The 71,768-nt window shown below is 48.1% G+C and overlaps 1 protein-coding gene and 1 pseudogene across 9 annotated transcripts; both read left to right on the top strand.

Moving 5' to 3' along the window:
* The first annotated feature begins 23,419 nt into the window (after positions 1-23,419).
* Positions 23,420-26,028, top strand: LOC103633809 (actin-1-like; annotated as a pseudogene).
* A 2,267-nt stretch (positions 26,029-28,295) lies between these two features.
* On the top strand, positions 28,296-50,713 carry LOC100193007 (Tetratricopeptide repeat (TPR)-like superfamily protein). Of its 9 annotated transcripts, none has more exons than XM_008652644.1 (17): positions 28,296-28,497; positions 28,819-28,959; positions 29,178-29,221; positions 33,655-33,692; positions 34,316-34,406; positions 39,444-39,549; positions 39,641-39,711; positions 39,913-39,982; positions 40,414-40,476; positions 43,003-43,044; positions 43,440-43,511; positions 43,607-43,720; positions 43,817-43,891; positions 48,202-48,324; positions 48,893-49,009; positions 49,630-49,686; positions 50,156-50,713. In XM_008652644.1, exons 1-17 carry the CDS (start codon positions 28,483-28,485, stop codon positions 50,213-50,215), a joined length of 1,299 nt encoding a protein of 432 aa, XP_008650866.1. In that variant the 5' UTR covers positions 28,296-28,482; the 3' UTR covers positions 50,216-50,713. The 9 variants fall into 9 exon arrangements, with proteins under 9 accessions (XP_008650866.1, XP_008650867.1, XP_020395891.1 ...); XM_008652645.1 differs by having other exon boundaries at positions 43,607-43,708; XM_020540302.1 differs by lacking the exon at positions 43,817-43,891 and having other exon boundaries at positions 43,607-43,708.
* The last annotated feature ends 21,055 nt before the right edge of the window (positions 50,714-71,768 follow it).

Consider the following 71,768-nt stretch of genomic DNA (forward strand, 5'->3'; position numbering starts at 1 on the left):
TCTAGGATTGGGAATTGAAACATCACAAGCATTTGAATCAACTTTAGCTAACAAATTTGCATTCTCATTTCTAAGGTTGTCAATAGTCTCATGGCATGTGCTTAGCTCACTAGATAGTTTTTCACATTTTTCTACTTCTAGAGCGTAAGCATTTTTAACCTTAACATGCCTTTTGTTCTCTTTAATAAGGAAGTCCTCTTGGGTGTCCAAGAGATCATCCTTCTCATGAATAGCACTAATCAATTCATTTAATTTTTCTTTTTGTTACATGTTTAGGTTGGCAAAAAGAATGCGTAAGTTATCCTCCTCATTGCTAGCATCATCCTCATCACTAGAGGTTTCATATTTAGTGGAGGATCTTGATTTTACCTTTTTCCTTTTGTCGTCCTTTGCCATGAGGCACTTGTGGCCGACGTTGGGGAAGAGAAGACCCTTGGTGACGGCGATGTTTGCGGCGTCCTCGTCCGAGGAGGAGTCGGTGGAGCTCTCGTCGGAGTCCCATTCCCGGCAAACATGGGCATCGCCGCCCTTCTTCTTGTAGTACCTCTTCTTCTCCTTTCTTCTCCCCTTCTTGTCGTCGCCCCTGTCACTATCACTAGATAATGGACATTTTGCAATAAAATGACCGGGCTTACCACACTTGTAGCAAACTTTCTTGGAGCGGGGCTTGTAATCTTTCCCCCTCCTTTGCTTGAGGATTTGGCGGAAGCTCTTGATGATGAGCGCCATTTCCTCGTTGTCGAGCTTGGAGGCATCGATGGGTGTTCTACTCGATGTAGACTCCTCCTTCTTCTCCTCCGTCGCCTTAAATGCGACCGGTTGTGCTTCGGACGTGGAGGGGCCATCAAGCTCGTTGATCTTCTTTGAGCCTTTGATCATCAATTCAAAGCTCACAAAATTCCCGATTACTTCCTCGGGAGTCATTAGTGTATATCTAGGATTGCCACGAATTAATTGAACTTGAGTAGGGTTAAGGAAAACAAGTGATCTTAAAATAACCTTAACCATTTCGTGGTCATCCCATTTTTTGCTCCCGAGGTTGCGCACTTGGTTCACCAAGGTTTTGAGCCGGTTATACATGTCTTGTGGCTCCTCCCCTTGGCGAAGTCGGAAGCGACCGAGCTCCCCCTCGATCGTTTCCCGCTTGGTGATTTTGGTCACCTCGCCCCCTTTGTGCGCGGTTTTTAGCGTGTCCTAAATCTCCTTGGCACCTTTCAACCCTTGCACTTTATTATACTCCTCTCGACTTAGAGAGGCGAGGAGTATAGTTGATGCTTGGGAGTTGAAGTGTTGGATTTGGGCCACTTCATCCTCATCATAATCTTCATCCCCTACGGATGGTACCTATACACCAAACTCAACAACATCCCATATACTTTTGTGGAGTGAGGTTAGATGAAATCGCATTAAATCACTCCACCTAGCATAATCTTCACCATCAAAAGTTGGTGGTTTGCCTAATGGGATGGAAAGTAAAGGTGTATGTTTAGGAATGCGAGGATAGCGTAAGGGGATCTTACTAAACTTCTTGCGCTCATGGCGCTTAGAAGTAATGGATGGCGCGTCGGAGCCGGAGGTGGAAGGTGACGAAGTATCGGTCTCGTAGTAGACCACCTTCCTCATCTTCTTTTTCTTGTCGCCACTCCGATGCGACTTGTGGGAAGAGGATTTCTTCTCCTTCCCTTTCCCTTTGTTGCGGGACTCTTCCGATGAAGCCTTCCCGTGGCTTGTAGTGGGCTTATCGCCGGTCTCCATCTCCCTCTTGGCGTGATCTCCCGACATCACTTCGAGCGGTTAGGCTCTAATGAAGAACCTGGCTCCGATACCAATTGAAAGTCGCCTAGAGGGGAGGTGAATAGGGCGAATCTGAAATTTACAAACTTAGTCACAACTACAAGCCGGGTTAGCGTTAGAAATATAATCGAGTCCGAGAGAGAGGGTGCAAAACAAATCGCAAGCGAATAAAGAGTGTGACACGCGGATTTGTTTTACCGAGGTTCGGTTCTTGCAAACCTACTCCCTGTTGAGGTGGTCACAAAGACCGGGTCTCTTTCAACCCTTTCCCTCTCTCAAACGGTCCCTCGGACCGAGTGAGCTTCTTCTTCTCAAATAAATGGAAAACGAAGTTCCCGCAAGAACCACCATACGATTGGTGTCTCTTGCCTCAATTACAAGTGAGTTTGATCTCAAGAAAGATTGAAAAAGAAAAGAAGCGATCCAAGCGCAAGAGCTCAAATGAACACGACAAATCACTCTCTCTAATCGCTAAGGCTTTGTGTGGAGTTGGGAGAGGATTTGATCTCTTTGATGTGTCTTGTATTGAATGCTAGCTCTTGTAAGTAGTTGGGAAGTGAAAAACTTGGATGCCAATGAATGTGGGTGGTTGGGGTATTTATAGCCCCAACCACCACAAAGTGGTCGTTGGAAGGCTGCAGTCGCATGGCGCGCCGGACAGTCCGGTGCGTCAGCCACGTCAGCAGACCGTTGGGGTTCGACCGTTGGAGCTCTGTCTTGTGGGCCCGCCTGGCTGTCCGGTGGTGCACCGGACAAGTCCTGTAGACTGTCCGGTGTGCCACCCGCGCGTGCCCTGCTCCTCTGCGCGCGCAGGCGCGCATTTAATGCGTTGCAGACGACCGTTGCGCGCGAAGTAGTCGTTGCTCCGCTGGCTCACCGGACAGTCCGGTGTGCACCGGACATGTCCGGTGAATTTTAGCGGAGCGGAAATCCGAAGCTGGCGAGTTCAGAGCCGCTTTCCCCTGGGGCACCGGACACTAGGGATGTTCTTAAAACATCCGACTTGTATCACAAATCTAATATTTTAGCATAGATATACATAGAATTTAAAGCTAATTTTTGGCAATGTTATTAAGAATATTATGAAGTATTTAAATAATTTTTTATATAATTTTTTATGTATATTATTTTCTCCCTACAACAAAAAGGTGAAAAAACATCTGAATCCGTATTCGAATAGACATCCGAATTTTATATCAATTATTTAAAAATATATAGAATGAATTTAATGTTTATTTTTTGTGAAGATTAATAACCTCAATGCTAAAAATAAGAATATAAATTTATATAGCAAATTCTATATGTTATTTGTTCATAATCGAAGAAAGAAAACCAAAAATTTGACATCCGAATAAATATCCGGATCCATCCCTACCGGACACTGTCCGGTGAATTATAACGAAGCGCCTCTGAGAATTCCCGAAGGTGAAGTGTTCAGCTTGGAGTCCCCTGGCACACCGGACACTGTCCGGTGGCACACTGGACAGTCCGGTGCGCCAGACCAGGGCACACTTCGGTTGTCCCGTGCTCTTTTTATTGAACCCTTTTCTTGGTCTTTTTATTGGCTTTTTATGAACCTTTGGCACCTGTATAACTTATAGACTAGAGCAAACTAGTTAGTCCAAAGATTTGTGTTGGGCAATTCAACCACCAAAATCATTTAGGAAATAGGTGTAAGCCTAATTCCCTTTTAGGTTAAACATAGGTGGGGTTGGTTGTATATTAGCATGTTGTCTTTCCCCCCATTAGTTTGAGCTATGTGGTGCATTGCCATTTAACTTATATGGCTCATAGGATTGATCGTTTCTTTCCGGCCTTCTAGGCGGGGCCGGAAAGCTTTCCTGGGCTCGGGATTTTGTATTAATGGGCTGATGCATCGCATAGTGTGATGGGAAGTGTTGCTGGGACGAGTGAGGATTCAGGTAACCATCCTCCTCAAAAAACTCATGTGCAGACTGTCCGGACATGTACCCGGACCGTCCGTGATTATATGCGGACCATCCGTCATTGTATGCGGACCGTCCGACTAGGTAGTTTAGATTCTATGCCATATGTTGTGGCTCGGGTGCATGTCTGGGTAACTCATTAAAAATGGGCCCGGTCGTTGCTGGCCCGGATGATCCGCGATCACGTGCGAACGGTCCGGGCATGTGCAGATCGGCTGATTTACTACCGATTTGCGGTTGCTCAGGGTAAATGTTCATCGGCATCCCATAAAGGGGTTGTGACCGGTCGTGACAACATATAGCCGATGTATTACGAGTGTTACCCCTTAATTCAACATCGTGCGAAGGAAAATTTGCAATACTAGATTTATCAAATGCACGTACTAGTCTCCTATAATCGTTTTGCATACCCCCTATGATATTTTGCATTTGTTCTCGCTGTTCATCTACATAATTCTTAAGAGATTGTAGCTCGTTTGTATTACTTACATTGGGGATCTCTGGTGTGGGTCGGAGCGAAGCCGGATCCGTCGCCCGTTGTCGGACGACTTTATTGTTCCTGTCCACCTTGAAGTTGGTCAAGAACTTCGCTCTCGCCTCTTGAATCAGCTGCTCCTTATGCTCCTCGAACTGGAGCTGTTCGTCAACCGACAAGGTTTCCCAAGTCGGCTCTATAATGTTGCTGGGTGAGACTTTAGAACTATCCCTTGAACCGGCCATTGAGGGCCGATTTGATGGGTCTAGATGTGTTTTCCCCAGCGGAGTCGCCAAAAAGTATGTTGACACCTTTTTGGGGCGTCAATCACTCAACACGAACCAGCGGCGGTGCTCTCTAGACAGGGGCGGACGGTCCGCGACCAGGGGCCGGTCGGTCCACGGCCTAGCACAAGGCTAGGGTTTCCTGCCTGACGGCCGGACGGTCTGCGCCCTAGGGCCGGACGGTCTGCACGTGCGCAGGGGCGGCGGAAGATCGCCGGAGGCGCCTGGATCTCGCTCCCGAGAGGGACCCCATCGGGGAGGAGAGATCCTAGGTGATGTCTAGGCTCGGCAGGCCGACCTAGACTCCTCTAATCGACGTAGAGTCGAACAGAAACGAAGAATTTAGAGATTGGAAGACTAACCTAGAACTAGACTAGAACTACTCCTAAGAATAAATGTAAATTGTATTGATTGATGGTTCGATTGATTGATTAAATCGGTCGTATTCCTCTGCTTTTATAGAGGAGGGGGGCTGGACCCATTACCAACAAAATTCCGAGCTTATCCAGAGATTCTCGCCAACAAACATAGTAAAAAAACTCGGAACCCTAATCTGTTCTGCGCTTGCGCGGACCGTCCGGCCCACAGGCGCGGACCGTCTGGACCGCGGACCGTTCGGCCTCAGGACCGGACCGTCCGGCCTCAGGACCGGACCGTCCGTGCTCTCAATTTAGTGCTCAACACTTGGTATTTGCTACGAGTTGATGGAGTGTCGTATGTAAGCGATGGAGACCAAAAGTGGAAGCTAGAACACCAAAGAGTCTTCAAAAGAGTTGATCGTAAAGTGAAATTACTAAGATGCACACACGTCCATGTCGCCTTTTTCCCTCCCCATCAATCCTATATGAACGGACAGTTGAGCCTACTCTACGCGGGCCACGCGTACAACATGGGCCCTGTGGGTCCTGCCGCTTCCATTGTAGTATGCGCTATTTCTGCACTCTTCGCTCTCCCTCCCTCTACTAGTCTGCTGCATCCTCGGCGCCAGCGCCAGCGCCACTCGCCTCTCCTCCCGCTTTCAAAAGTTTATAGCTCCATCGGAGATCTAAACATGTGGATCTTGCCCCAAATTTACCACATTTATGAAGCTCTTGAGCTCTTTAAGGATCATAGAGCTTTGGCTTACCCAAAAACAACTCTAACTTTTTCTAAAAAACTGTTTTCTGGTAGAACTGAAACCATTTTGTAAATTGTTTGGCCGAAATGACTTATCCTAAAGACAGAGTCATTTTCCTGTATTAAGTTGCTAGAGTCAGAGCCAAAACCGCTAAAACTACTATTTGTGACTTCTTCTACGTAGTATAAAAATAGCTCTGGCCTTTAGATGCTTTTCGCAGTAAGTCATTTTAAAAAATAGTGTTTGGTGAAGCTCTTGAGCTCTTTAAGGATCATAGAGCTTTGGCTTACCCAAAAACAACTCTAACTTTTTCTAAAAAACAGTTTTCTGGTAGAACTGAAACCATTTTGTAAATTGTTTGGCCGAAATGACTTATCCTAAAGCAAGAGTCATTTTTCTGTATTAAGTTGCTAGAGTCAGAGCCAAAACCGCTAAAACTACTATTTGTGACTTCTTCTACGTAGTATAAAAATAGCTCTGGCCTTGTCGGCGTTTCGAGACCGGGGGGTCCCTAAGCCGACGAGTGAAATGTCGCCGCGTGCCCCAGCCCAGATGGGTCGGCGCGAGGCCGAGCGCGAAGGGGGGAAGTGAGGTGGCTGGAGATGGGCGAGAGAGAGGTAGAAATCCCGCGGCCTTCGTGTTCGTCCCGCGCCCAGGTCGGGTGCGCTTGCAGTAGGGGGTTACAAGCGTCCACACGGGAGAGGGAGCGAGCGGCCTTGCGCGAGCGCCTGTCTCGTCCTCGTCCCCGTGCGGCCAACCCTCTCTAAGAGGGCCCTAGTCCTTCCTTTTATAGGCGTAAGGAGAGGATCTAGGTGTACAATGGGGGTGTAGCAGAGTGCTACGTGTCTAGCGGGGGAGAGCTAGCGCCCTAAGTACACGCCATCGTGGCGGCTGGAGAGATTTTGGCGCCCGGTTTGTGTGATGTCGTGGCCGTCGGAGGAGCGCTAGAGCCTGGCGGAGGGACAGCTGTCGGGGCTGTCGAATCCTTGCTGACGTCCTCTTGCTTCCGTAAGGGGGCCGAGAGCCGCCATCGTCAGGGAGCGCGCGGGGCGCCATCATTGCCCATCTAGCGAAGCGAGCCAGATGGGACTCCGGTCTTGTTCCCCGTAGCCTGAGTCAGCTTGGGGTAGGGTAATGATGGCGCCTCCCGTTGACGTGGCCAGCCCGCGCCCTAGGTTGGGCGATGCGAAGGCTCCTCCGAAGTCGAGGTCGAGTCCGTCTTCCATGGCCGAGGTTGAGTCCGAGCCCCTAGGTCGGGCGAGGCGGAGGCCGTTGGCTGAGGCCAGGGCGAAGTTCGAGTCCTAGGGTCGGGCGAAGCGGAGTTCGTCGTCTTCTAGGGCTGAGCCCAAGTCCGAACCCTGGGTCGGGCGGAGCGGAATTCGTCGTCTTCTGGGGCTGAGCCCAAGTCCGAGCCCTGGGTCGGGCGGAACGGAGTTCGCCGTCTTCCGGGGCTTAGCCCGAGTCCGAGCCCTGGGTCGGGCGGAGCGGAGTTCGCCGTCTTCCGGGGCTTAGCCCGAGTCCGTGCCCTGGGTCGGGCGGAGCGGAGTTCGCCATCTTCTGGGGCTTAGCCCGAGTCCGAGCCCTAGGTCGGGCGAAGCGGAGCTTCCTATGGTGCCTGCGGCCGGGCCTGACTGCCTGTCAGCCTCACTCTGTCAAGCGGCACCGCAGTCGGAGCGGCGCAGGCGGCGCTGTCTTTCTGTCAGACCGGTCAGTGGAGCGGCGAAGTGACGGCGATCACTTCGGCTCTGTCGGCTGAGGGGCACGCGTCAGGATAAAGGTGTCAGGCCACCTTTGCATTAAATGCTCCTGCGATTTGGTCGGTCGGTGCGGCGATTCGGTCAGGGTTGCTTCTTGGCGAAGACAGGGCCTCGGGCGAGCCGGAAATATGTTCGCCGCTGGAGGGGGGCCTCGGGCGAGGCGGAAATCCCCCGGGGTCGGCTGCCCTTGTCCGAGGCTAGGCTCGGGCGAGGCGTGATCGAGTCCCTCGAATGGACTGATCCCTGACTTGATCGCACCCATCAGGCCTTTGCAGCTTTATGCTGATGGGGGTTACCAGCTGAGAATTATGAGCCTTGAGGGTACCCCTAATTATGGTCCCCGGCAGTAGCCCCCGAGCCTCGAAGGGAGTGTTAGCACTCGCTTGGAGGCTTTCGTCGCACTTTTTTGCAAGGGGACCAGCCTTTCTTGGTTGTGTTTTGTTCCGGCGGGTGCGCGCGAGCGCACCCGCCGGGTGTAGCCCCCGAGGCCTCGGAGGAGTGGTTTGACTCCTCCGAGGTCTTAATGCCTCGCGCAATGTTCCGTTGGTCTGGTCGTTCCCTCATGCGAGCTGGCCGTAGCCCGGGTGTACGGTCGGGTCCCAAGTTCTCGGGCTGGTATGTTGACGCTGTCAACGGTTTGGCCGGAGCCGGGTTTGCGAGAGCAGCCCCCGAGCCTCTGCACAGGGCGAGAGGGCGATCAGGGACAGACTCGACTTTTTTACATACGCCTCTGCATCGCCTTTCCGCAAGGAGGAGGGGGGAGAGCGCCATGTTGCCCTCGGTGGGCGCCGAACATGGTGTCTCCGGTGAGCTGCAGGCGGGTGATCCGAGCGGACGTCCGTGCCCCATTCGTTAGGGGTCGGCTAGAGGCCCAGAGGCGCGCCCAAAAGTACCTGCGGGTGATCTACCGGACCCGGTCCCCTGGCGACGGGGTCCGAGGGCTCGATGCCTCCCTCTGATGGGATTCCGTTACAAGATCGTTCCCGCTGGTCTCGGAAATGTCCTAGGGTACCTCGGGAGCGCAGCCCGAGCCTTGGTTATGTATCGAACGTACCCATGGTCATCCCTCGCTCTGTGTCTGAGGCGGTTGTGAACCCTTCGGGGGCCAGCCTTCGAACCCCTGATCAGTAGTGGGCGCGGAGCCCGAGTAGCCTGAGGCGGCCGTTGAACCCTTCCGAGGGGCCGGCCTTCGAACCTCTGACCAGTAGTGGGTGTGGAGCCCACGTGCTCTGAGACGGCTGTTGAACCCTTCCGAGGGGCCAGCCTTCGAACCTCTGATCAGTAGGGAGGCTCGGAGCCTGGTTCTTTCACAGGGAAGGATCCTTTTTGGGGTATCCCCCTTTCCCGGTCCCTGTTGCAAGAGAGAAAAAGAGGAAAAAAGGAAAAGGATACGAAATCGAACGACGCGGCGTACCTTTTTTTTTGACGCGGTCATTATGGCGAAGGCGAAGCGTCGCTCGCTTCTCCTGCCAGAGGCACCGCCTGTCCCGCCGCGGAGTTAATGCGACAGGGCGAGTGGTTCGTGGGGCGGCCGTTGCGCGTGCGCGAGCCGTTCGAGGAGCGGAACACGGGCGCGTTGTCTTCACGCCGTGAGAGAGGGTTCTCTCGCTGCCCCCGGATGGGACGTAAGCTTGGCTGACGACGTGACCGCTGCTCCTGCCCGCCTGCCACCGCCATTACTGCCGGCCCATTTTTGGCCGCATTGACCGTTGCGCCAGGCTGGCGCTGCTGGGTCGTGCGCTGGGTCGCCTCGAGTCGTGGTATTGGTTCCGCAGTCGAGGAGGCGCGGTGGTGGCGCAAGTGGCGGTGCAGTTGCATGCACGAAGCATTCGGCGCGCCGGTTGCATGACGCGTGGGCCTGGGCCTCCATGCTGGGCGTGTTGGGAGTCGGAGAAGTGCGCCTACTTGGCGCGGTTGCATGCCGCCTGCATGGCTGCCCGCCCTTTCGCCTGCTGGTCTGGGCAAAAGTGGAGAGCCGCTTGTAACCGCTGGGCGGTTGCATGCACCGCGCACGGCGGTTTGGCTTCTTCTGCTCTGGGCCGGCTTGCATGACGTGTGGGACCCAGCCCCCGCACCGTAGGGGAGGACCTTGGAGCGTGTTGGGGAAGACTCAGCCCACGACGGCTAGGGACGCAAGTAGGGAGAGTCGCCTTTAAAAGGAGGGTGACCCTCTTGGAAGGTGACCATGTCTTCGCGCTCCCCTATGCATCGTGTCTTTCCACCTTCCAAGCCCCTAGATGGGGGATACCCGCCGTCTTTCCGCCTCGTCGTTGGAGGAACGCAACTCCGCGGGAGTTGGTACCTTTCAGCCATCGTTCGACTTCAAGGATTTTCATCAGCCAGCCCGGCTGCACCCCTCCGCCGGTGGTCACCCAAGACGGTGACCTCCATCCCCTGGATGGGGAGAGGCAAGCCGGGCTGTGATCTTGGTCCTGCCCTCAGCCTCAAGGATGTTCATCATCCTTGTTGGGGCGGAGAGCGAGGCGAGTCGGGGCTCTACCTCCCGCGCGGGCCGGCTGGCCACCTCTTCTCCCAGCTTCTGGTGGTGGCAACCATCCTCCAGCTCTGCGCAGGAGGTGTCCTCCAGCCATGCCGGGGAAGGCAAACTGTTGCTATCCAGCTAGGATGCAACATTCCGCCCTCTTCCTCGCTTTCGTGGCAAGGACGGGAACGAGGACCTGCCGGTGCGCTTGAGAGCGGCCCGCTCTTTGGCTTTGATGGCTGGTTTGCGTCCCTTGAGCGGGAACGCGAACGAGAGCCTTCCGACGGTCGCGTCCGTCCTGGGACTACGGCTGCTGCTGCAGAGGTCGCTGGCGGGTCACCCGGAGCTCGTCGCCCCGCAGGCTCCCCGGTGTGGAGGTTGTTCATACCCGTGGGGGTGGAACCGGAGTTCCGTTTGCAATGGCACTTCGAATGCCAGTGTTTTTGTTCATTGTGGCTGTCGAGGCCTGAACATGTATGTAATTTCGGCACGGAGCCGTGTTTTTTCCTCATTTTCGAGCACTAAAACTCGCCTGTTGGTTGTCTGAACCGCTTCACCAAGCGTGAGTCGCCCCGTGTAAAGGTGACGAGTGAGGTATCCGTATCCCGGAGGCGTAGGAGTCCCTCGGCTCGGTCAGCCTTGTTGTCCGAGGCTTCCCTTGCTTAGTTAGAGGAACCCCTCGGCCGCTCTTCGATGAGCCGAGGCCAGGGGTAGCGGTGTCAGCGCGAACAGAGGCAGAGTTGGCTCAAAAAGAAGACCTGGTCGGCCGGAGCCTGGTCGGGTCGTCCGTTAGCGGGACCGACGCCGGAATTTATCTACCGAGGCCTCGAGCCGGGATGATGTCCTTGGGGGACAGCTGGCCGAGGCCCCGGGGTGACCGGTCGAGCCGCCTGCTCGGGCCGGATTCTCAGAGAAGACCCTGGCGGCGATGGCCCGGGCTTGGTGATGACGTTGTCCTTCAGAGCGGAGACCCTTGGACCGCGTCGCCGTCCGAGGCTAGGTCGGACCTCGCCGAAGGTGTTGTCGACGCCAAGGGTGCTGCTGCTCCCTTTAGCCATCAAGATCCGAGCCTGCAGGGTCGGATTATCTTGTAGTGTGTGTTTTCTGCGGCCGCCGAGGCCAAAACACACCATTGCCGTGTTGTAAAGCCGCGTCTCCTTTCCTCTTGTTTCGAGTATCTGGACCTTTTTGTCGGTAACAGAATTGTTTGTGCGAGCGAGAGTTGCTTCTCACGGAAGGTGATGAGTGAGGTATCCGTATCCCGGAGGCGTAGGAGTCCCTCGGCTCGGTCGGCCTTGCCGCTTACGCGCACTCTTTCCCGTCCATGGGGTTCTGTCATCGACGCAGTCGAGAAGGCTCGAAGAATCGCTCCGGCAGAAGGGCTTCCGAACGTGAAGACTTGTTCGGTCCGCGGAATCACTTATCCGAACGTGAGTTACTTATCGCAGAAGGTGATGAGTGAGGTGTCCGTATCCCGGAGGCGTAGGAGTCCCTCGGCTCGGTCAGCCTTGGCTGCTTACGTGTACTCCGTCGTTTTCAGGATCCACTTTCGAAGTAGTCGAAAAGCACGAAAGACATTCTGGCAGAAAAGATCTTTTTTCGAGGAAAATTTCGACGCAGAGGGGGTTCCCCCCTTTTAGCCCCCAAGGGAGGGTCGGGCTTTGCCGAGGCAAGGCCGACCCTTCCTTGATGATTAAACTTTGCGTGGGAGTGAGGTATATGAACAACTTGAAAACATCTTAAGGGTAGAAGCGACGTAGCTGTTGGATGTTCCAAGCGTTGCTGTAGACCTCTTCTTAACTGTTGGCCAGCTTGTACGTTCCGGGCTTCAGAACTTTGGCGATGACGAACGGCCCCTCCCAGGGGGGCGTAAGCTTGTGTCTACCTCGGGCGTCTTGTCACAGCCGAAGCACCAGGTCGCCCACCTGGAGGTCTTGGGATCGGACCCCTCGGGCGTGGTAGCGTCGCATGGACTGCTGGTACCGCGCCGAGTGTAGTAAGGCCTTGTCCCGAGCCTCTTCCAGCTGGTCCAGCGAGTCTTCTCGATTAGCTTGGTTGCTTTGGTCGGCATAGGCCCTCGTCCTCGGGGAACCGTATTCCAGGTCTGTGGGCAAGATGGCCTCGGCCCCATAGACTAGAAAGAACGACGTGAAGCCTGTGGCTCGGCTCGGTGTTGTCCTCAGGCTCCAGACCACCGAGGGGAGTTCCTTCATCCATCGCTTGCCGAACTTGTTGAGGTCGTTGTAAATCCGAGGCTTGAGTCCTTGTAGAATCATGCTGTTGGCACGCTCTACTTGCCCATTCGTCATGGGATGAGCCACGGCGGCCCAGTCCACCCGGATGTGGAGATCTTCGCAGAAGTCCAGGAACTTTCTACCGGTGAACTGGGTGCCGTTGTCGGTGATGATGGAGTTCGGGACCCCGAAACGATGGATGATGTTGGTGAAGAACGCCACCGCCTGCTCGGACCTGATGCTATTTAGGGGTCGGACCTCGATCCACTTGGAGAATTTGTCGATGGCGACCAACAGGTGCGTGTAGCCCCCGGGTGCCTTCTGCAAGGGGCCGACGAGGTCCAGACCCCACACGGCAAAAGGCCAGGTGATGGGTATCGTCTGCAGAGCCTGAGCGGGCAGGTGGGTCTGCCTTGCGTAGAACTGACACCCTTCGCAGGCGCGGACAATTCTAGTGGCGTCGGCCACCGCCGTTGGCCAGTAGAAACCTTGTCGGAAAGCATTTCCGACAAGGGCCCGAGGTGATGCGTGGTGGCCGCAAGCCCCCGAGTGTATTTCTCGGAGGAGTTCTTGACCTTCGGTGGTGGAGATGCATCGCTGGAGGATGCCTGAAGGGCTGCGGTGGTAGAGCTCCTTCCCTTCTCCCAGCAAGACGAACGACTTGGAGCGCCGCGCCAACCGCCGAGCTTCGGCTCGGTCGAGGGGTAGCTCTCCTCGGTGGAGATATCGCAGGTACGGGGTCTGCTAGTTTTGATCAGGCGTGACCCCGCATTGCTCCCCCTCGACGTGCAGCATCTTGCCCTCGGGGGCCGAGGGTACCTCGGGCCGAACCGAGGGTGCCTCGGACTATGCCAAGGGTACCTCGGGCTGGGCCGAGGGTGCCTCAGGCTCGGGCGCGTCGTCGATCTTGACGGAGGGTTGATGCAAATCTCGGGAGAAGACGTCCGGGGGAACCATCGTTCGCCCCGAGGCTATTTTAGCCAGCTCGTCCACAGTCTCGTTGTAGCGCCGAGCGATGTGGTTGAGCTCGAGCCCGTAGAACTTGTCTTCCAGGCGCCGAACCTCATCGCAGTAGGCCTCCATCTTCGGGTCGCGGCAGTGGGAGTTCTTCATGACTTGGTCGATGACGAGCTGCGAGTCACCGCGAGCGTCGAGGCGTCGGACCCCTAGCTCGACGGCAATCCGCAACCCGTTGACCAGAGCCTCGTACTCAGCTACATTGTTGGACGCCGGGAAATGGAGGCGTAGCACGTAGCGTAGGTGCTTCCCGAGGGGCGAGATGAAGAGTAGGCATGCGCCGGCTCCTGTCTTCATCAGCGACCCGTCGAAGAACAAGGTCCAGAGCTCCGGTTGGATCGGAGCTGTTGGTAGCTGGGTGTCGACCCATTCAGCCACGAAGTCCGCCAAGACCTGGGATTTGATGGCCTTCCGAGGGGCGAACGAGATTGTTTCGCCCATGATTTCCACCGCCCACTTTGCAATCCTACCCGAGGCCTCTCGGCAATGGATGATCTCCCCCAGGGGGAAGGATGACACCACAGTTACCGGATGAGGCTCGAAGTAGTGTCGCAACTTCCGCCGTGTTAGGATCACCGCGTACAGCAGCTTCTGAACTTGTGGGTAGCGGATCTTGGTTTCGGACAGTACCTCGCTGACGAAGTAGACTGGCCTCTGAACGGGCAATGCATGCCCCTCTTCTTGCCTCTCGACCACAATCGCGGCGCTAACCACCTGAGTGGTCGCGGCGACGTAGACCAAGAGGGCTTCTCCGGCAGCTGGGGGCACCAAGATAGGCACCTTCGTGAGGAGCGCCTTCAGATTCCCGAGGGCTTCCTCGGCCTCAGGGGTCCAAGTGAAGCACTCGGCCTTCCTTAAGAGGCGGTACAGAGGTAGACCTCTTTCGCCGAGGCGTGAGATGAAGCGGCTCAGAGCCGCAAGACATCCCATGACCCTCTGTACGCCTTTCAAGTCCTTGATGGGCCCCATGCTGGTGATGGCTGCGATCTTCTCCGGGTTGGCTTCGATGCCCCGCTCGGAGACGATGAACCCCAAGAGCATGCCTCGGGGTACCCCGAAGACACACTTTTCGGGATTGAGCTTGACGCCTTTCGCCTTGAGACATCGGAATGTCACTTTAAGGTCAGAAAGTAGGTCGGAGGCTTTCCTCGTCTTGACTACGATGTCATCGACGTAGGCCTCGACCGTGCGACCAATGTGTTCGCCGAACACATGGTTCATGCACCGCTGGTACGTCACGCCCGCATTCCTCAAGCCGAACGGCATGCTGACATAGCAGTACATGCCGGAGGGTGTGATGAAAGAAGTCGCGAGCTGGTCGGACTCTTTCATCCTGATTTGGTGATACCCTGAGTAGGCATCGAGGAAAGACAGGGTTTCGCACCCAGCAGTGGAATCCACGATTTGATCGATGCGAGGCAGAGGGTAGGGAACCTTCGGACATGCTTTGTTCAGACCAGTGTAGTCTACACACATCCGCCATTTCCCCCCTTTCTTTCTCACAAGCACAGGGTTGGCAAGCCATTCGGGATGGAATACCTCTTTGATGAACCCCGCCGCCATTAGCTTGTGGATCTCCTCGCCTATAGCTCTGCGCTTTTCTTCGTCGAATCGGCGCAGAGGCTGCTTGACGGGTCGGGCTCCGGCTCGGATGTCCAGCGAGTGCTCGGCGACATCCCTCGGTATGCCGGGCATGTCCGAGGGACTCCACGCGAAGACGTCGGCGTTCGCGCGGAGAAAGTCGACGAGCACTGCTTCCTATTTGGGATCGAGCCCGGAGCCGATCCGGACTTGCTTGGAGGCGTCGCTGCTGGGGTCGAGGGGGACGGACTTGTCCGTCTCCGCTGGCTCGAAGTTGCCGGCATGACGCTTCACGTCTGGCACCTCCTTAGAGAGGCTCTCCAGGTCAGCGATGAGGGCCTCGGACTCGGCGAGGGCCTCGGCATACTCCACGCACTCCACGTCGCATTCGAACGCGTGTTTGTACGTGGGGCCGACGGTGATGACCCCGTTGGGGCCCGGCATCTTGAGCTTGAGGTAGGTGTAGTTGGGGACGGCCATGAACTTCGCGTAGCATGGCCTCCCCAGTACCGCGTGGTAGGTTCCTCGGAACCCGACCACCTCGAACGTCAGGGTCTCCCTTCGGAAGTTGGAGGGTGTTCCGAAGCAGACGGGAAGATCGAGTTGTCCGAGGGGCTGGACGCGCTTCCTGGGGATGATCCCATGGAAAGGCGCAGCGCCCGCCCGAACCGAGGACAGATCGATACGCAGAAGCCCGAGGGTCTCGGCGTAGATGATGTTGAGGCTACTGCCTCCGTCCATGAGGACCTTGGTGAGCCTGACGTCGCCGATGACGGGGTCGACGACGAGCGGGTATTTCCCCGGGCTCGGCACGTGGTCGGGGTGGTCGGCTTGGTCGAAGGTGATGGGCTTGTCGGACCAGTCTAGGTAGACTGGCGCCGCCACCTTCACCGAACAGACCTCCCGACGCTCTTGCTTGCGGTGCCGAGCCGAGGCGTTCGCCGCTTGCCCACCGTAGATCATGAAGCAGTCGCGGACCTCGGGGAACTCTCCTGCCTGGTGATCTTCCTTCTTGTCGTCGTCGCGGGCCCTGCCACCCTCCGCGGGTGGCCTGGCCCTATGGAAGTGGCACCGAAGCATGACACACTCCTCAAGGGTGTGCTTGACGGGCCCCTAGTGGTAGGGGCACGACTCCTTGAGCATCTTGTCGAAGAGGTTGGCACCTCCGGGGGGTTTCCGAGGGTTCTTGTACTCGGTGGCGGCGACAAGGTCCGCGTCGGCGGCGACAAGGTCCGCGTCGGCGGCGTCGCGTTTCGCTTGCGACTTCTTCTTGCCCTTCTTCTTGGCGCCGCGCTGAGTTGACGCCTCGGGGGCATCTTCCGATGGGCGGCCCTGGGGCTGCTTGTCCTTCCGGAAGATAGCCTCGACCGCCTCCTGGCCGGAGGCGAACTTGGTGGCGATGTCCATCAGCTCGCTCGCCCTGGTGGGGGTCTTGCGACCCAGCTTGCTCACCAGGTCGCGACAGGTGGTGCCGGCGAGGAACGCGCCGATGACATCCGAGTCTGTGATGTTGGGCAGCTCGGTGCGCTGCTTCGAGAATCGCCGGATGTAGTCCCGGAGAGACTCTCCCGGCTGCTGTCGGCAGCTTCGGAGGTCCCAGGAATTCCCGGGGCGCACGTACGCGCCCTGGAAATTGCCGGCGAAAGCTTGGACCAGGTCGTCCCAGTCGGAGATCTGCCCTGGAGGCAGGTGCTCCAACCAGGCGCGAGCGGTGTCAGAGAAGAACAGGGGGAGGTTGCGGATGATGAGGTTGTCATCGTCCGTTCCACCCAGTTGGCAGGCCAGACGGTAGTCCGCGAGCCACAGTTCCGGTCTCGTCTCCCCCGAGTACTTCGTGATAGTAGTCGGGGGTCGGAACCGGGTCGGGAACGGCGCCCGTCGTATGGCCCGGCTGAAGGCCTGCGGACCGGGTGGTTTGGGCGAGGGACTCCGATCCTCTCCGCTGTCGTAGCGTCCCCCACGCCTGGGGTGGTAGCCTCGGCGCACCCTCTTGTCGGGGTGGGCCCGACGGTCGCGGTGATGGTGCTCGTTGCCGAGGCGTCCCGGGGCCGCAGGCGCTGTGTTGCGCGTGCGCCCGGTGTAGACCGAGGCTTCCCACATGAATCGGGAAGTCGCGGCACGATGTTTCGAGGGGTGCCCCTGCCTTCGGGAGGCGGAGCTCTCGGCCCGCCGGACCGCGGCGCCTTCCAGGAGATTCTTGAGCTCTCCCTGGATTCGCCGCCCCTCGGTGGTTGATGGCTCTGGCATCGCACGAAGAAGCATTGCTGCTGCAGCCAGGTTCTGGCCGACCCCACTGGATGCGGGTGGCGGCCTGACTCTGACATCATCGGCGATGCGGTGCTGGAAGCCCTAGGGTAGATGACGCATTTCTCCGGCCGGAGGTTGGCCCGCCCATGCCTGCCCGACGTCCCGGCGGATTGGCTCAAGCGCTCCTGCTCCCTCGTTGAGCCTGGCCTGCACCCCGCGGATTTGCTCGAGCTGTGGGTCGTGACCCCCCGCCGGAACGGGGACCACAGCTAGCTCCCGTGGGATGTCAACGCGAGGCACCGACCTAGGGAGATCACCGTCCTCCGGCATGCTGAGATGGTTGCCTTCGGAGGGACCCCCTAGATCGACGTGGAAACATTCGCGGCTTGGGCCGCAGTCCTCGTCGCCGAGGCTGCGGCTACCGTCGGAACAGTCAGAAAGGCAGTAGTCGCATGCGGTCATAAAGTCCCGCATGGCACTGGGGTTGCCAAGTCCGGAGAAATCCCAGCAGAAGTTGGGCGCGTCGTCTTCCTCGGACCCAGAGGGCCCGTAGGTCGAGACGTCCGTCAGCCGGTCCCAGGGTGACCGCACACGATACCCCAGAGGGTTTGGACTCGCCTCTACGAGGGCGTCCGCCAAAGCGAGGTCGCTTGGCGGTTCGAGGCTGAATCTGAAAGGCGTGAGATGGGAATCGGTCGGTACCTCTTGGTCGACGGGCGGCGATGAAGTCACGTCGGGGACTGACCACACCGTCGTCTCAGGTACGAGGGTGACGTCCAGCAAGCCTTTCGTGAGCGCGCTGGCGTCGTCCGTTTGCCCGGAATCGGCGCGTTGCGGGGAGACGGCGCTCGTCCTCGTCTCAAACGCGAGGTCGATGCCCGACGCGCCCCCCGTTAGGGCGCTGGCGCCGTCGACTCGCTCGACAGCCGACGAGGCGCTGCCTCCTGCTTGGCCTTGGTTGCCCCGCCTCCTCCTCCGTCGGCGGGGGAGAGGACGGGGTGAGCTCGAATGTTGTTCTTCCACCACGCGGGGAAGACATCGTCGATTCCGCCGCCGGCGGGCGGGCTGTCGGCCGCCATTGTCGCTGTCGCACGGCGGTGGAAGGAGTATCATGTCGTAGCTGCCGTTGAGGGACACGAACTCAAGACTCCCGGAATGGAGCACCGTCCCGGGTTGGAGAGGTTGCTGGAGACTGCCCATCTGGAGCTTGACGGGAAGCTGTTCGTCAACACGCAGCAGGCCCCTACCTGGCGCGCCAACTGTCGGCGTTTCGAGACCGGGGGGTCCCTAAGCCGACGAGTGAAATGTCGCCACGTGCCCCAGCCCAGATGGGTCGGCGCGAGGCCGAGCGCGAAGGGGGGAAGTGAGGTGGCCGGAGATGGGCGAGAGAGAGGTAGAAATCCCGCGGCCTTCGTGTTCGTCCCGCGCCCAGGTCGGGTGCGCTTGCAGTAGGGGGTTACAAGCGTCCACATGGGAGAGGGAGCGAGCGGCCTTGCGCGAGCGCTTGTCTCGTCCTCGTCCCCGTGCGGCCAACCCTCTCTAAGAGGGCCCTGGCCCTTCCTTTTATAGGCGTAAGGAGAGGATCCAGGTGTACAATGGGGGTGTAGCAGAGTGCTACGTGTCTAGCGGGGGAGAGCTAGCGCCCTAAGTACACGCCATCGTGGCGGCCGGAGAGATTTTGGCGCCCGGTTTGTGTGATGTCGTGGCCGTCGGAGGAGCGCTGGAGCCTGGCGGAGGGACAGCTGTCGGGGCTGTCGAATCCTTGATGACGTCCTCTTGCTTCCGTAAGGGGGCTGAGAGCCGCCATCGTCAGGGAGCGCGCGGGGCGCCATCATTGCCCATCTGGTGGAGCGAGCCAGATGGGACGCCGGTCTTGTTCCCCGTAGCCTGAGTCAGCTTGGGGTAGGGTAATGATGGCGCCTCCCGTTGACGTGGCCGGCCCGCGCCCTAGGTTGGGCGATGCAAAGGCTCCTCCGAGGTCGAGTCCGTCTTCCGTGGCCGAGGTCGAGTCCGAGCCCCTAGGTCGGGCGAGGCGGAGGCCGTTGGCTGAGGCCAGGGCGGAGTTCGAGTCCTGGGGTCGGGCGAAGCGGAGTTCGTCGTCTTCTGGGGCTGAGCCCAAGTCCGATCCCTGAGTCGGGCGGAGCGGAATTCGTCGTCTTCTGGGGCTGAGCCCAAGTCCGAGCCCTGGGTCGGGCGGAACGGAGTTCGTCGTCTTCCGGGGCTTAGCCCGAGTCCGAGCCCTGGGTCGGGCGGAGCGGAGTTCACCGTCTTCCGGGGCTTAGCCCGAGTCCGTGCCCTGGGTCGGGCGGTGCGGAGTTCGCCGTCTTCCGGGGCTTAGCCCGAGTCCGAGCCCTGGGTCAGGCGAAGCGGAGCTTCCTATGGTGCCTACGGCCGGGCCTGACTGCCTGTCAGCCTCACTCTGTCAAGCGGCACCGCAGTCAGAGCGGCGCAGACGGCGCTGTCTTTCTGTCAGACCGGTCAGTGGAGCGGCGAAGTGACGGCGGTCACTTCGGCTCTGTCGGCTGAGGGGCGCGCGTCAGGATAAAGGTGTCAGGCCACCTTTGCATTAAATGCTCCTGCGATTTGGTCGGTCGGTGCGGCGATTCGGTCAGGGTTGCTTCTTGGCGAAGACAGGGCCTCGGGCGAGCCGGAAATATGTTCGCTGCTGGAGGGGGGCCTCGGGCGAGGCGGAAATCCCCCGGGGTCGGCTGCCCTTGTCCGAGGCTAGGCTCGGGCGAGGCGTGATCGAGTCCCTCGAATGGACTGATCCCTGACTTGATCGCACCCATCAGGCCTTTGCAGTTTTATGCTGATGGGGTTACCAGCTGAGAATTAGGAGCCTTGAGGGTACCCCTAATTATGGTCCCCGACAGGCCTTTAGATGCTTTTCGCAGCAAGTCATTTTAAAAAATAGTGTTTGGTGAAGCTCTCGAGCTCTTTAAGGATCATAGAGCTTTGGCTTACCCAAAAACAACTCTAACTTTTTCTAAAAAATAGTTTTCTGGTAGAACTGAAACCATTTTGTAAATTGTTTGGCCGAAATGACTTATCCTAAAGCCAGAGTCATTTTTCTGTATTAAGTTGGTAGAGTCAGAGCCAAAACCGCTAAAACTACTATTTGTGACTTCTTCTACGTAGTATAAAAATAGCTCTAGCCTTTAGATACTTTTCGCAGCAAGTCATTTTAAAAAATAGTGTTTGGTGAAGCTCTTGAGCTCTTTAAGGATCATAGAGCTTTGGCTTACCCAAAAACAACTCTAACTTTTTCTAAAAAACAGTTTTCTGGTAGAACTGAAACCATTTTGTAAATTGTTTGGCCGAAATGACTTATCCTAAAGCCAGAGTCATTTTTCTGTATTAAGTTGCTAGAGTCAGAGCCAAAACCGCTAAAACTACTATTTGTGACTTCTTCTACGTAGTATAAAAATAGCTCTGGCCTTTAGATGCTTTTCGCAGTAAGTCATTTTAAAAGATAGTGTTTGGCATAGCTCTGAGTTTTTCCATAGAAAAGCTAGATTCGAAGCCCTAACAAACAGACTTTAAAGTTATCTCTAGCAGGTTCTCTATCACATCCACTATCTCATTCTATATTTTAAATTTCTCTCTGTAAACAGTGTCATTTATACTTTCGCGTCTCCTATTTTACACACCGAAGTGGTGAAGACAGTCTTAAAAGCGGTCCACAAAATCTAATTTTGACACATTTAGAAAATAATATCTATCGTATTTATTAATTAAAAATCACTTTATTAAAAAACACTTCGTTCTTCTTCACGTCGCTCTCTCTTCCTGTCGTCGCCTGGTAGAGCCGCCCCGCCCCGTCATGTTCTATTGTGTGCTCTATCTGTACTAACTATTAAGACCTTAGTGTAGACTGCCCCCGCCAAACAACCACCCGCCCGTCGCGAACCGTACGCCGCGAACAGCCCGCACGCGTGCCGCGATACGGCCGCCGTGAACCCCGCCGCCACCCGCCGCGAACGCTCCGCGAACCCGCCGCCGATGCAATTCGCCCGGTCGCCGCTATCCGCCCCCGAGCTCAATAGAACCCCACCCGCTCCGCACGCGCGAACCCAACGCCCGCTGCGACCCTACGCCCGCCGCGAACCCTAGCTCGCACGCCCTCTAGCCGCGAACCGCACGCCCGCCTAGCGCGTCACCTACCTCCTCCCCTGCGCGCTCCTCATCACCACGGGCCTCGCCGTCCTCGCCTTCCCCTACGACCTCCCGCGCGGCGCCGGCGCCGGCGGCGGAGCCAAGACCGGCAAGAGCTTGTGGAAGGTGGTGCGCGGAGGGGTCGGCAACTACCGCGCGTGGGTGCTCGCGCTCACCTACGGCTACTACTACGGCGTCGAGCTCATCATGGAGAACGTGACCGCCGACTTCTTCCGGAAACATTTCCACCTCCCCATGGAGGCTGCGAGCACCCACACGCGAATCCCGCCGGTACCGAACACCCACGCAACCGCGGTACGCCTGCCGCCGCTACCGAAGCGCCCGCACGCCCACGCAACTGCCCGCGCGAAACGTCCGCTAGCCGCTCCGCACGCCTTCCTCCTCCTACTCCTCTTCAGCGACGGCCACCACCTCACCACCATTGCCGTTGTAGGAAGCGAAGGTGGATCTGGCGCCGTCTGCCCCCGGTCCTGGTCATCACAGACATCCGGGCCTCCCGCCTCCTCGACAACGAGATCCGCGTCCTCAAGGTGAGCGAGCCCAGTCTTAGATCGGAACCTCGTGGTTTTGGAACCCTCGTTTGTTCGTCGTTAGGGTTTGCGTCTGATCTGTTGGACTTGTTTGGTTTTTTCCGGCGGTACCCAGGATGAGTTGCAACGGACGAACCTGGAGTTGGAGTCGTTCAAGGAGAAGATCAAGGAAAACCAGGAGAAAATTAAGCTCAACAAACAGCTACCCTACCTCGTTGGCAATATCATTGAGGTTCAGTCTCCTTCCATTCGATAAAATCCCTGCGTGTGATTGTTGCCCTGGGTTAATTTGAGGCCAGGGAAGTGAATGGGTGAAAATGATTTGGTTATAATCACATGATTTGGTGTGACAGCATACTTAACTGCTTGTGCTATTATGTTTGTTCATTTATAATTCGTGTTAAACACACCAAGGCCGCACTTAATCAGGAACAGAGCACACTTTCCTCTTGTGCAGACACTTCAAATTAGTTAGCGTAGTTTGTCTTTAGTACACCATTGGTTCTTTAATTGAGTAACCGACTAACCGTGGTCTGGCTAAGTATCTAGACATTCATAAACTTGGAACTTGATAACTGGTTTATAACCAACTACCTTAGCTTTCAAAATTTCGAGTCTTTGAGTCCGTATACAATAATTTTTGAACATTTGATGGCTTTATAGATCCGTGTATGTATGGTATGGAGCATTCAAATATCTCACATCTTAAATGAACCATGACATATATTTGTGTAGCTGACTCTGCTTCTCTCCTTGTCCTTTGGAAATTATAATAACTAAATTTTTGTTTCCTTATTATTTGGTATTTGTCAGGCAGGGAGTATTAAATCATTTTATTTTGTTTATGAGTTACTCATATATGTCTTGCCCTTTTCTCAACTGTTCTAGATCTTGGAAATAAATCATGAGGATGAAGCTGAGGAGGATGGTGCTAACATTGATTTAGATTCACAAAGGAAAGTAAAATGTGTTGTTCTGAAGACCTCCACAAGACAAGTGAGCAATCTGTTCTGTGCTCATCAGGTTCATGTCTTTTGCTGTTCTTTTTTTGTGTGTCCTATGATTTGTACGGTACCTCTGTTGTGTTTTGTTTGATTGGATTCTCTGGTTTATGTGATGGAAGTTAACCATGTCCAGTCCAGTTACTCAGTCAGTTCATGGGAGTATATATGATTCAGAGTGCGTTGAGCTGCATGCTATGCTGATCCGTAGCAGAGTAGCGGAACCGGGAAATTGCTCTTAGATCACTCGGTGAAGAACTGGAGATGACTTCAAGCAGTGAAATAACGTTGTTTCTGTTGATAATTCAGACGAAATGTGGCTCAAACATCTAATTAACCATTTTCCTCAATGAAACTGCCCCCTGATCCTCCTACCCAAATAGGAGTATGATTTCAGACGATTCATGTAATGGGTATATATATGTGATATGTTTGTTGGCCATAAAAAATGAAACGTGCATGGTCTGATGGTAGCAGACAAATTTACGGCCAATCAAGTATCAAGATAATGAATAATTTGTATTATCAGCTAGCACCAAAGTTTGGTTATCTCTGCGAATTGCTTGAAAGCTTATACTCGCATGAGTCAAGTATTAGTTTTTTTTAACATAAAGCCAAGTTCAGTTTCTTAATCATGAACACTTGTGCACATTAGTTTTGGCTGATGACCGACATGTTGCAATTTGGTGTCATCATACTTTTTTGTGGGGTTTATCTGACTCCATGGACATTTTAACGATTAACACTGCCACAGATACATTCAAATACATTCTGAATATAGCATTCTGCTGCAGAACACTTTGAGAAATGGCTGAAGAGGATGTCCAACCCCTTGTGTGTGACAATGGCACCGGAATGATCAAGGTTGGTTCTCCTGTCCTGTTGTCAATCCTTTAGCTACCATACATGTGTTTCAGTTTCGTTTTGCCTGTTTATGCATTTCTGATTTAATAAACTGATGGGATCTTGATGCCAAACACAGGCGGGTTTCGCTGGTGACGACGCACCGAGAGCTGCCTTTCCTAGCATTGTAGGCAGGCCACGCCACACTGGTGTGATGGTGGGCATGGGCCAAAAGGATGCATATGTGGGTGATGAAGCTTAGTCCAAAAGAGGTATTCTGACACTGAAGTACCTAATTGAGCATGGCATAGTCGACAACTGGGATGACATGGAGAAGATCTGGCACCACACCTTCTACAATGAGCTTCGTGTGGCACCTGAGGAGCACCCTATACTGCTGACTGAGGCTCCTCTGAACCCCAAGGCAAACAGGGAGAAGATGACCCAGATTATGTTTGAGACATTCAACTGCCCAGCAATGTATGTGGCCATCCAGGTCGTTCTTTCCCTGTACGCCAGTGGTCGAACAACAGGTATGTTACTGCATTAAACTTGTTTCATATCAGCATTCGAATAACAGTGTAGTGAGTGATAGGAATCTTTCTGCAGGTATTGTGCTCGACTCTGGCGACAACGTAGATCTCGTCGATCCGCGTGAGAGTGTGACGGGCTCCGGGGAACCCGGCTTGCCAGAAGCTGCCGTTATGAGGAAGGACATAGCAGCAGTTTCCAACGAGGATGGCTTGCCCACCAGGAAGGACAGCGACGAGGATGCAGCGTCCGAGCCACCACCAAGCCATGTATTTACTAATATCACCTCTCTTTTTCCTTTCCTTTTCCTTGCATTGACAAATGGGAACCTTTTTATTTCTCGCACAACACAACTTTAAATGGAAGCAAAGGAAGGCAGTGGCAACGAACGATCCAAAATTTTGATGAAGTTTTGTAATATCCAAAAAATCTTGTTGGCTAGAAAAATAAACTTTTGGCGTTAGAAAATCAGTAGTAGATTTTGTGCAACGAGTAGATCCGACGAGTCCTCACTTTCAAATCGATCTAATTCGCACGCTCGAAGATTTTTTCCATTCAACCTGGACAGTATGAATTATACTCATTAACGACAAAGGCATGTTTTTTGGTGGGGGTACAATTTTTGGAAAAAATTCAGAAGTTCTGACTAAGCATACTTCACTATGCGTGGAAATACAGTGCATCAATAAATCATGTAATTTGTTGTTTCAAACATTATGCATCATGGTTTCGGGTGGAAGACCAGATGAACCTGTCAAAAAATTTGAAGATCATGAACAACTGTCGTGTATCTGTTTTTTCAGAATAGCGAAAATCTGAAGTAAAAATATCAAGTATGTTCTGGTAGATTGCTGAACTGGTGTAGCAGTGCATCATATTTTCGTTGTCAGTAAGTTGTAAGCGCCTCTTGAATAATAATTTCCAAATATTTTTTTAAGAAGGCTTTAAGACAAAATTTAGTTACGAAAGAATTCAATCCTCAGGTTTGCCCATTCTGCCAGGTTCAGAACTCAACTCTCTATCTCATACTAGGAGCCATACCGACTCTTTCCTTCTGTAGTTCTGTTTTTACGGGATGTGCTACCTTTTCAGTAATAATTTGTAGGAGGTTTGGCAATTGGCACAGTGTGTGCATCCATGCCTCTCCCTTCTTTTCATTCTATTAAGCCTTATTACCTGATGAAGTTTCTCCCCATAAGGTGATGTATATCCTAGACCATGCATTTTTTTTAAAAAAAAATCTATGTTACATTGGATATGGTTGATGCCTAGGTGTCAAGTATCAGTTGGTCGACATTTGTATTGGCGTACATGCTAAATGCAGATACTTGTTCATATGGCAGTAGATACTATGTTGTTAATCCTTGAATGATGATTAAGCCCTTTTTGGATTGTATACTTTCGTTGCAGATCTTCCTTTGATATATCATGTTCACGTCTTCATGACCAATTCTTAAACTAAAGTTACGTAGTTTGGCGATGGGCTCCCTAACTGTGATATCATTGTCCAACATGTTCACCCTTAAATAGACCTAAATAGTGACATCCAATTTGAGCATGGCTTTTAAAGACTTTGTACCTTTCTTATAGGTGACTGTCATAACGAATCAATAATTTGAGATACATTTCACAAGCTTAGTCCCATAGGTTGTAACAGATAATGTGCTAATGTGCAGCATGATGAGTTTCTACGAACACTAGCTGTGCTGAGTTCATGTATGAGGGGCACCCTCCTCGTGATCGTTATGTCCTACTCTAGGGCCTCCAGTGTGCAGCTCCTTGGAAAGGTAACAAAATTGGTATTCCTTGTCCCAGAAGCATTCCCCTATTGTATTCAGTTGTGAATGTTTATGTTGTTTTAAGTCCCAACAAGGATATCTCAAATGTTTAGGGTTGTTATGCTGGCCTTAAATGATCTTCAGTACTAAGTTTAGCCATGTGTTTTGCAAGCTGCTCATAACATGGAATGGTTTTACATTCTAGGATTTCTATTGCTTGCAGGTAGGTTACTGACTCCACTTGTTTGTGAATACTTGGAGTGACCACAACTAAGTCACACAATGAAACTTTACTTTCCAGAGTGTAACCTGGTAACTGGTGACCATTCATAATATTTCGTTTTTACATTTTGGATATCAATAACCATTAATATGTTTCCCTGTTTTGTTTGTAAATCAGCCGGACTTCTGATACAATGAACTGAAAGATTTCTCTAACAAAAGTGGAGCTGTGGGGAGCAAGAGTGCTGAAAGTGGTCCAATGTTTTTAGATGTTCTCGAATGTTATCTGAAATATGAGGTTTATCTCTTGCTTGATCAACAATAGAAGCAAAAAATCATCCTTTTGTTTATTTATGTTTCCCAATATAAAGAAAAAAGGGGAAATATTTTGGTGTAGTGTGTCCAATTCTTTTGTCCCTAGAAAACTATGTAGTCGCCTATAGCAGGCGCTATAGTCAGTTTTAGCTATTTTAGACACCACTACTATTTGTACACACATTTCTATTAGCCTATTTTAGCCTGCTATATCCATGTATGAGCCTTATGGGAACTCTACAACTACTATGGATCCTCTTATACATTGTGTTCGACATGCAGACAAGGTAGTATATTGAGTTGGACCAATAATCCTTCATATTTATTTATGTGAATTATGTTGTACTGGTGTCCTGTCCTTTTGTTTGTGCTTTATAATTTGTAATTCCTAGCTGCTGATATGGTCTGATGGATGGGAGGTGGCTAAAATCGTTCAGATAAGTGTCAATTTGTTGTTTTCTATTTTTATGAATGGTTTTCTATTTCAACATTAGTCAATCCTCCCATTGGAGTCTTGCTTAATGCCTTGATCTGATTTGGACTTTTAGGAGCAAAAGATTAGTCTTGATTGATGTGTTGCGATTAATTTCTACAAATTTCTTATTACTGACAAGTAAGGAGGGTTGACATGCCTTTCCCTGGGATAAATCTGTTAATTTATTTTAGATGAGGAATTTATTTAGACAATTACAGTAGTTGGATCAAAACTTCAATGAAACTTAATGCAGATGTGCATTGAATATTTCACATTGGGTGAACAAATTTGATCACTCATTTTTCCTACTACGACAGGTCGACCACCTGTAGAAGAGATTATGGCATCCCGAAAAGCTGCAGTAAGTTGTCCTTCTGATCATCAACTCACTTCCTCTGCTTGAAGCTTTGTATGGATCAGTAATCATACTGGTTGCGAGTGAACATTTTAGCAGCTTCAGTTTACTGACTGTTTTGTCCATCCGCAGGGCGGATGTAAAGATGATAAAGTATGCAAGATGTGAGCATCAAAAACATTCTACTGTACTATGTACCACACCTCTATTCATGCTTAGATAGGCTCATAAACATAGTTTTAACACTCAAATGATCGCACTGGTATGTTTTGTTTATCTACTACAGCTCAAGACTGTGACTAAATTTCAACGGATTAAGGTGGATAGCGTCAGATTTGAAGATGAGAAGCTTCAGGATACCTCGTATTGGGCTAACATTACCAATCCCATGGCACCGTTACCATTCCATGTTTCTAATGCACTGAGGGTATGAGGCCACGCTTTTGTATGTGCCTACCGCCAAGACACCTTGAGCTACACATGTGGTTTGTTATTATCTTGAAAGCGTATTTGTGTCAATACTATAACCTTAATATGCTTGTTTGATCTATATTTTTTCTGCCATCAAGAATGAGGCAATTAGATAAGGATATATGTTAGCTTTGTCAGTATTGTCTGAGTCTTTAAGCGTAGCAGTAAAAGTTTTGGCACACCATTGTTTTAGTTATTATGATCTGAGCAACCCGTTTTATATAGGGAGCTCGTGGCAAATGCATCCTCACAATAGGACGATGGAGCTCAAGGCGTCAAGTGGTGGCTCGCTCGGACTCGCGTCCTCTGCAACAAGGCACTGTTCCCCATGAGGGTTCCCATTACCATTGCGCTCGCGTCGCCTGTCACTAGGGCTCTGAGCCATTAGAGGCTCGTCAATTTATATAAATTTATGTTCCGTTGCAATGTACGAGCACATACCTATAAGATATTAAGATCGAAGATAATATATATATTGTTTGTTTTCATGTATTACCTAACACTGTCTAGATGTACATAAATTACTACGATATTATATGTCCCCGTTGCAACGCACGGGCACTCACCTAGTCATATTTATATTCTTTCAACCGAACATAAAATTGGATTTAAAGGGTATTATAAAAATAAAAAGGAATACCTCAGAATACCCTTCATCTTTTTTTGTTCGAACGCATTATCCCGTTCGTTCATTGTGTACTACTGGATTCTCACACCGCAGCATCCGTTCACGTGTCTTCACCCCGAGTGCTGTCTCTCTCCTTCCTCTCTGCTACGGCTGGGTGAGGCGGGGGGCTACTGCCGCCGCCTAACGCCAGGTTCCGAGGCCTTCGTCGGTCTATTTGCCGGCGATGAACATCCACCAGGTAATCCCCTCCTTCTGTTCCCTTCCCGCTGTGTGAAACCGAGCACCCAAACCCTATCATAGAGCTATTTGCTAGTATTTGATGCCTGCCAACTTCCAACTTTTGGCAAAAATTTATATGTGTACACCCATGTTCTTTTACTGCGGCTGCCCCTCCTCCTGAATGGAGGGGCAGAAATTTGTTGCAACTCTTGATTATAAGTATTTTGCATAAATTAGAAATGATAACAATGGTTGATATCTTTGAGCCTTTTGATTTTTGGGACCGTTACTTTATTCAGAGGATACGTTCATCATGGAAGAAAATTTGACTATGTTGTAGGGATGGTTGCAACAATTTGGGCATAGCGTTGGTATCAGTGGTTCGAAGATGGTTCTCCATATGACCCACAATGTATTCAGTTTTCGATGCTTTGCTGCCAATGGGCGTGGCTTCAGTGCGGATTCTACCAATAAGAGAAAAGTATGTAGACTCAATGCTCCATTTCCCTCCCTACTTCTATCTGCAGCACATGTTTTGCAAGGACTAGTGTTAGAAGGAAATGGAGTCATCTTCTAACGGGCATATTCCTAATTATGAAGTTGTACGTCTTGTTCAGTGATTAGGAAAGCCAGATCACACTATATATATGAAGAAATTGGAGTCACTGATGGTCTATTATGTCTTCGCTTTTCTCCCAGATTAAAAGCAAGAAGAGGCGAAAGGATGTTGCACTGGAATCAAGGTACTCTCCTTGCACATTGTACTATTATAAGTTTTATTCTCTTCACACTAGAAGCAAGGTATATTCTTATCAGGAACTTTTGGTGACTGGCACGTTTTTTTAAATGGCATCTCTTATATTTTTCAAGAGTTATAGTTGGTTTCAAGATACAAGCTTGTAACAGAAGATACTCAATTCCTAGAGTCACATTCTAACAGTAAACTTTTATGCAAAGTCTAAACTTGTTTATCATTACTTGGTGATCCAGTGTAAGAACATTTGAATAGAGCTTCTGTTTCTGAGTTTTTCCCATTTTTGGTTATTAATTACTAAATGGAGTCACATTGGAAAAAAGAAGGAATTATACTAAAGGGAAGTTTAGGATGTGTTTGGTTTAAGGAATGAAGTGATCCATCTTCTTCTTACTCCTCACTTTTTTATTTGGTTTGTGGAATAGAATGAGTTGATCCATCACCACCACATTCCTTATAAGCTAATAATTAGTATATACATGAGGAGTGAGTTAATTCCACCAAAATTGATGGAATGAACTTATAATGCATCACCTGATAAGTTGTTTTCAGATGAGTTAAGGTGTACTTCCAACATAAGTTGCTACCAAGGTAGAAGAAAACATGTGAATATATGTGCTATGGTATGAATTAGGGTTAATATTTTCGGTTTGTTATAAAGTAGATGTAAGACAGATTTTAATTATAGGCTACCTCCAATATAAAGATGGCATTGGCAACAACTTGTTTTCAGATTGCTGGTGAAGATTTATATAAATCTAGTTTCCCATCTCAATTTGTTTCTCCCATGTATAGTCACCTTATCTCCTCTCCTACTAGTTGAATCTGCAGGACAATCCTCTTGGTGGTTTGTCCCATGATGATCTAGGAATCATCATCCTGGACTTTGGATTTTTAGAGCCTGGCAACCTTTAATTTAATTCTATGATATTAAATTATTGCACCCTTGTGTTCCTTTTTGGCAATCCAATAATTAATTTACTAAACTATTTGGATTCAGAAAAAAAATCTGAAGATGCTAGTAAGTCCTGTTAGAATGAATCTCTCTTTTTTCTATATTAGACTGATTGTGCATATCTCTCCTTTCACCTGTGTGTGATTGATCCTTTCCATAGTAGAGATATCCTTTCCTTAGTAGAGTTGATTGCCTTCTCAGGCAGGGTGCACCGGCCCTAGGTGTCTTGGCTCTCAAGGGTCCTACCCTATATATATGTAATATTGCACTTGCCTATCAATGAACTACTGATTCTACTCCTTCCTGTCTTCTAACATGGTAATCAGAGCCATTCCTACCTTTTGCTTCCGCCCCGGCCGCTGCTCCTTCTAGCCGCCTCCCTCCTAGCCCCACACCGGCCACCCATCACCCTCCCCATTGTCGCCCTTCGTCCCCCTCCCCATGGGCGACAACCTTCTTCCCCCTGAAGAGCAGGCATGCCAGGAGAAAGAGGAGGCCGACCTCCTTCAAGCCTGGATTGCCCTGGAAAATCAGTTCCTCGGGAACTAGGAGACGCAGGCTCTTCATCTTAACGCCCAGTTCTGCAACTTCATTCAAGGAGATCTATCGATCAGACAGTACTGCCGCAAGATGAAAGGCAACTTCGTTCAAGGAGATCTATCGATCAGAGAGTACTACCGTAAGATGAAAGGCTTTTCTGATGCTCTTGCTGATCTCAACACTCCGGTCAATGATCGGATCCTTGTCCTTGCACTTCTCCATGGCCTCAACCTGCGATATGAGAACCTTTGCACGATCATCACCTGCTCCGCCCCTTTCCCGTCCTTCAAGAAGGTCTGTGATGACCTTATTCTGGAGGAACTCATGGGGGGACCGGACTCCGTGGCGCCGACTCTCTACAGCACCAAGATGCCTGCGACTACTACACTGCCGGCCACTTCTTCCTCTTTGTCGTGCTCCTCTACCCACACTGGCCACTCTAGAGCCAATACCAGCAGTGGTGGTTCCCATGGTGGTGCTGGCTGCCACAACCGCAACCGTCGCCATGGACGGGGCTGCGGTGGCGGCCGTAGTGGTGCTCCCTGGCCGTCCTTCTTCAATCCATGGACGACCACCATCCAAATGTGGCCTGACACCCTCTCTGGTGGATAGCAGCCGCGCTCGAGGCAACTCCCTCTGCGCCCCTTCCTCAGGCCTTACTGACGGCCCTGGACTTTATGGTCCCCCTGCTGGCCTTCTTGGGCGTCCTCTTCAACACGCACCCTTCACCTCTACCGCACCAGGTGGCGCCTCCTCCCCAAGCAGCATATCCAAACCAGGATCCGATTCCTTCCAACTGGACTCCTTGGACTAGCTCATGGGATCAACAGCAGCCGACCAGTACCTTCAACACCATGATGTTGCAGCCTCCCCTCGCCATCACCGACTGGATCCCCGACTCTGGGGCCTCCAACCACACCACCCTGACGTCCGGTAACATTTCTACTTTAAATCCTCCCGATTCCACAACCCCTTCTTCTATAATTGTAGGTAACGACACCACTCTTCCTGTTACCTCAATAGGTGATACGGTTTTCCCGACCCCTTTTACCTTAATAACATTCTTTGTGCTCCCCACATAGTTCAAAATCTTTCTTTCTATTCATCGCTATACTACTGACAATACTTGTTCCATGGAATTTGATCATTTTGGTGTTTCTGTGAAGGACCTCACCTCTCGGAGAGAGATCATTAGCAATAGTGCTGGTACCTCTCGGAGGGAGATCATTAGGTGCAATAGTGCTGGTCCACTCCACCATTCGGTTTCCAGACCTGCTTACCACTCCCTCCCACACCTTGACGATTGTCTCTGGTTCTACGTGGCATCGACGTCTTGGACACCCCGGCCTTGATGTCCTCGCCAAACTTCGCAGCATCACCGCAATAAGCTGTCTTCGCAACACTCCCGATTTCTTGTCAGTTAGGCCGTCACGGTAGACTTCCTTTTGCTAGTTCATCTTCCTGCACCACACAATCGTTTGAAATAATACATTGTGATATGTGGACATCTCCTGTATCCAGTGTCTGGTTATAAATATTACTTAGTACTTCTTGATGATTTCACCCATTACTTATGGACGTTTCCTCTTTGCCTGAAATCTGACACCGTCACTGTCACTTCTTTTTTGTGTGGAGTCGACGGTGCTCGCCATAACTGTGGAGACGGCGATTGAGGAGACCACCGTCATGTTCTGGCATCTCTGACACCAGATTGTTGTGGTGACGACCGGGGTTGTAGGGCGCAAGCCAGATTGTTGTGGGCAGTGGTTAGGGTTGAGGGAGCGCAAGGTGGTTGGCCAGGGCCTTGCCCATGGTCGAGCAAGAGAGAAGAGTTTTCCTTCTTAATTCTTGCTTGATTAGATTGACACATCTCCTCTCCTTATACAGAGAGGCTTAATTAACCCCTAAGGAAATACCCTAATCGAATCAATCTAACTTATCTCTTTCCTTATCCTAACTAACCAAATCAATCTAACTTATCAATTTCCTTATCCTAACTCTATCAATCTAACTTATCTCTTTTCTTATCCTAACAAACCAAACCAATCTAATATCTCTTTCCTAACAAACCAATCCAATCTGTCCGGCACTATACTTGCCATAACAAAAGCAATACTTTTTTTTTCTCGAATGTGCAAGAGAGCTGTGCATCATTATATTAGAAGAAAAACAAGGTCCCAAAAAGACCGATACAGAAAAAAGTAGAAGCCCCCTCATGGCGGCCAAAACTGAAAATACATAAAAGGATCCATCCCCAAATAAAACCTAAAATCTAATGACCACAGAGCGAACCCAAAGCAGCTTGAGGGGCAAGAGCTAAAAGTTGCGTAAGACCTTTAGCTCCCACCATCTCCCTGGCTTCCATTTCTTGTGCTACTTGAGACAGGACGGCCCCCATGCATGGCGATAAGTCGTCAAAAACATATCTATTTCGATGTTTCCACATAATCCATTTGCCTAAGGTGATCAAAGTGTTACAACCCCCTTCGTTTGATCTCCTCAACCAGCTCACTAGTACCTTTCCACCATACAAGAAAATTTTGGTCATCCGACTGAGGTGACAATTGCTGCAAACCAGCTTTGTTTAAAATTCTGAACCAAAATTCCCTTGAGAAGGTGCAGCCTAGTAGAATGTGGTGGATGGTTTCCTGCTCCTGGTCACAAAACAGGCAGCGTTTGTGATGTGGCAGGTTTCTGCGACCAACACCTATCAGCCTACCAACCATAGGAAGAAGCGACATTTTAACGGTGCCTAAGACTTCCAGATTCTGTCATAAGGTTCAAACTGTACTGAACCAATAAAGAGGTTGTCATACGCTGCCTTGGCCGAATACCTGTTGTGGGCAGAAAGCCTGAAAGAATGCTTGTCCTGTTGTTTCATACATATCTTTGTTTCTTTAGTCATCATTTTTTTTCTTTTGATGTAGTGAGGTAATATCTGGAAATCCAAGGAACAGGGACCAATGTAAGTTTTCTTCAATTTTTAGTTAACTGCAATTAATGTTATGTAACTAATCCGGTGCGTGTTCGATAAAAAAATTACTGTTACACCTATCTCTTGCAAAAAGAATACTGTTGCACTCCTGCATGTTCTGTGCGCATGTCCTCTGATGACTAAAGTATTTTGTGTTCCCGGAAATTGCAAAATACTTGATCACTGACAAAAGTTCATTTGGACTCTAGCCTATCCATGACAAACATATCTGTCTGAGCTAGAAATGGTACAATTGTTGATTGACCTACTTAAATGGTCGCCCTACTCTTTTATGTTTTTGTTCATCGTGGAGCTTTGTTTTTCCATTAATCTGTAAGTCAAACCACTGAGATGTAAAAACCAATTATCTGGATTGGTAACCCATTCTTTTGTTTGTCTTAAATGAATATTGACTAGAATCGTTGCCAGTTTTATACCATTGATCTATCTCATTGACCTAGGTTTGGTATTCTCGAATTTCTGCTTTTAGCTTTGGTATTTGGTATATATGTCATTATTTTCTTACCTTGCCTATTTTCTCTTCTCTTTACATAAAACTCAACCTTAGTTTTACCGGAGGCATATCTCAATACTTGTTAATTCATTGTTTTTAGGGGTGCCAGAATTAAGAACTGAAAGTGAAAACAAATCTGGTAAAAAAGTCATGGATAAGAAATTTTTGGAAAAAGTGGAAGCGGTTCGAAGGTACTACCATATGTCCTCAAACATCCTGCTACATTTAGTTAAACATCAATTTTATTTGTAGGATTAAGTTTATGGATATAGTTCTCTCTTATTGGAGCTATAAGTAGAAGTGTTGCTGATTCTTGACAATTTATAGATGGGACATTATTGACCAATTGTAAATGGGACTCATAATGCACAACTAATTTATTACAAAATACTCTCTCCATCCCATAAAATAAGGCTATATTTTTTGATAGTCTTTAGAGTGAAACTTTGACCATTAATTTCTTTTAAAACATGACATCAATAAATACAAATTGAGCATCATATTAAAGTATTTTAAATACAAATTCAAGCACATAACATGCATACACTAAAAACATATGTTTTTTGCTGATTGTTGGTCAAAGTTTTAAAACATTGACTTTTCTAAAAACATGCACGCCTTGTTTTATGGGATGGTATGAAATAATTATGTGAGGCATTTGGCTAAGCGTTCCATATTTAGCCTCTACCTTGGCATGCTGCATTCTTGAATTTTTGACCTTTGTTTTGTCAAGGACTAGACTACACTTGATCTAGTTTTGCATAGACATCCATATGGTCAATGTCACTTTTGTTAGTGTATATATATGGTTCCGCTTCTTCTAGTGTATTTTCTCTAGAGTCTAGGGTTTTATCTGTAAAGTTACTTCATGTACTTTTGCCCTTTGGGCCCCATGGAATACATATGTTGCCATTTTTCTCTTCTAACATTGTTAGAGCTAGGGTTCACCACCCCCACCTAGCTGACCACCGTCGCCGCCGCTTGTGCGCTCGTGCGCTCGCGTTGCCGCTCGCCTGCCATGACTTGCCCCACCGCGCTCGACTGTCCATGATTTTTGCGTTGCTTCTCGACCTCGCCCGCTTTTCTGCACCGCTCGGCACGATCCATCACATCCCACTCCACACCCCACTCAACATGGCTGCTCCTCGTTCACCCCTCTTGTGCCACTTTCCTCCGTCACCTTTGATGTCACCAACTTCCAGGAGTGGTCCACCGTGCTTCGCGTGTCTCAATAGCCACAACATATGGGGTCACCTTACTGGTATGCTACCTTCTCCTCCTGTCCCGGTGCATCCCGAGGAACCCACGATATGGGTGGATGGTGTTCCTTCTTGTGCTCATGCAATGAAGGTTTATGCCTAGGCCATTGAGCACTACATGGCTGATGACACATACCATCGAGAAGTGCAAGCTACGTCCTCCACGCCGCTAGGGAGGTGCTCCCACTACTCCTACTCCTGCCTCATCTCAGTCGCCTCTTGACTGGGCCCTCGACCTGACTCGGCACATGAAGTGCCTTTGTGCTACTTCGTCAACTTTCTCTGTGGTCTCCTCGGTTGCCACTCGTGCGCCCCAACTAGGGCCGCAGCCACGTGCCTCATCATCAGGTACTGTAGTGCCCTGGATTCTTGACTTAGGAGCTTCTTTTGACATGACCCTTGATTCTACTTCTCTTTGTTCCTTGAGTCCATCATTTACTTCCTTGTTTGTTAACACTATTGATGGCACTTCCCACCCTGTTCTTAATCATGGCACCCTTCACACTTCGCATTTTAGGGTTCCTTCTGTTTCTCACATTCCTGATCTTAATTTGTAGTCGTTGGTTGTTGGCCAGATCACTAATCATGATTGTTGTATCATTCTTGAGTCTGACTCTTACTCTGTTCAGGATTGTCGCATAGGGACCTGATTGGTACTAGCCGCCGGTTCCGTGATCCTCGTCGTCTTTGGGAGCTTGACTGGCTTCTTCTTGCTTCAACTTCCACTCGATGTCAGTCCTCTTCCACTGACGATGCCACAACTTTTTCCGCCACCACTTCAGTCATCTTCGCTCAGTGGCACCATCATCTCAATCACATGTGTGGGTCGCGTCTGTCATCACTTGTTTGTAGTGGTGTTCTTAGGAAGGTTTCTGATGATACCTCTCTCCTTGTATGGGATGTAAGCTTGTCAAGTAGCTACAATTTCCCTATCCTAGTAGCCAGACTATGTCTACTTGACCTTTTGATCTTGTTCTCTACTTGACCTTTTGATCTTGTTCACTCTAATGTATAGGGCCTTGCTCCCTCGTTTCAAAAGGGGGATATCGTTATTATGTGAACTTCATTGATATTTTTTCTCGTTTCACATGGGTGTATTTCTTGGATTCACGCGCTATAATGCTCACTTCCTATTAGAATTAGAATTTTGCTACTATGGTTCACACCCAATTTGATTCTCCCATTCGTTTTTTTCTGGGTCGATTCTACAAGCGAGTACTTGTCTCGCGCTCTCCATCAGTTTCTCGCTGAGCAAGTCACCCTTCCTTAGTATTTTTGTACTGGTGCTCACGCTTAGAACGGTGTTGCTAACCGTAAGCACCGTCATCTTCTTGAGACTGCTCGTGCATTACACTTGACACACTCTGTTTCTCCTCAGTCTTGGGCCTAAGTTGTGTCTACTACTGTTTACCTTGTGAACATTCAGCTTTTTATTGCTCTACATGGTGTCACTCTTGAGCGTCTCTTTGGTCAGCCACTATAGTCACCTTCGTACTTTGGTTGTGTTGCCTTTGTCCTTCTTCAGCCTCGTGAGAGAACCAAGCTCACTGCACAATCTGTTCAGTGCGTCTTTCTTGGCTATGCATTTGAGCGTCGGGATATCGTTGTTGAGACCCTGTCGCTCACTGCATTCGGGTGTCTTGGGATGTCACCTTTGATGAGTCCCGTCCCTTCTTTACTTATTGTTTTGTCCTCTTCTTCCTCTCCCTCTTGAATTTGTTGATTTCCTTCGTTTGGTTCCACCTATTCTTACCACCTTGTCTCCGCTACCCTCCCCTATTCCTCTTTCATCACTGTCACCTCCACCTCCATCACCTCCACCACTATCGCCTTATCCACCTCCACCATCGCCTCCTCTACACCACCTCCACGTCCACCATCCCCTCCATCACGTCCTCCAATTATTTTCTAGTTTCCACTGCACTTGACATCTGCGTCCTCCCCCATACCCTTCGGCACCATCTAACCCATATCCATCTATGGTTTGCCTCCGTGATATGACCTTCGCGATCGACATACGCTTTGTCGCCCCGCTCGTCTTGGTTTTGTAGCTTTTGCTTCCATTCTCTCTGAGCCTACCTCCTACCGTGACACACTTATCCTGAGTAAAAATTATCTATGGTTGAGATTGTTGCTCTTGAGCACACTAGCACTTCAACACTTGGGATCTTGTCCCACTTCCTTCCTCTGCTTCTCCTATCAGGTGCAAGTGGGCCTATAAGATTAAGACTCGCTCTGATGGCTCCATTGAGCGCTACAAAGCGCGACTTGGTGCATGTGGATTTCAACAGGAGTATGGGCGCGACTATGAGGCCTTTGCTCCTGTTGCCCGTCGAACCACTGTTCACACTCTTGTTGTTGTTGCCTCTGTTCGCCCGTGGTCTCTTGCAACTTGATGTGATGAATGCTTTCCTTCATGGTGAGCCGCGTGAGGAAGTCTACATGCATCCTCCGTCTGGTTACCTTGTTCCTGATGATCATGTATGTCAGCTTTGTCATTCTCTTATGGCCTCAAGCAGGCTCCTCGCGTCTGGTTTGAGCGCTTCACCTCTGTTGTCACTGTTGCTGGTTTTGTTGCCAACCATCATGATCCCGCTCTCTTTGTTCACACTTCATCTCGAGGTTGCACCCTCATTCTTCTCTATGTTGATGATATGTTGATCACTGGTGATGATCTTGATTACATTGTCTTCGTCAAGGCACGACTCAGTGTGCAGTTCCACATGTCTAACTTGGGTCCTCTTAGCTCTTTTCTTGGGATTGAGGTCACCTCCACCCCTACACCTGATGGCATTATCTCCCTCAGCGCAAATACACTCAGGACATCCTTGATCGTGCTGGTCTTATCACCGTTATGTGGACACTCCTATGGATCTTCACCTTCGTCTCCGTACCACAGATGGTGTTTCTGTTGAGGATTCCACTCGCTATCACCATCTTATTGGTAGTATCGTCTACCTTGGCATAACTCGTCTTGATATCTCCTATGTTGTCCACATTCTGAGTCAGTTCATGTTTGCTCCCACTAGCATCCACTATGGTCACCTTCTTTGTGTCCTTCGGTACCTTCGAGGAACCATTGACCGTCGTCTGTTCTTTTCTAGCACCAGCTCTGTTCAGCTCTATGCTTATTATGATGCGACTTGGGATACCGGTCCTTCGGATTTCAAGTCCATCTCTGCCTATTGTGTCTTCCTTGGTTTCATGGAAGAACAAGTAGACTGCTGTTGCTTGTTCCAGTGCTGAGGCCTGAGGCTGAGTTGCGTGCTTTGGCTTGTGCGACGGCTGAGGTGACATGGCTTCGGTGGCTTGGCTGACTCAGGGATTTCCCTCGCTACTATGCCTGTGCACTGTGATAGTACCGGTGCCATTAGTATTGCTCAGGATCCAGTGAAGCGCCAGCTCACTAAACACATTGGCATCAATTGTTTCTATGTTTGGTCTTCAGTTCAGGATCATGTGGTCTCCCTTTAGTATGTGCCTCCAGAGTTGCAGCTTGCTGGTTTGCTTACCATGGCATATACTAGAGCTCAATATAGTTTTATTCTCTCCAAACTTAGTGTTGTTGATCCGTCATGAGTTTGGGGGTGTGTGTTAGTGTATATATAGTTCCTCTTCTTCTAGTGTATTTTCTCTAGAGTCTAGGGTTTTCTCTGTAAAGTTACCTCATGTACTTTTGTCCTTTGGGCCCTATGGAATACATCTGTTGCCATTTTTCCCTTGTCTTAACAAGTTTGTGTTTTTGAAATTATTGTTAGAATTTCTTCAGCTTTGATGACTTATTCAGAGTCATTCCTTACATGAAGGCATGTATCAACCAGTGCAGTTTGGATATTATTTCATAATTTGCACCATTATTGCTACTTTGCTAGCTCTTGAGAAAAATATATTATTTGGTATACTACTTGTGAATACTCCAACTTAAGAAGTTCTTGGTGCTTTCAACTTGTTTGCTTCTGTTCTGTTTAGGTCTGCTCTTGAGAAAAAGAAAGCTGAAGAGAACAAAGATTATCAAGCTATTGATTATGATGCTCCAATTGAGTCAGATAAAAGTACTATTGGCTTTGGTACTAGGGTCAGTTTTATTTCATGGACTTTCCCATGTTTTCCATTGTAAATTAGTAATTGATCTTCAGGTCATATGCTTATCAGAATTCTCTCAGTAGGTTGGAATTGGTGTTGCAGTTGTTATATTTGGACTAGTCTTCGCTTTTGGGGATTTCCTGCCTTATGGAAGGTGAATCTACATCTACCACACAAATTGGCCAACAATAGTCCCTTCTTCGTTACATTCTATCCATAGTGTTTGCATTTAATATTATTTATTTATAAATGATTTTCATTTGCCATCAGATGACTGTAGAAATGGAATAGATACATTTATGAATATTTTTCTGGTGTTTGTTGTGACCACATTGTACCTCCTGCACTTTTTCAGTGTTAGCCCTAGCAAAGAAAGTGCAGTAGTTAAACAAAAGCTTTCTCAAGAGGAAGAAGAAAAATTTAAGGTAACCATTTGTCCCAATTTCTATGTTTCGTTTGTTTACTTGCATGTGAAAAAAGAAATGGATTAATTAAAAGGTATTATCCATTGATAGATAATATTTCAATGACAATGGAATTACAATTTTTTATCAGCTATTCACCTGCATTGTAACATTTTTAGCTAAGAATTTGTAGGGAACAAAATGTTTAAACTCTAAATGGCATATGCTGAGTATCAAAGAATAATAACATGGCTCTAGGGTCATTTAAAAGTCAACAAGGCCACACCTCAAGTACTCAGGTATTGCACAAGTTCTGAATGTGCAATATTGCTTTGTTGTACTTCTGATGGTATGATTGTTTTAGAATTGAAGGGCCAAAGAATTGTATTCATTTGCATTCCTTTTTGCTAATTTGTTATCATACTAAGATATCATCAGTTCCTTTTATTTAGAATGCACTGCAAGGCTTTCAAGCAACGCTGAGTAAGTCGCCTAATGATCCTACTGCTCTTGAGGTGAAGTGCTATTCCTTGGAACTATTTGAACTGTTCTTTTAGTGAAAACAGCAGGAGAAGCCCCTACTGTGCTAAATTTTTTCTTATATAAGATGCAAAAAACCAAATAGTTTTCCCTGAGAAAAATAGTACTGAAGTTAATGTTTTTGTCAACATATCAAATTGGCACTGAAGTTTCTTATGTGCTGGTGCATGTGCACAAAAGCTTCTTAACAGTGTCTATGAATGCTCAATTTTAGATTAGTGATGTAAATGGAGAAAAAGTGTTTGGAGGATTGTTTTTGATATACCTTGGAATACCCTTTTGATCTAAACTTTTGGATTGGGAGTTTTTCCCTCATACATACAGGGGAGCTACATATCTTTAATATTAAGAAGAGAAAAAGGGGGTAATGATACCCTACAACACATCTGGAAGTCTCACTATTTTTCTAATCTTGCCTGAAAATGAAGGTTGTTTTGATAATATCCTTCAAATATATTTGTAGCCTCTAATTGGTACATAGCCTTGATAGGCCTTAGATGTGAACAGAGCACAATTCCTCCGTTATTCATCCGTGTTCTGGGTGGATTCTCATTTTGAAAACTGTTTCTCTGTCTTCTTTTTAATCGGCGCGATGGTAACTATAACATGTGGTATTTGTAGTGTGTTGTATCTGGATTCTTGTCCCCTTTTTCTTAATATAATGAAGCGTAGTTCTTCTGTATTTTTCGAGAAAAAAAAGAAAGAGACCAGGTTAAAGTACAACATGATCACAAGTAGCAGTTGGGGATTGGGAATTGGGATCCTAGGAAAGAGTTCTTATTGTTAGAATTTAGAAAAGAAGTGAATTGTCCACCTCTATTCATCAGCAACTTAAGTTTTTGAGTTGAAACTAGTTGGTGCATACAACTCAATATGGTATCAAAACAGAGGTCTCGAGTCTGAATCGTGGTTAGTGCAATTAATTAAAATAATTGTTGCTCGCTCCTATTCCACGTCTGAGGCCTGAGAGAGTTTCGACATGAGGGGTGTTATAATACAAGTGAATTGGCCACCTCTCTCCATCAACTTAAGCTTTTGAGTTGAAATGCTCGGTGCATGCAACTCAATACTTATCAATCAGGGCTGCAGATTTCATCACCTTCATATCAATAAACTACATTTGACTATTCACAACCTCATATCAATGTCCACATAAAACCTTCGAAAACAGCCTCTACCTCCGTTTTTGACATAAACATAAGCACTATATGCATGGAAACCATGGTTTTCAAGTCGTCCGATTAATGGTGACTAATCACGATTAATCATCCGGGTCGGTTTTGTAGAGTCGATCAGGGAGTATGACTCGATTAGGTGGGCTGGTCGTCCAATCGTTTGAGTAGTCGTCGCCTAATCACGACTAGTCGGTCGATTAGATAGTTCCTGCGACCTGAAAATTTCGGAATTTGGAAAGCCTTCCAATTTGGCGCCTCCCTGGTTGGGGTTAATAAGGAAAGCAACGATCAGATTCGCTGGCTTTCCAAATCCCATTTTCCTTGCCTGATCTCCTCTCTGGTCTCTTCTTCTCCTTCCTGGCTGGCTGCTCTTCCTCTGCTTCTTGGCGGCTCCTCCAGTCCTCCTCCCTGAGAAAACCTCCAGCTGTTCCTCCTCCATGACCAACTGCGGCGATGCATTCCATTTGGATGAGGATCTGCTACTTTAGGTTTTGTAAGTTTGATTAGCTAAATATCTACTGCTGTTTGAGTTTGATTACCTACTGCTGTTCAGAGGTGCTATTACTACTGCTGTAGTGCTGTTTGAGTTTGATATTCATATTTCAGACCTGCTGTTGCTTATATACTGTCTAATATCTTTAAAATCTAATTTAGAGAATCATATATATTATATAGAATATAACTATATACTATAGTGTATATCTATATATAATTATATATGTCCTGAACAGTACAAGTAAGGGTAGTAATGAGCTTTAAATTTTACACTCTAAAATTTAAGGATCAGATCGGATTAGGATCGGGCTCTATTTTTATTTATTTTTGAACTAAAATTAGTTAATGGCTCAAACAAATTGTGAAGAAACATGTGGATCGTGATCCGTTACCACCCCTAAGTACAAGACATTTAGGATTAGGACGACTAGGGGACGATCAGGCACCGACTCATCGTCTTGATTGACGTCCTAATTGTGATTAATCGGCTGGTCGTTCACTTGGATCGACTGGACGACATGAAATCCATGATGGAAACAACATTGATGCTTTGGAGATTGATCTTTGGGTTATGGCTGGTGCAAAGAAGCTGTCCTTGCTTACTGCCCCCATCCCAGGTCTACCTATTAGCTAGATAGCTGTAGTGCTGTTTTGGTAGCAGTGTTTTAGTCATGGATGGTTTCATTTATGCTTGTTATTGGCCGCCGTAGGGCGGCCTTATCTGTATCTTGGGGTCCTTTTTGGACCTTTTTCCCCTTCTTAATATATTTTCGCGCAGCTCTTTTGCGCTTTCGAGAAAAAAAACAACATTGATGCTTTTGAAGGGGCAAGGCTGAGGGGAATGCCAAGAGCAATGTGAAGAAAAGCATCAGGGTGAGCAGTTGAACATGACTTGTTGCTCGGAAACAGTTTCTAGTTTCAACCTTTTGTAGACCATACTTGGTACTCTACTAAGGGCCTAGTAGCCTACCATCGAAAACTAGTAGCTATCGGACCAGCTGACATCTAGATGCGCTTTTGCCATTAAGAGCAATGTAGGTGCTCAGGTGGCTTGGGTGGTATTTAGAGCACACTCTTATACACATGTTTGTTTGTCTGGTCGATATTAGTATGTAGGAAAGGAAATTTTGTGGAAGATAACATGCATTTGAATAGATTTTGATCAAATCCATTTAGATACTCCAATTTTCATGAAATGTTTTTTTATTTAATTTCTACTCCTTTTGTTCCATATATTATGCATATTCAGTTTTCATATGGCAACACAGGGTGCAGCAGTATCGTTGTCCGAACTAGGTGAGTATGAGAAGGCATCAACATTCCTTGAGAAGCTAATTAAGGTTTGCTAATTGTTCGCTCCTTGTTATCATTTAGTTGGTCTGTCAACCTTATGGAATTATTATCCTGTATAAAATACATATTCTACTTGATGCAGGTAATCCCTGATAAAGCAGAAGCATACCGTTTGCTTGGTGAAGTAAAGTTTGAACTCAAGGATTATGAAGGGAGTTCATCATCATACAGAAGTGCTTTATCTGTGAGTAAATCTGTATGTGCTTCTATATTTTTCGCTCTATGTTGTGTAGCAACTGCACTACTTCCTGTTCGATAACACTTTGAATTCTCAGACTAACAATTGAAACAGTCATCAGATAATATTGATTTTGAAGTTCTCCGTGGACTGACAAATTCATTACTTGCTGCTAAGAAGCCAGATGAGGTGTGTAAGGCTCTGTTCAACATTGTAATAGCACTTTGATTTTTGCCTTCAGGGGTAGTAATCAGTGTTGCTAACCTTGGGTATTGTGCAAGCTGGTAATTACTCATTAGTTCTGATGACAATCCAGAGTCCATCTCCATCACTCTATTGGCCATGTTAGAAATGTATTAGGGTTCACCCTCACCCTCTCGTCCCTCTGTAATGGGCCTAGGCCCAACTATTCCTATCATAAATATATCTCCCAACTCCTGCTAGGGTTAGGGTTTCCATTATTCCAAAATGGTATAGAGCCAGTTTCCTTTCTACCCTCCCCCCACAGCCGCCACCTCCCTCCACCTTCCCAGCCGCCGGCCACCACCTCCTCCCAGCCGCCGGCGATCCAACCCTCCCAGCCGCCGGCGAACCCGCCCTGCTCCCTCTCCTCCCCCAACGCGCCGTCTCCGTCCTCCCAGCCGCCGACGATCCGCCCTGCTCCAGCGCCCTCTCCCCCCCTCCCCCAGCGCGCCGCCAGAACTCTCTGTGCGCCGCAAGCGCCGCCGCCGACCTGTCTCTACCCCCGGCAGCGAGGACGCGCAGGTCCGCCGTCGCCCCCCAGCTCCGCCCCTCTCTGGCGGATAGCCTCGGCCACACCTGCTGCTGGCTCCTCGCGCTCCGAACGTGACCCCTGCTCCTCGTGCTCCATGGCATCTCTCCCCCCAACAGCCACCATGCCCACCGTCGCAGCTACAGCTGCCGACTCGACCCCGCCCGCGCCACGCGCGGCCTCGTTGACCCCGTCTGCGTCACGCGCGGCCCCGTCGCCACCGCCTGCGTCTCGTACCACCCCGGCGACTCTGGCCCCATCGACGAGCCGGACCCGCTTTGCCGACCCCGCCGTCGTCTACCATCGTCGCGGGCCAACCACGCCCGTGGTCCCTGAGCCGACGGTGTACCACCCCGTCGCCATTCATCGCGCCCCCGGGCACACTCACCCAATGGTGACCCGTTGTGCTGCCGGTGTCCTCCGACCTCTCGACAGGCTGATCCTAGCCACCGACACGTCCGCCACTCCACCGGACGCCTCCCTGATCCCCTCCTCCGTCCGCGCCGTCCTTGCCGACCCTCACTAGCGTCGGGCCATGGAGGAGTATGCGGCTCTGCTGGCCAACCACACCTAGGACCTGGTGCCTCGTCCTCCAGGCACTAATGTGGTCACTGGCAAGTGGCTATTTCATCACAAGCTGACTTCGGATGGCTCCCCCGACCGCTACAAGGCCCGTTGGGTCCTTCGGGGTTTCACCCAGCGCCTCGGCGTGGACTACGACGAGACCTTCAGCCCCGTCGTCAAGTTCGCCACTGTTCGCGCCGTCCTCTCCCTCGCCCTCTCTCGGAACTGGGCGATCCATCAGCTCGACGTCAAGAACGCCTTCCTTCATGGTACTCTGACGGACACTGTCCACTGCAGCGAGCCCACCAGCTTCGTCGACACCGCCAACCCGGACTTGGTCTACCGGCTGAACCGCTCACTCTACGGCCTCAAGTAGGCGCCGCGAGCCTGGTTCAGCCGCTTCGCCACCTATCTGACCTCCATCGGCTTCGTTGAGGCCAAGTCGGACACATCCCTCTTCATCTACCGGCGGGGCGAGGACCGCGTCTACCTCCTCATCTACGTCGACGACATTGTCCTCACGGTTTCCACCGCCGACCTCCTGCAGCGCATAATCATCGCCCTTCAGCGGGAGTTTGCGATGAAGGACCTGGGACCCCTCCATCACTTCCTCGGCATCACTGCCGAACGCCGGCCCCAGGGTCTCTTCCTGCATCAGCGTCAATACGTCCTCGACATCCTGGAGCGGGCTGGAATGTCCGACTGCAAGCCCTGCTCCACGCCTGTTGACACCCAGGCGAAGCTCTCTGAAGACGACGGCCCCCCAGTCGCCGACACGACGTCTTACCGGAGCTTGACAGGCGCACTCCAGGACCTCACCTTCTCCCGGCCTGACATTGCCTACGCCGTTCAGCAGGTGTGTCTCCATATGCACACACCACGGGAGCCCCCCACCTCATCGCCCTCAAGCGGATTCTGCGCTACCTACGTGGCTCACTCGACTACGGTCTGCTCCGACCATCCCCGACGTCGGAGCTCGTGGTCTACACCGACGCCGACTGGGCCGGCTGCCCTGACACACGCCGCTCCACCTCCGGCTATGCCGTATTCCTAGGGGCCAACCTCGTCTCCTGGGCCGCCAAGCGGCAGCCCGTCGTCTCCCGCTCCAGCGCAGAGGCTGAGTACCGCGCCGTGGCCAATGGCGTGGCGGAGGCCTCCTGGCTGCGCCAGCTCCTCCACGAGCTCCACAGCCCACTCTAGCGCGCCACCCTCGTCTACTGCGACAACGTCAGCGCGTCTACCTCTCCAATCCCGTGCAACATCAGCGCACGAAACTTGTGGAGATCGACCTGCACTTCGTCCGCGAGCGTGTCGCTGTAGGTGACGTTCGTGTTCTCAGCGTCCCCACCACGTTGCAGTTCGCCGACATCTTCACCAAGGGGCTACCGACGAGTGTATTCCTAGACTTTCGATCCAGTCTCAACATCTGTACAGGATAGAGTTGTGACTGCGGGGGTGTTAGAAATGTATTAGGGTTCACCCTCTCGTCCCTCTGTAATGGGCCTAGGCCCAACTATTCCTATCATAAATATATCTCCCAACCCCTGCTAGGGTTAGGGTTTCCATTATTCCAATAGGCCATGTGGTGTGGGCCTATAATATATACTGTCCTTGGTACAGTCATAATTGTTAATTTGATTAATGCTATGAACATCTTTTGTTAGCCATGATTTGACTTCTGTAGCATTAGTACCATCTGCCTTGTCTGTAGGCGGATCATCTGATCATCAGTTATGTGGGAAGCTAGACCGAAACCACTGAAAACAGTTTGCTATTCCCGACCATTCTGACTGTCAAGTGAGATATTGATAGAAATTGCATTGGCTGTGACATATTTGAGAAAACAGGGAGAGATAACAGCAAATATCAGTAGCTGTAGAGCACCAGAGACCTTCCAGCAATGACCTTGCACCTACAGCAGCACTGACCTCCAATCCTCCATTCGCCTTCACCATTCACCAAACATGAACAGAAGCAGGATGAAGGGCTGCAAGGGTAAGTCATGGTACATGACAGCCATGTGAGTCAGTTTCATATGACAGAGATGATTCCATTTGTTAGAGTGGCGACCAGAATGATCACTCGGGCAGGTCGAATCAGAGTACGCCTGAAGCTAGCGAGAACTAGAGTGAGGGAACAAAATGCGGCAAGAGACAGTTCCATGAAGGTATCACAGAACACGAAGGAGGTGAGCATAGTGGAGCTAGGTAGGGGCCAAGACAAATTGACTCAAGATATGAATAGAGTGAGAAATCTCAGGACGGGTGATCCCAAGGTAGAAAATGCTCCCAACAAGCCGACGTTAGTGAGTGGGATCAACAAGTGCTGCATGGTTAGAGGACTTGTTCCTAGGCTCTCGGGCAGAGGGCTTGTCTGCTGGCTCTGCTAGAGGTGTGTTTCAGATGAGTCTGCTCGTTGACCATGTCACCTTGGGCATAACAACCATTTTTTTTTGTTATGGGTAGTGGGGTTTAATCACACTTGGTGGCATTAGGAGAATCGGGTAAGAGGGTTTAATCACACTGTTATCACACTAATCTAGGGTTTAGCTAGCACATTGTTCGGTATTCAACACATTGGTTTAGCAAGTGATTTTTACAAGCTATTGGGTATGCTCTTAGTATGAAAACTAGGTTCATTTGAGCGCACAATGCTTGGTCCTAATATTTGAGGGTTGTAAAATGGATGTTGTTTGTGCTCTCTGTGATCTACACTTATAAGATATCTTTGTAACATGCCACTAATATTTCCAAGCTACCATTTTCTTCATATTCTACTCCCTATTAAGAAAAAATATCAAATTACTGATTGGTTATAATTCTAGAAGAGCAGACCTAGTTCAATGGTGAGAGCCGTCTCACTGAATCACTAGGTCGTGGGGGAAGGCTTGCCGCAGTGTATCCCTTCCCTAGACCTTAGTCAAGTGGGAGCCTCCAACATTTGATCTGTCTTTTTTTACTGAATTATTAGGCTATGATCAACAGATCATGCATATGGTCGAGACTACACTGTTTACAGAGTGGAATTTGAAAAAGATGTGGATGATTAAGTTGCTAGAGATAGCCTTATAATTTTGCAACTCGGATTCTAGTTTTGAACTTTTGGTCACTTCATTCAAATAAAAAACATGATGATGAATTGACACATGCTCAATTTTCTGAAGGCAGTTGATATAATTCTGTTATGCCGTCGAAAGTTGAATGAAAAGAGTCAAACAGGACTAGCAGATTTGGAGGCTACAAATGACAATGGTCGCCAAAAGCCTCAAGATATTGACCCGATCCAAGTAAGTACCTTGTGGTGGTATCATGGGGTCTGCTCGCTCCTGTGCTTTTGCACAAATTTGTTCTGTATTGGAATAGATAACTGAAGTCATGCATGACAATTGACAACATAGGTTTTTACTCTTTTTTTTTTGGGGGGGGGGGGGGGGTATGTATGTGCTTTGTTGTGGGGTAGCCTGCGTTCAACTGTAGTGGTCCTTGTACACTGAACCAACTATCCTTTTTTTCCTTCCTTAATTGAATGGAAAAACTCTTGCTCTTTTATTTAAAAAAATAATTGGAAGTTTAGGCAAATCGATTTGTTGCTTAACTTTTTCACAGTGTTGTTTATTTAGATATTAAGGTAGGACACATGGTCAGTTGTTTATTTACTTTGTATTTCCTGTGACTTCAGTTTGGTCTGTGTAATTGATGTCGATAGAACTTAACTTGTTGTAAGTACTAAGTACAATCAACAACAAAAACAAAGCCTTTTAGTCCCAAGTAAGTTGGGGTAGGCTAGAGTTGGAACCCATCAGAAACCACAAGTCATTTTTTTAAGTACAATATTCTTTTCAAATTCTATCACAGGTTGACCTGCTTTTAGGGAAGGCTTATTCCGATTGGGGTCATATCAGTGATGCTATTTCTGTCTACGATAAGCTAATAACTGATCATCCTGAAGACTTCCGTGGTTATTTAGCAAAGGTACTTATGAAATTCTCTATTACTCTTCTTTTTTGCACTATTCTTAGAGTTAGTTAATCTTTTTAGCACAAAGTAAAGGTTAATGTTAGAAGTGGTCTTAATTATTCCAGTAGATTTGAGATGCCAATCAGATATAATCAGTTTTAGCATACTGAATAGTGAATATTACCACTAATCCAAATGTAAGTCGTTTAGGACAGTGCCATAACTCCAATATGACACTTTGACTTGTTTCTTGGGGAAATATATACCATTTCAAATAGTGAAAGTTATATATCGAGGAAGTAATCGCTAACATGAATCTACAATCTAGCAATGCCAACCATCTGCTGTCAATCTATGTAACTTTTCACATATTCATGAGCCAAGTTAAAGAAGTTTGACAAAATATAATCCTATAACGGCCTGCATTTGGAGTTGGAGGTAGTATATATATGTATCTAACCCAAACCATGAGTCAGATCTTGCTTTCCATTACTTTAGTTTTTGCAGTAATATTGTCTTAACGGATTATGTTGTTTCTATCATGATTTATGAAGTAATGCCAAACAAAGACCATACTCATAACAGATAATTTTTTTCTATCAAGCAATCATAATGGTGTTGTTATCCAATTGTAGGGAATCATATTAAAGGAAAATGGTAAAGCAGGTGATGCAGAAAGAATGTTTATTCAGGTAGTATTGTCTCTTTTCGTTGATGAGATTGAAATTATTGACAAATACTAGTGTAGTCATTTAATGTCTTTCACTATCTGTAATGGTATATTTTTCCAAAAAAAAGTGAGGGGCCCAACATGATTAGGGCAGCACAAGAGAAGTGTGTTAGATACAAACCCGGACTTGAGGGTACCATGTAGAAAATCGGAAAACACATCCGTAATGAGGGTTGGGTAACCTTGCATATATATATATGGCCGAAAATGGCTTAGTACAAGATTAGTGCAATTACAAGTCATGTAGAACTCTATCTTTAATACAAACTCATATGACTTGATTTCAATTTGAACGAAATCCTAAATTCTAAAGCATTCCAGCTTCATCCAAAGAGGCTATACAATGTAGGAGTATACTGAGGTGAAGATTAAATGGGGTGATCAATGTCTTTGATCTGAATTTGTAATGTATGCCTTATCCTTATATGCAGGCAAAATTCTTCGCCCCGGAGGCAGCGAAGGCACTAGTTGATCGCTATGCGCAAAGATAGTCGATAAGAGATTGAATGGTGTTGTTTTAAACCAATGAGATCATTCGGATTCCAGAAAAACGATCAACATGTTTGGAACGTCTTGTATGATAGCAACATTATGGGATCTGGGACATTTTGAATTGTATTGTTTTAGAACAGGCCTGACGCAGTATCGAAAAAAGCCTTCCCACTGAGACAAGAGATTCTGGGTTCGACAGTCTCTGAAAAAATGCAGGGCAAGCCCTGCCCTTGGTTATTCCTTCTTTCTGAAAAAAATGCAGGGTAAGCCTTGCCCTTGGTTATTCCTTCTCTCTGAAAAAATGCTGGGTAAGCCTTGCCCTGGGTTATTCCTTGCTCAGACCTCGCTCACGCGGAAGCCGCCAGCAGCCCTTTTATTGCTTTAGAACAGCAGAAATGAAACATGTATGCTTTGCCTGGGAACAATGCTCAGTTAAACATTTTGATATACGTGTTTAGTCCATTATATAAAAAATTATTTCGATGTGTTGGAACAAATTGTGTTGTCACGGCACGAGCCTCAGTGTTCTCCATATCCATAATCACGTGAAATATGATCGTGGTTGAGGTAATATATGTCATCTTGCCATGAATAGTTAGGGTCATATCCCTTTGTTGCTCTGGTTAAAAGTCAGTGGTATTCCCTGTGCATGCAACATGTGTGGACATTGTATTTGTGATTCAATAGTTCTATAGATAATGTGGTTATAAAAAAACTCAACCGGGAATGACCGTCCTCTTGGTATTATATTAATATGATATCGAAACATGGTTCCGACCAAAAAAATTCTCAAACTGTGACCTCCCCCATCACTAATGGACTGTCATCAACTGTTCACTCTACGACGGTCCAACTGAAGGGTGGCGCATAGGACATCGTAACCCGAGAGCGGATGAGACAACAAATTTTTTAACAAAGCCGAAAAATTCGCCTTCGAGGGAATCTAACCTAGGACTTGAAGGTGCTACTCGGAAGCCTTAACCACTAGGCTAGAGGTGCTTTTGTTACCGGTTTAAACTTTGCAAAACCCACTCAACCAAATCATCCCCACACCTATAATCCACCAAACAAATTGCACACAGATTTAAAACACCATAAGAACCAACATTTTAGATCATTAAATAAATTATCTTTCCCTTACTCAAATTTAATAAACAATATTATTTGGATCATCTTTTCCCCTCGTGACCCCGCCGCTCCTAGCACCCCCTCCCTTGTGCCCGCCGGTCCTAGCCTTCCCCCCTCCCCCACGTCCCCACTTCCCCTCCCTCACTCATGCCACCGCCGTCAACTCTTCACTTGTGTCGTCGCCGTTACTATTGACTCCTCTCATCTCTATAGTATCGTAGCGTTAACATAAGCTATATACTAGTTATAATAACTCATGTTTATTTGTATTATTAATTGGAAGCTTGCCGATGGAACCTATCCTCCAATTGTTTATGTCTTCTAAAGTGGTCACGTGGGCCATCACTACTTTAGAACTAACATTAGCCGTTGATTATTTTGCTGGTGGTTATTTTGGAACCGGTAGCGATAGAGCATCACTGTTGATTCATGGCTTATCTAGTAATATTAGGGGTTGTCTATACATCACATGGGTAATTTTTGCCCAAAAAACGCACGTGTGTTTTTAGCTGAAAAAACACGCAATGTGCCACTAGACCAAGATCTAATGGTCATAATAAACACGCAGATTTTTTTCTCTAAAAATAGAGAAAAAACCTAATATAAAAAACAATACAAGTTGTTGTGTTAATATTTAACATGTTGTCTTGTACTTTTTTTTGTTGTTGAGAAAAATAGATGTAGAACAACAAAAATGACCTCTAACACAGAAAACACTGTTATGTGCTCAGATAACATTAGTTGCCTACATGAGGCCAAACACTTCTGAAAAATTTGCTACTCAGACACAAATCTAGAAAAAAGGATGAAGCAAAAACTCACAAAACAGATCATACATCAGATGAAAATAGCGTACATTGCAAGGGAAGTGGATACTTGGTACTTCAACTTTTTCAGCTTCATGGTGCAAAGACTTTTCTCCACCTAGCAAAGACAAAAATAAAAAAAATATATAACATTAAAAAAAACTAAAACAAATCATAAAGTCAAAAATCACGATAGACATTACAATGATGCGAACCAAAATCAAAGGAGCAAGGGAAGTGATGCCTAGTACTTCATCATCTCTTCAGCTTTCTCCCTTTCCTCGTCACTTGATTCCTTAAGAACCTAAAAAAACAAACAAAAACAAAATCATACATGGAACAAAAAGCATAGTACCATACAATATTTTACATTACAACATAATACATCAAAGGACCAAGGGAAGTGATGCCTAGTACTTCATCATCCCTTCAGCTTTCTCCCTTTCCTCGTCACTTGATTCCTTAAGAACCTAGAAAAACAAACAAAAACAAAATCATACATGGAACAAAAAGCATAGTACCATACAATACTTTACATTACAACATAATACATCAAAGGACCAAGGGAAGTGATGCCTAGTACTTCATCATCTCTTCAGCTTTCTCCCTTTCCTCGTCACTTGATTCCTTAAGAACCTAGAAAAACAAACTAAAACAAAATCATACATGGAAAAAAGCATAGTACCATACAATACTTTACATTACAACATAATACATAAAAAACATCATACAAAAAACATGAAAGTAAGCAACACCAAAACATCAAGAGCAAAACAAAACAAAAAACATGAAAAAATCTAACAATAAATTACATCACAATAACATGGTAGCCGCATAATAGGAAACAAAAAACTACAAAGAAACATCTTACAACACAAAACAACATGATAGTAACATCTTACAACACAAAAAATAATGACAAACAAAAAACACATGACAAAACATAAAACAACAACAACATGAAAACATCTAACAATAAAATAAAATACAATAACATGGTAGCCGCATAATAGGAAACAAAAAACGACAAAGTAACATCTTACAACACAAAACAACAAATAAATACAAAAAAATTCAAAACATCAGGAACACTTACAGTGCGGCTAATTGAAGTTAACCTATGTCATAGGGTATTTCTCTAGAGAATTGGTTGTATGAAATGTCCCTACATGCCAAATACAAAAAAGGAAAATTCGTGTCATAGCATCCTAAACTAAAAAGGACAACCAAAAACACCAACAGAATCGCAAAAAACAAAAAACAAAAATACAAGTATGTGCTGCTCCATGGCTATAATTAAACTCTACAGCTCCATCCCATATAAAATCATTTTTTGTAGCTCTGAAGCCACTTTGCCTCCTGGCTTGTAGACCAAGAGACAAGACAGGCCTCAAAATGCTCGCATGAACCATAAAGATGCAGCTAGTAGCTAGTGTATAATCAACAATGGCAATTTAATGAACCAGGATAGGAATAACCCAACAGTAGCAACAAGTTAATGGAGTTAATAATTGACCAGGACATCATCTTGTCTAGTTCCAGGAGCAGATGAGCCTAAAAAATGTTCAAGCTTCCTCCATCAAGCTCCCTTTATTCCAAATCCCTGAACAACAAGCTAGGATACACCCAATTCAGTTCTTCAATCTGTAGCCGCTCTTGGTTCTCTCCGTCCCTCTCTGCATTAGTATGCACCATCACCACAAAGAAAGTAGGAGCTGTCTGCTGCTTCACAATAAAAGATCACAACACTTGCCACTGTTCTTCAGTTACAGTATTGTTCCTATATATACAGTTATACTTAATCTTTTTTTCATTTGCCTATTTATATAGTACCAGACATAGCTGCATCATATATATGTAAGTCTGAATCCCTAGCTGATGGACCCAAGAGAGAATCAAGGCAGCAACCCAACTTTCCTTTATTTATAAAAAGAACCACATCACAGTTCGCACAGACATCTCACACTCATTCATCTCCGTCAAGGCACAGACATCGCACATACATTTCAATGCTAAATTACAACTTCAAAATTGCATGCATTAACTATATATAAATTTCAACAATACCTATGCTATCCTCAAATATACTGGGACAAATTTTAACTAGAATTGCATAATTTGTTCCTTTGCTAATAGAAACAGAAGAACACGCACTGCATACTGAACATCCCCAAAAAACAGTAGAACTAGGAAAATATACTCGAGCATAGGAAAGATGAAGTAAAACGAAGAGCACCCTCACCGGATCGACAGTGCCACCAGATGCCGGGACATAATCTTCGCGCAGTGGAACTCCAGACCTGCCTGCTTCACAACAGGTTGCTGTCGCCGGACAGCGAAAATGGATCCCGTCGGGACCTCCTCGCCCTTCGCCGTAGATACCGTTGCATCCAGCTCCACCACCCCCGGCCATGGATCCCGTCGGACCTTCCCCTCCTCCACCATGGATCCTGCAGCAGCCAACTCGCCCCCCGCCATAGATACAGTCGGGGCCTCCTCGCCCTCCGACGTGGACCTCGTCGGAATCGCAGCTGCCTCGACCCACGCCATGTACCTCGTCAGAGCTACCTCGCCCCCCGCCATAGATCCAGTCGGGGCCTCCTCGCCCTCCGCCATGGACCTCGTCGGATCCACCTCGCCTGCGACTACAACTCATCGCATGCGCGGCAGCAGCACTAGAGCGCGCGCGGCAGCATCACTGGGGAGCGACGACGGCGCGCGCACAGCAGCAGTGGGGAGCGACCGAGAGCGACCGAGCGAGACAGGGAAAAGGGGGAGAAGAGGATAGCTGCTTGCCTGCTTCTGTGACACATGCAACAAACTGGGAAAGTGAAGAGGCGCGAGAATCCCAAAATCAAACAGTGAAAAGGAACAATCGGACGTCGCACAAGGCGAGCACAAATAGCCAAAGAAACACGCGCGCGTCCGTTAGCTTTTCCCTAATATTAGGGCAATCGGTAATAATAGGTCGTCTATCACTTCTAATTCGTGACTCTCACCGACAGTGATAGGATAGGGTGGGTGTTCGGTTTCCCGAAAATTTTGGGTCAGATAATTTAAATTTCGAGTTCTGAGAATTGTTATCCGAAATAAGAACAGTTTTATATTACCTGAAAATTCAGGTACCTAGAATTTCGGGTTTAAGTTTGGATATTTCAGAATTATTCGAACGGTTGTGTCGTCTTCATAAAAACATAGAAAAACACACGCACCCTATCAAATTACTAAAAAAGATAGTATGAATAGTGATATACATATATATGCATGTAAAAACATAGGCAATCTGCAATCATAAGTTCATACACACTTATACATAATTATAGATGCACGTACCGGTAGAGTTGTTTCCTGTGCAGCAGTGAATTCAACTATATATACCTGCAGGTGATTTGGTTTTGTGTTTGCTGAAATCTGCCACAACTATCCTCTAGGTATGATGTGTTCTTTTTTGAGCCCTTCCTATATAGGAGTAGTATGTTTTTTCCCCTGGATCCGCCGCTGCTGCTGAGAAAAATGCTGAGCAGTCTGTTGTGTCTGATCATCCTAGAGACTTACCTTGCAATTTGCTATTCCGACGTCAGCTATTAGAAACAGCTCACCACCTGTACTCGTACGCACGCCATCGCCATGCATATCATCTTCGTCATGCATTGTTAGAAGCAACGGTGGAATAGTGGTAGAAGAAGTCTCAAGGAAGAAGAAGAAGGGAGGACGACATAATCTGTAGGATTTTTGTGTTCGTATTGTTCAAGTTTGCATCCATACAATGGCAGCCGCCATTTAACTCTCTCTCACAGCTCTCCTCTAGGCTACACAAAACCCTGTAGACGAGAACTGGGCCTGTGGACACGGCTTCCCCTTCTTGGGCCTGCTTCTGCGACTTGGGCTTCATTCTCGGAAGAGCGGCACGCCGGCTCAGGAGTAGTGGGCGTAACACTCCATCCCCCTTGGAGACCTGCTTGCCCCCAAGCAGGTGCAGCAGGGAATTCTTGGCGAAGCCGAGCGACATCTTCCCAAGTGGCCACCTCGTGAGGAACCATGCCGTCGTTGCGACGGGCGTGGCGTTCTTGAAGAACCTGCATTGGAACCTACAAGTCATGTGAAATATCTGGCAGAGCTAGACTGACCCGCTCAGGGCGCTTGTTTGCCGGCTTGAGCTGCGAAACATGAAACACCGGGTGAATGGAGGATGATTCTGGCAAAAGCAACTTGTAAGCAACAATACCGATTCTAGAGACAATAGTAAACGACCCAAAATATCTGAATGACAGCTTCTGGGAAGAACGCCAAGACAGTGAACTTTGAACATAAGGCTGAAGCTTGACAAACACTGAATCGCCTACTGAAAAAGTACGTTCAGACCTGTTTTTGTCAGCTTGTTTCTTCATGCGGAGTTGAGCACGGTGCAAATGCTGGTTAACCAATTCAGTCATAACAGCCCTCTCGGATAGCCAGCTAGTAACATCCGGACTGGTGCAAGCATCAAGTGCAGTAAGCCCAAAGTGATGAGGAGAATGTCCATAGAGAACTTCAAAAGGGGAGCGGCCAAGTGAAGTGTGCCAGCTGGTATTATACCAGTACTCTGCCAAGGGTAACCACTTAAGCCATTTCGAAGGACAAGCGTTGATAAAACAGCGAAGAAACGTTTCCATACACTGATTGACCCGCTCTGTCTGATCGTCAGATTGCGGGTGATAAGCAGAACTCATCCGTAACTGAACTCCAGCTAAAGAAAACAACTCCTTCCAAAACTTTGATGTAAAGACAGGATCACGATCCGAAACAATCGCCACTGGTAAGCCGTGAAGCTTGTAAATATGGTCAAGAAATAAATGAGCTACAGAAACAGCAGTGTATGGGTGATGCAATGGTAAGAAATGGCCGTATTTTGAGAACTTGTCGACGACCACAAGAACACAGTCGGCGTGGCCAGATTTAGGCAGGCCTGTGACGAAATCCATAGTGATGGTGTGCCAAGCTGCTGGTAGAATTTCAAGGGGCTGCAACAGGCCTGGGTAGCGAGAGCGGTCTGGTTTGACTTGTTGAAAAGTGGTACACGTTTTGACAAAAGAAGCAACACTGGATTTCATACCAGGCCAGAAGAATAACTGTCGGATACGGCGAAGAGTTACTGGTATACCACTATGGCCCCCAACAGCCGTGTCATGGAAAGCTGACACAATCTGCGTATGAAGGGAGGGAACTGCCCCATCATAGATCTTATCCTTGTAACGCAGTAACCCTTGCCGCAGGGAAAAATGTGGTACTGAATCTGGTTTAACCGACAGAGCTGTCAACAGGTCTTGCGCTCTTCGGTCATTTGCATAGCTGGAAGACACATCAGACAACCATGCTGGAGTTGCAGATGAAATAACTGACAATTCAGGATGGGGTCGTCGCGAGAGAGCATCAGCTACACAGCTTTCAGTACCTTTCTTATACACAACCTTGTATTGGAGACCAAGAAGTTTAGTAAAAACTTTTTGCTGCCAAGTGGTGTGTAGGCGTTGGTCAGATAAATGGGACAGACTGCGATGGTCAGTCCGAATGATGAATTCTCCATATTGTAAATAGGGGCGCCACTGCTCGACAGCTAGCAATATAGCAAGATACTCTTTTTCATAAGCGGAGAGTCCCAAGTTTCGAGGGCTGAGAGCTTTACTCACAAAAGCAATTGGATGTTCATGTTGCAGCAAGACAACACCTACTCCTTTGCCACTAGCATCAGTTTCCACACAAAATGGTTGGGAAAAATCTGACAACGATAATACCGGAGCTGACTGCAAAGCTGATTTGAGAGCTTGAAAGGCTTCTTCATGTTCGCTGGTCCACACATAGAGAGTGTGTTTCCGAAGCAAATTAGTCAAGGGCTTGCTTATAACGCCAAAGTGGCGAACAAATTTTCGGTAGTAACCAGCGAGGCCGAGGAAACTACGGAGCTCCTTCACATTGGTGGGAGGTGGCCAAGACATGATGGCATCAACCTTACTAGGGTCAGTACAAATACCAGCAGCACTAATAATGTGACCCAGGTAAGACAACTGCTGTTGGGCAAAAGAACACTTAGACAGCTTGATTTTCTAATCATCTTGTTGTAACAAATCCAATACCCGACGAGTATCAACAGTGTGCTGAGTATAAGATGGGCTGTATATCAAAATATAATCAAAAAAACCATAACGCACCGACGCAACAAGGGTTTAAGAGTGGCATTCATAGCCCCTTGAAATGTTGCTGGAGCTCCTGTCAAGCCGAACGCAAGAACCCTGAACTCAAAGTGACCCTCATGGGTAGAGAATGTTGTCTTATGTTCTTCCCAGGCTGTAACAAAATTTGGTGGAAGCCGACCCTAAGATCTAGTTTAGTAAACCAAGTGGCGGCAGATAACTCATGGAAAATATCATCCATTACTGGTATGGGAAACTGGCGTTTAACTGTTAGTGCATTGAGGTGTCGAAAATCAACACAGAATCGCCAGGTTTGGTCCTTCTTTTTTACCAAAAGCACAGGAGAACTGAAAGGACTTTGGCTATGTTGAATAATACCAGTGTCAAGCATCTCTTGGACCTGACGTTCAATCTCAGTTTTGAGACTAGGAGGGTACCGATAAGGCCTTATATGGAAGGGTTTAGCACCAGCAATCAAGGGAATGGAATGATCACATGCTCTACTAGGTGGTAGACCAGTAGGGACCTCGAACAGTTGTCCATAATCTTGAATAATCTGCTGAATATCTGATGGTAATGCAGTGACATCTACTGCAAAACATTCAGGGAAGCACACAAAATCTGAATAACAGTAGCAGGTGGCAATCGAGGTAACACTCCTTGTAAAATGACTTGATTAGACCCTTGAAAGAATGACATCCATTTTTGCTCCCAATGCACATGCATCGGACTGCAGGACTCGAGCCAATCCATGCCAAGTATAAGATCATAACAATGAAGTGGAAGGATCTTGAAAGTAGAGGTAAAACTGTAGCTGTCGACTGACCACTGAATATTCTGAATCTCAGCAGTATAGCTCAACTTGTCACCATTGGCCACCGCAACATTCAGTGGTGAAGTCAATAGAGAAACACTAGGTAGCTTGCTAGCAACTGCAACATTGATGAAGGAGTGAGAACTACCGCTATCAACAAGGATCAATATCTGACATCCTGCGACATAGCCCCAAAACTTAAGTGTCTTGGAATATTCAGTGCCAGACCCAGCAGCTTGAGATAAAATAACAAAAAGTTGTGATGATGTGTCTGTACAATCTGCAGGTGACTCACAATTGGGAGGGCCCAACATATCCCAAATTTCTTGAACCACGTGGAGTTGCACTGATGGAGAACACTTATGCCCCTTAAACCACTTTTCAGCACAGATTTTACACAATCCTTTAGCCATTCGGTAAGCTCTCAAGGCCTCCAACTTGCCAGATTGATTAGAATTGATGACTGGATCAGCTCCTTTACGCATTTCAGCCGTAGGTGGAGAAGGGAGAGGATGAGCTTGTTTGTATAATTGCTTGTAATCTGGCATGGATGTAGTGCTATAATCAGCAAGCCTTCGATACTCTTTGCGCTGACCAGTGTCGGCTGCTTCTTCCTGCAGAGAGGCAAGGACACAAGCAGTATCGAGGTCCGGTGGACGTTGCAGCAAAATTGATGAACGAATGCTTGAAAGGGAAATGTGCCCTTGGGCCATTTCTAAGTATTTTGGTGATTGAGTGTCAACACAAGTGCTTAAATGTGAATCTATGCCCATGGATGAACAAAGTGCAAATCTAGAGCAAAGGTATGTTTCTAAGTCTTAGTACATTGGTTTTGTGTACTAATATACTTGTCTAAGTATCAGAAACAGGAAGAAGAAGAAAAGAGGAGAGTTGGCTGTGTACAGCCAAAAGGCTGTTTCGGTCTGGGGCACCGGACTGTCCGGTGGTGCACCGGACAGTGTCCGGTGGTGCACCGGACAGTGTACGGTGCGCCAGGCTGCCTCGGGCGAACTGGCCGCTCTCGGGAGTTTACTGGCGACGTACGGCTAAAATTCACCGGACTGTCCGGTGTGCACCGGACTGTCCGGTGAGCCAACGGTCGGCCGGGCCAACGGTCGGCCGCGCGATCTGCGCGGGACACGTGGCCGAGCCAACGGTCGGAAGGGGGCACCGGACTGTCCGGTGTGCACCGGACATGTCCGGTGCGCCAACGGCTCCCAGATCTGCAACGATCGACTGCGCTGTTTAAGGAAGGAAATCGGGCACCGGACAGTGTCCGGTGTGCACCGGACTGTCCGGTGCGCCCGACGACAGAAGGCAAGGATGGCCTTCTGGATTTGTTCTCAACGGCTCCTAGCTGCCTTGGGGCTATAAAAGGGACCCCTAGGCGCATGGAGGAGCACACCAAGCATTCCTACAACATCCCTAAGCACCAAGACATCGATTCCACGCATTTGGTTCATTGTGATAGCATCTAGAGCTCTTGTTGAGTTGTGAACTCATTGAGTTGTGTTGCGAGCTCTTGTTGCGACTTGTGTGCGTGCTGTTGCTCTGTTTTTGAGTCTTGTGTGCGTTGCTAGTTCTTCCTTACTCCGTATTTCTTTGTGAATCTTAAGTGTAAGGGCGAGAGGCTCCAAGTTGTGGAGATTCCTCGCAAACGGGATATTGAAAGGCAAAGCAAAACACCGTGGTATTCAAGTTGGTCTTTGGACCACTTGAGAGGGGTTGATTGCAACCCTCGTCCGTTGGGACGCCACAACGTGGAGTAGGCAAGCGTTGGTCTTGGCCGAACCACGGGATAAACCACTGTGTCATCTCTGTGTTTGATCTCTTGTGGTATTGTGTTTTGTTGTGACTCCTCTCTAGCCACCTGGCAATTATTGTGCTAACACTTAACAAGTTTTTGTGGCTATTAGTTTAAGTTTTCACAGGATCACCTATTCACCCCCCCTCTAGGTGCTCTCAATTGGTATCAGAGTCGTTCTCTTCACAAAGGGACTAACCGCCCGAAGAGATGGATCCTAAAGGGAAGGGAATCGTGATCAACGACAAGGAGAAGGAGTCCTTCATCAACGAGCCAAGGGATGACAAGTCCAACGACTCGGGCTCGGGCCACAGACGCAAAGATGGGAAGAAGAAGAAGACAAGACGCATCAAGGAGATCGTCTACTACGACAGTGATGAGTCTACTTCCTCCCAAAAGGACGTCGACCACAACGAATACGAGAGAAAGAAACTGGTTAATTCGAACTTTTCTTTTGATTACTCTCGTATTCCTCAAAGTACTAATGCTCATTTATTATCTATTCCACTTGGTAAACCTCCTCATTTTGATGGAGAGGACTACGGATTTTGGAGTCACAAAATGCGTAGTCACTTGTTCTCTCTCCATCCTAGCATATGGGAGATTGTAGAAAGTGGAATGCACTTTGATAGTACGGATAGTCCCATGTTTATTAATGAACAGATTCATAAAAATGCACAAGCTACTACTGTGTTGCTAGCCTCTTTGTGCAGGGACGAGTACCATAAGGTGAGCGGCTTGGACAATGCCAAGCAGATCTGGGACACCCTCAAGATCTCTCATGAGGGGAACGATGTCACCTTACTCACCAAGATGGAGTTGGTGGAGGGCGAGCTTGGACGGTTCGCAATGATAAGGGGCGAGGAGCCAACTCAAACATACAACCGGCTCAAGACCCTTATCAATAAAATAAGGAGCTACGGAAGCACGCGATGGACGGATCACGACGTCGTCCGCCTAATGCTAAGGTCCTTTACTGTTCTTGATCCTCATTTGGTGAACAATATTCGTGAAAATCCTAGGTACACCAAGATGTCACCCGAAGAAGTACTTGGGAAATTCGTTAGCGGGCGAATGATGATCAAGGAGGCAAGATACGTGGACGACGCCTTGAATGGTCCGATCAACGAGCCGCAACCCCTTGCTCTCAAGGCAACGAGGAGCAAGGAGGCGCTACCGAGCAAGGTGGCGCAAGTTGAGGCGGCCGGGCTCAATAATGAGGAGATGGCCCTCATCATTATGCGCTTCAAGACGGCGCTTAAAGGTCGCAAGGGACAGCCAAGCAAGACCAAGACAAAGGAGAAGCGCTCGTGCTTCAAATGTGGTAAGATTGGTCATTTCATTGCTAACTGTCCCGATAATGAAAGTGACCAGGAAAAGGGGAACAAAAGGGAGAAGAAGAAGCATTACAAGAAGGCCAAGGGCGAGGCACATATAGGAAAGGAGTGGGATTCAGATTGCTCCTCCTCCGACTCCGACAATGAAGGACTCGCCGCCACCGCCTTCAACAAGTCATCTCTCTTCCCCAACGAGCGTCACACATGCCTTATGGCAAGGGAGAAGAAGGTGAGTACTCGAGACTCCACTTATGCTTCTTCTAGTGATAATGAGTCTAGTGATGATGATGACATAGACTATTCATGCTTATTCAAAGGCTTAGATAGATCTAAGATAGATAAGATTAATGAGTTGATTGATGCTTTGAATGACAAGAATAGATTACTAGAAAAACAAGAAGATCTTTTATATGAGGAGCATGATAAATTTGTTAGTGCACAAAATTCTCTTGCCCTAGAAATTAAAAGGAATGAAATACTCTCTGGTGAATTATCTACTTGTCATAAAACCATTTCTACTTTAGAAGGTGTCAACAATGATTTAAATGCTAAACTAGAAGTAGCAAATAAATCTAATTCTTGTGTAGAACATGTTGTAATTTGTACTAGGTGTAAAGATTTTGACATTGATGCTTGTAGTGAACACCTAGTCTCAATTTCTAATTTGAATGATGAAGTGGCTAGTCTTAATGCCCAACTTAAGACTAGCAAAAGCGAATTTGATAAATTAAAATTTGCAAGGGATGCCTATACGATTGGTAGACATCCCTCAATTAAGGATGGACTTGGCTACAAAAGGGAAGCCAAGAACTTGACAAGCCATAAGGCTTCCATCTCCGCCAAGGAGAAAGGGAAGGCCCCTATGGCTACTAGTGCTAAAAAGAATCATGCCTTTTTGTATCATGATAGGAGACAAACTAGAAATGCTTATAGGAGTTATAATGCTTACGATGATTTTTCTCATGCTATGTTTGCTTCTAGTTCTTCATATGTGCATGATAAAAATGTTGGTAGAAGGAATGTTGTTCATAATATGCCTAGGAGAAATGTTGTTAATATTCCTAGGAAAGTTAATGAGCCTTCTACAATATATCATGCTTTGAATGCTTCCTTTGCAATTTGTAGAAAGGATAGAAAGGTGATCGCTAGGAAGTTAGGGGCAAAATGCAAGGGTGATAAAACTTGCATTTGGGTCCCTAAGACAATTGTGACTAACCTTGTAGGACCCAACAAGAGTTGGGTACCTAAGTCCCAAGCCTAAATTTGCCTTGCAGGTTTATGCATCCGGGGGTTCAAGCTGGATTATCGACAGCGGATGCACAAACCATATGACGGGGGAGAAGAAGATGTTCACCTCCTATGTCAAGAATAAGGATTCCCAAGATTCAATTATATTCGGTGATGGGAATCAAGGCAAGGTAAAAGGGCTAGGCAAAATTGCAATCTCCAATGAGCATTCTATCTCTAATGTGTTTTTAGTGGAGAGTCTTGGATATAATTTGCTATCTGTTAGTCAATTATGTCATATGGGATATAACTGTCTATTTACAAATGTAGATGTGTCTGTCTTTAGAAGAAGTGATGGTTCACTAGCTTTTAAGGGTGTATTAGACGGCAAGCTCTACTTAGTTGATTTTGCAAAAGAAGAGGCCGGTCTAGATGCATGCTTAATTGCTAAGACTAGCATGGGCTGGCTGTGGCATCGCCGCTTAGCACATGTGGGGATGAAGAACCTTCACAAGCTTCTAAAGGGAGAACACGTGATAGGTTTGACTAACGTACATTTCGAAAAAGATAGACCTTGTGCAGCTTGTCAAGCAGGTAAACAGGTGGGAGGAGCGCATCACATCAAGAATGTGATGACCACTTCAAGACCCCTGGAGCTGCTGCATATGGACCTCTTCGGACCCGTCGCCTATCTGAGCATAGGGGGAAGTAAGTATGGTCTAGTTATTGTTGATGACTTTTCCCGCTTCACTTGGGTGTTCTTTTTGCAGGATAAGTCTGAAACCCAAGGGACCCTCAAGCGCTTCCTCAGGAGAGCTCAAAATGAGTTTGAGCTCAAAGTGAAGAAGATAAGGAGCGACAATGGGTCCGAGTTCAAGAACCTTCAAGTGGAGGAGTTCCTTGAGGAGGAAGGGATCAAGCACGAGTTCTCCGCTCCCTACACACCACAGCAAAATGGTGTGGTAGAGAGGAAGAACAGGATGCTAATCGATATGGCAAGGACGATGCTTGGAGAATTCAAGACCCCCGAGTGTTTCTGGTCGGAAGCCGTGAACACGGCTTGCCACGCCATCAACAGGGTCTACCTACATCGCCTCCTCAAGAAGACTTCGTATGAGCTACTAACCGGTAACAAACCCAATGTATCCTACTTTCGTGTTTTTGGAAGCAAATGCTACATTCTAGTGAAGAAAGGTAGAAATTCTAAATTTGCTCCAAAAGCTGTAGAAGGGTTTTTGTTAGGTTATGACTCAAATACAAAGGCGTATAGAGTCTTCAACAAATCATCGGGTTTGGTTGAAGTCTCTAGCGACGTTGTATTTGATGAGACTAATGGCTCTCCAAGAGAGCAAGTTATTGATTGTGATGATGTAGATGAAGAAGATGTTCCGACGGCCGCTATACGAACCATGGCGATTGGAGAAGTGCGGCCACAGGAACAAGATGAACGTGATCAACCTTCTTCCTCAACAACGGTGCATCCCCCAACTCAAGACGATGAACAGGTTCATCAAAAGGAGGCGTGTGATCAAGGGGGAGCACAAGATGATCAAGTAATGGAGGAAGAAACGCAACCGACACCTCCAACCCAAGTTCGAGCGGTGATTCAAAGGGATCATCCCGTCGACCAAATTTTGGGTGACATTAGCAAGGGAGTAACTACTCGATCTCGATTAGTTAATTTTTGTGAGCATTACTCTTTTGTCTCTTCTATTGAGCCTTTCAGGGTAGAGGAGGCCTTGCTAGATCCGGATTGGATATTGGCCATGCAGGAGGAACTCAACAACTTCAAGCGCAATGAAGTTTGGACACTGGTGCCTCGTCCCAAGCAAAATGTTGTGGGAACCAAGTGGGTGTTCCGCAACAAACAGGACGAGCACGGGGTGGTGACGAGAAACAAGGCTCGACTTGTGGCAAAAGGTTATGCCCAAGTCGCAGGTTTGGACTTTGAGGAGACATTTGCTCCTGTGGCTAGGCTAGAATCAATTCGTATCTTGCTAGCATATGCCGCTCACCATTCCTTCAGGTTGTTCCAAATGGATGTGAAGAGCGCTTTCCTCAACGGGCCAATCAAGGAGGAGGTGTACGTGGAGCAACCCCCTGGCTTCGAGGATGAACGGTACCCCGACCACGTGTGTAAGCTCTCTAAGGCGCTCTATGGACTTAAGCAAGCCCCAAGAGCATGGTATGAATGCCTTAGAGACTTTTTACTTGCTAATGCTTTCAAGGTTGGGAAAGCCGATCCAACTCTATTTACTAAGACATGTGATGGTGATTTGTTTGTGTGCCAAATTTATGTCGATGACATAATATTTGGTTCTACTAGCCAAAAGTCTTGTGAAGAGTTTAGCAGGGTAATGACACAGAAATTCGAGATGTCGATGATGGGCGAGTTGAACTACTTCCTTGGGTTCCAAGTGAAGCAACTCAAGGACGGCACCTTCATCTCCCAAACGAAGTACACGCAAGATCTGCTAAAGCGGTTTGGGATGAAGGACGCCAAGCCCGCAAAGACTCCGATGGGGACTGACGGACACACCGACCTCAACAAAGGAGGTAAGTCCGTTGATCAAAAAGCATACCGGTCAATGATAGGGTCTTTACTTTATTTATGTGCTAGTAGACCAGATATTATGCTTAGCGTATGCATGTGTGCTAGATTTCAAGCCGATCCTAAGGAGTGTCACTTAGTGGCCGTGAAGCGAATTCTTAGATATTTGGTTGCTACGCCTTGCTTCGGGCTCTGGTATCCAAAGGGGTCTACCTTTGACTTAGTTGGATACTCAGATTCCGACTATGCTGGATGTAAGGTCGATAGGAAGAGTACATCGGGGACGTGCCAATTCTTAGGAAGGTCCCTGGTGTCGTGGAACTCTAAGAAACAAACTTCCGTTGCCCTATCCACCGCTGAGGCCGAGTACGTTGCCGCAGGACAGTGTTGCGCGCAACTACTTTGGATGAGGCAAACCCTCAGGGACTTTGGCTACAATCTGAGCAAAGTCCCACTCCTATGTGATAATGAGAGTGCTATCCGCATGGCGGAGAATCCTGTTGAGCACAGCCGCACAAAGCACATAGACATCCGGCATCACTTTTTGAGAGACCACCAGCAAAAGGGAGATATCGAAGTGTTTCATGTTAGCACCGAGAACCAGCTAGCCGATATCTTCACTAAGCCTCTAGATGAGAAGACCTTTTGCAGGTTGCGTAGTGAGCTAAATGTCTTAGATTCGCGGAACTTGGATTGAATTGTAGCATACTTGTATTTATGCTTTTGATCATGTTCCTTTCTGCATTTTGTTGCTTATTATGGTGCTCAAGTTGTACAAACACTCCCTGGACCTCACAAGTCCGTTGCAGAGTGATGCACATGTTTAGGGGGAGATGTGTTACAACTTGACCCTTTGAGACTAACCATGTGCTTGAGTTGATGATTTAGTCTCGAAGGAGGATTGAAAGGGAAAAGGTGGACTTGGACCATGAAAGACTTCCACTGCACTCCGATGAGAGGGTAACTTATTCCAAGTTCATCTTTAAACTCTTATTGCCTATTTGCTCTTAATTGAAGATTTTGGTGAGGCAATGGGGTTAAAGGGCCAAGATTGATCCCGTTTTGGTGCTTGATGCCAAAGGGGGAGAAAATAAAGGCCAAAGTGATAAATGGATCAGCTACCACTTGAGAAATTTTGAAAATAGTAGATTAGAGCTTTTGGTTTGTCAAAACTCTTGCATTGTCTCTTTTGTCAAAAGTTGGCCTCTTGTGGGGAGAAGTGTTGATTATGGGAAAAAGGGGGAGTTTTTGGAATCTTGAATCAATTTTCTTTGGAAAACCTCTCTTTATGTCTCTACAAGTGGATTTGACTTAGAGATAGGATTTTGTGGTTGATTTGCAAAAACAAACCAAGTGGTGGCAAAGGATGATCCATATATGCCAAAATTGAATCAAAATAAACTTGAGTTTTATTTGAAGTGATATTGCACTTGTTCTAGTTGCTTTATGTTGTGTTGGCATAAATCACCAAAAAGGGGGAGATTGAAAGGGAAATGTGCCCTTGGGCCATTTCTAAGTATTTTGGTGATTGAGTGTCAACACAAGTGCTTAAATGTGAATCTATGCCCATGGATGAACAAAGTGCAAATCTAGAGCAAAGGTATGTTTCTAAGTCTTAGTACATTGGTTTTGTGTACTAATATACTTGTCTAAGTATCAGAAACAGGAAGAAGAAGAAAAGAGGAGAGTTGGCTGTGTACAGCCAAAAGGCTGTTTCGGTCTGGGGCACCGGACTGTCCGGTGGTGCACCGGACAGTGTCCGGTGCGCCAGGCTGCCTCGGGCGAACTGGCCGCTCTCGGGAGTTGACTGGCGACGTACGGCTAAAATTCACCGGACTGTCCGGTGTGCACCGGACTGTCCGGTGAGCCAACGGTCGGCCGGGCCAACGGTCGGCCGCGCGATCTGCGCGGGACACGTGGCCGAGCCAACGGTCGGAAGGGGGCACCAGACTGTCCGGTGTGCACCGGACATGTCCGGTGCGCGAACGGCTCCCAGATCTGCAACGGTCGACTGCGCTGTTTAAGGAAGGAAATCGGGCACCGGACAGTGTCCGGTGTGCACCGGACTGTCCGGTGCGCCCGACGACAGAAGGCAAGGATGGCCTTCTGGATTTGTTCTCAACGGCTCCTAGCTGCCTTGGGGCTATAAAAGGGACCCCTAGGCGCATGGAGGAGCACACCAAACATTCCTACAACATCCCTAAGCACCAAGACATCGATTCCACGCATTTGGTTCATTGTGATAGCATCTAGAGCTCTTGTTGAGTTGTGAACTCATTGAGTTGTGTTGCGAGCTCTTGTTGCGACTTGTGTGCGTGGTGTTGCTCTGTTTTTGAGTCTTGTGTGCGTTGCTAGTTCTTCCTTACTCCGTATTTCTTTGTGAATCTTAAGTGTAAGGGCGAGAGGCTCCAAGTTGTGGAGATTCCTCGCAAACGGGATATTGAAAGGCAAAGCAAAACACCGTGGTATTCAAGTTGGTCTTTGGACCACTTGAGAGGGGTTGATTGCAACCCTCGTCCGTTGGGACGCCACAACGTGGAGTAGGCAAGCGTTGGTCTTGGCCGAACCACGGGATAAACCACTGTGTCATCTCTGTGTTTGATCTCTTGTGGTATTGTGTTTTGTTGTGACTCCTCTCTAGCCACCTGGCAATTATTGTGCTAACACTTAACAAGTTTTTGTGGCTATTAGTTTAAGTTTTCACAGGATCACCTATTCACCCCCCTCTAGGTGCTCTCAATGCTGTGATGTAAATCATCGATAAAACGAGTTGTATAGTATAAAGGGTCGGTCATAGGTTCATAAGCTCGTAACTGATCGACTAATTGAGAAAAATCAGAGATATATTCGACTACGGATCCTGACTGTCGAATGTGAAAAAGTTTTCTAATCAAACCTCATGCTCATCTCTCCCAAAACGTTCCATGAACAAGGAACAGAAGCCGTCCCACGGAATATAAGCAAGTTTGTGTTCGATGGACTGAAACCAACGAGCGGCTGGTCCTTCCAAATACATGGAGGCCACCTGAACCCAAACATCACGATCTACAGAGTACATGTTGAAATAAGTCTCACAGCGAGAACGCCACAGGCGTGGGTTCGCGCCCTCAAACTTAGGAAAAGGCATCTGAGGGATGTGGCCACGAGAACCAACGCCTCCCTGGCAATTCTGACCAGTTCTATTGAATTCATGGCGAGGAGCAAAAAGGGGAGTGTCATGCATACCCTTGACCGGGTGATGGGTCTGGGTGTTGTGGAACCCAGGACTATCATCCCGGTAATGAGGTTCGGCGCGGTGGCCACGAGGCCCGTCGACGCGGAATCCGGCAGATGGGCGCGCGGACGTCGACTCGGTACCCAGAACACCCGGTTGAAACCCGGAGTGTTCACGAGCGTCGCGATCGAAGAATTTGTTGAGCTTGGAGATTTCGAGCCTGATGTCGGCGACGGAGGCCTCGATCTCTGGCTGCCAGTTGGAGAAGGTGTGATCGAACTTGGATGCGGCCTCTTCCAGAGATGTGACGCGGGCGTTGTTGTGTTCTGCAGCCACCGCGAAATCAGCGAAGCGTTGGTTGACAACCGTATCGTGGTCGGCGAAGCACTTGGAGATTTCCTTCGTGATCTCGACTCGCATCATCTTCATCGCTTCTTCGAAGATCGGTTTGAAATTGGGATCCATGGCGCCTAAATTCTTCTGACGCCGAGTGTAGTATTGGTGGTAGGGCTCCAGGACGCAAGCACTGTCTCTGATACCAAATGTTAGAAGCAGCGGTGGAATAGTGGTAGAAGAAGTCTCAAGGAAGAAGAACAAGGGAGGACGACAAAATCTGTAGGATTTTTGTGTTCGTATTGTTCAAGTCTACATCCATACAATGGCAGCCGTCATTTAACTCTCTCACAGCTCTCGGGCCTGTAGACGAGAACTGGGCCTGCGGACACGGCTTCCCCTTCTTGGGCCTGCTTCTGCGACTTAGGCTTCATTCTCGAAAGAGCGGCACGCCGGCTCAGGAGTAGTGGGCGTAACATGCATCCACCCATACCAGAGCATTGATGAGGATCATTAACCGCGTGCCTCTGTTGCTGGAGGAGAGGGGGTCGCATTGCATTGCATCCCTTCTGGGCGGAGTCACATGAATCACCTCACAATTATCTGTCTCTCAGTGGTCTCTCGCTGTGTGTGCTGGGCGTTCCTTTTACTATGTGGCAGCCAGAGCCAGCGGCATGTTTTGGATTCGAAACAGGGCACGTGCCCTGAACCTCGTGCTTCGGAGTAAATCCCTTTGGATGGACCAAAGAAAAAAAAGCCAGGGTCTGAGGAAGACGCAGTCTGCCATTCCCAGAGCCAATTGTGTTTGTGACGTCCTGATTCTTCAGACACAGTGAACGGATTACATATCCTCTCTCTCTCTCTCTCTTCCTCGCTCTATTCATTGCTTCCTTCTCTCTCCCGGCGTACCCCATGGTTGAAGGATTCATGCCTTCATCAATCGCCGCCTACCCCTACCTCCGGGGTTACCCTGTGACGCCGGTGTGTCCATGTCCACAGTCGTCCACTGCAAGAATGTACTACCTGCAAAATAATCAACGGCCAATGTTAGTTTTAAAGTAGTGCTGGCCCACGTGACCACTTTAGAAGATATAAACAACTGGAGGATATTAGGACAATCGGTAATAATAGGTCGTCTATCACTTCTGATTCGTGGCTCTCACCGACAGTGGTAGGAATAGGATGGGTTTCCCGAAAATTTTGGGTCGGGTAATTTAAATTTCGAGTTCTGAGAATTGTTATCCAAAATAATAACGGTTTTATATTACCTGAAAATTCAGGTGCCCAGAATTTTGGATTTAAGTTTGGATATTTCAGAATTATTCGAACGGTTGTGTCATCTTCATAAAAACACACACCCCTATCAAATTAGTAAAAAAGATAGTATGAATAATGATATACATATACATGCATGTAAAAACATAGACAATCTACAATCATAAGTTCATACACACTTATACATAATTATAGATGCAAAAATTGATAATTAATAACGACATGAGTACATGCCACATGAAAGTTCTGGTATTTCGAGGTACTGATTGTGATACCTAAATTACCCGAAATAAGTTTGCGTTCCTGAAATTCCCGAACAAAACTTGGGTTCCGAATATTTCACGTTCAGGTATTCTGATAGCTATCTGTGTATACGGGCCTAGCCCACAGCCCACTAGAGGGCTTTATTACTGTAGCTGTTAGGGTTAGGGTTTGGGTAACTGTAATTCTCTCCTCTCACATGGTATCAAGCCTTCTCCAGCCGCCGCCACCCCCACCCCCTCCAGCCACCGCCGCCCCTTCCCCTCTCCTCTGCCGCCGGTGAGGCTTTCCCTCCCCTCTATCTCTCTTACCGCGCCACCCTTGCTCCCGTCCATCTGGTCGCCGGAGCGCCGCCGGGCTTTCCAGTGCCCATGGCAGCTCCTTCTCCAACGGCCGGCGCACCGCCGCCACTTGCCGCCCCTCTAGCGCCCCTCCCCCTTGGTGCAAGAGCCCCACCGTCCCTTGCCGCCTCTCCGGTGCCCCTCCCCCTCGGCGCAGGAGCACCACCGCCCCTTGTTGCCCCTCCGGCGCCTCTCCCCCTCGGCGTAGGAGCGTCGTCAGGCCTCGCCGGCGTGCCGCCTGGGCCCACTGCACCTCCAGCCTCTCTCTCCCCTGCGGCAGGGGCACCGCCGACC

Source organism: Zea mays, chromosome 7 (genome assembly GCF_902167145.1).
Source record: "Zea mays cultivar B73 chromosome 7, Zm-B73-REFERENCE-NAM-5.0, whole genome shotgun sequence".
In the NCBI taxonomy this organism is placed as follows: Eukaryota; Viridiplantae; Streptophyta; class Magnoliopsida; order Poales; family Poaceae; genus Zea; species Zea mays.

Excerpts from the sequence above, each read along its gene's own strand:
- LOC100193007 (XM_008652644.1), top strand. Across the intron at positions 39,550-39,640 it reads CTATTGGCTTTGGTACTAGG|GTTGGAATTGGTGTTGCAGT; the intron begins GTCAGTTTTATT and ends TTCTCTCAGTAG. Across the intron at positions 40,477-43,002 it reads ATGATCCTACTGCTCTTGAG|GCTGAGGGGAATGCCAAGAG; the intron begins GTGAAGTGCTAT and ends TGAAGGGGCAAG.